A 50,605-nucleotide genomic window follows, 5' to 3' on the forward strand; every position below is an offset into this window, starting at 1 on the left:
AAAATAAATGTCTTTTTCACAAGTAGCTTTTTCTATCTCAGTGTTTCCCATTTTGTATTTTTAGTTTATGTTTTTGCTACCTGCATGCAAAACCCTGCACTTGTCTACATTAAACATCATCTGCCAGGTTGTTTTCCCAATGTTGAATTTTATCTCAATCTTTTTGAAATTCATTTGTAGCTTGTACAGGGTTTGCTCATCCTCCTAATTTGATTTGATGGCAAATGTATTTAGTTTATTAACTATACCTGAATCTAGATCAATGCTATAAATTAAGAAGAATAGTGGTCCTAGTACACTAGTGGTCCATTAATTCCATCACCACAATTTGAGTATTCTCCCTTATCTGTACTCTCTATTTTCTATTTATTAAGCTATTTTCAATCTGACCACTGCCTACAGTGGTAATTTGAGAATTAAACTTTCAATAAGGAACTTTATCAAAAGCATTTTTAAAACGCAGTTCTCTTTATTATATGTCATCTGCCAAGTTTTTACAGTCTTTGCTAATCCTCTTCATTTGGTATCATATCCAACCTGGAGTAGTTTAACTATATTAGAATAGATCATTAATACAAACTAGGATGAGCAGTAGTTCCAGTACAGATCCCTGTGGTACTCTACTAATTATATAGCCCTAATCTGAACATTTACTTCTGGTCTATACTCTCTATTTCTGTTTATCTAACAGCTTCTCAGTCCAAAACATGCATTTTCCTTGAAAGAAACTAACTTTACAGTTGGTCTTTTAGGAGGAACCTTAGTTATACGCTGTTTGTGTATGTATTACTTATGCATTTGCAGAGCAAAGGGTGGAGCGGTGGCTCTGTGGCTAACGATCTACACCTGTGGCTGGAAGATTGCCAGTTCAAATCCCATGGCCAGCAGAGGAATCCTACTCTGTTGGGCCCCTGAGCAAGGCCCTTAACCCCAACTGCTCCAGGGGTGCTGTACAATGGTTGACCCTGCACCCTGACCCTAAGCTTCTCTCCCTGTCTGTGTGTCTCATGGAGAGCAAGCTGGGGTATGTGAAAAAGATGAATTCCTATTGCAAGAAAGTGTATATGGCTAATAAAGTGATCTTATCTTATTAAAAAGCTCTAACAAGTAAGTTATACAAGAGCTACATTTTCTAAATCAATGTTGACTGTAGTTTAGATCCTGTAATCATTTCCATTACCTTACATGTAAAAGTAGGCACGTAGACCTATTGGTCTATGATTACTTGGTTCGGTTTTGTCACCCTTCCTGTGACTGTGCATCACACAGGCAATTTCACATTCCAAGGGATCTACCCCTCTCTTCAGCAACTGTTGGAAGAGTTGCCTCAATGGCTCTTAAATAACATATTGTTTCCTTAAGTTCAAATGCTAAGATTACATCAGGCCCTGGGGATTTATTAATCTTGAATGCTTCTAGTATCCAAAACACTTCTGCCTCTTCTATGCTTATTGTAGTTAAGAACTTCATCCTTCCACTGCCTGGGGCTTGTTGCAGAATTCTTCCTTAGTGAGCACCTCAGTGATTCATCAGTCATCTTCTATTGACCAGACCAGACACTGTTTTTGTACCTTCCAAAAACATATGAAAGGTATTGGGTTTTAAAATGTTTTGCAGTCACTAAAGTGCATTTACTTAGAATAATAAAAAAATGTAGATTTATCACAAGAACAAGAACAACAACAACAACAATAATAATAATGAAATGCACTGTATAAATGCAATTAATTGCTGACTTAATGAGTTAACATCCAAACATGTCAGATGGACCAAATAGCCTCCTCTTATTTTGAACAATTTCTTATTTTCTTAGGGCCCAAAAACCTATGCTCTGGCCATGGACACTGAGATCTACATCAACATGTCGAAGTCGTCTTGCAAATCATTTCATGTAGATCGAAGACTGTGGCTGGGCATACAAAGCAACAGTAGATTAGAAGGGAAGCCAATCAGCTCCATGACAGATATTCATAAATTCTAAAGTCAAATATTCCCTGTATCATATAAACACACATGCTGAGTTTCTACTATATTTCAGTTTGTTCAGTAATGTCCCAGAAACTCCAGCAATCAGAGAATTGCATTCATCAGTTCTGGAGGCAGCTCCTGAGGAAGTCCTCCTGGTGACAGACTTAAACTCACCCAGAAGAACAAAGTACAGTTCTGCGGTTCCCAAAATCCAGAGTACACTTTCTACTCATGGAAACAGGAGAATTTGATCAACAGTATCAAACACAGCACTAAGGTACAGTAATACAAAAACAGAATAGCAGAACCGGGGGCCATCGGAAAGTCATAGCTTTTAAACAAAAGCTTGCAACTTGGAGAAGAGCAGATCCAGCAGTTCCAAGTCTGACAGAAAAGATTCATAAGGTTTGTTTGTTCTAAGATAACAGCTCAGTTGTAAAGGTTACAATAAGCAACATACTCCAGAATTTTTTTTAAGCAATTACGTGGATCTTCAGTGACATGGTAAGATTTTTAGGCATTTGGAGATGAAGGATGTTCAACCACATGGATGACTAAATAACCAAAAAGCAAAGTGCATAGAAAATAGGGCAAACTAAGAAAGTAGGAATGGGTTGTAGCATATAACAAGTATATTTTACTTTCAGATTAACAGTTTAAGATCAACAACCTGTGCTAACCAAGAGAGAAGTGAAACAGTTAATTGAGAGTTGGACAAAATTCTAGGAGCTCATTCATTACATTCTGCAGGTTCTGAGATACTGACAAGGCAGATAAACCATGCAAAAAATGAGGAATGGCTGACAGAGTGCTTGAAATGATAAACATGATGTTGACTTTTTTAGTGGAATGGTGAAATTGTCAGAACAGATACTGCAACAGTAGACCAACAATACAAATATCTCTTTTGTTTTCTGCATAAAGGGAGAGTTATACCTGCCAATGGTCCCAGGACTCCAACCCAGGAATGTTTAGTTGTATTCTAATTTCTGCAATGAAGAACAATCGGAATCCTGTTGTGCACTGCTCTGTCAGCCTTTAAAAACAATCAGGCTCTCTCATACCATTAACTGCTGTCCAGCTAGCTGATTCTGGCTTTGTTTAAAAGTCACAAACAAAATGTACCACTGGTTAATACAACGCCTTCCAGTTTTATTGCTCTAAACAGCTGTAGAACTCAGCACTGCAAGCCTTACACCTTGAATGCTTTGACAAGCAAAAAGTGTATATATTCAAATGGTCAAATTTTGCCTGAAATGATCTGACCAAAGCTTTGAAAAATTGCTAGTGATAGTTTAAAGAAGCCGCTAGTACTCAATATGTACAGCAGACATTATACCTAAGGCCTACAAAGACCTATGACATTTGTATGATAAATATTGTTACAAAGATCTCTTCTTGAATAAGTATATTTGTAGCAATAACAGACTATGCAAAAAATATAGAACATAATTTTGATCACCCATCTACTCATAGAAATCAATGCACCCATAAAACGCATCCACCAAAGGGCCTACGAAACAGAAGTGCTCAGAGCCTATAGGGGCCTTAGTCCAGCCCTGTCTAAGGCCAGTTAAGGCCAGTCCTTTAACCCTATCTAAAGTGGACAACAGCTGAAAGTGACAGTATTATACAGTAGGTCCCTTACAGTATAAAGATGAAGATACATAAAATAGTTAAGTCTGTTAAATCAATAAATCATCATGATATCTTTATCACTTTCCAAAGATGGGAAACACCTCATAGTGCTTTGCAATAAGATATGTTTGAATTCGGAATGAACATTTGAAAATTACATAATATACTGTAGTAGTACTGCACATCACAGCTGACAAGAAATTGTATAATTTCTTTAATTTTTATAATTTAATAATATGCGAGATATAGGATATAATAGGATGATATCATAAGATGGTAACATGGAATACTATAGGATGGTTTACCAAGAATTTAATGCAGCACTCTTCAGAACAACAAAACTATTTCTAATTCTAAAACGATCCAGTCTTGGGAAGGGATTTAAATTAGGCCCAATGTTGTCAACAGCTCGGAAGTTTAGGAGCAAAGTCTTGAATAAGGTTTGAAACTGGTGATTAGCCACTATACAATACAGAGAAAAGGTCTGTGTACTGCCAACATAATGAATATACAGTAATGCTACAGGCTCTTCATTTTTGGATTAGTTCTCAATTAATGCAGTTGGAAAATGTTTAGAAGATTTGTAATTCCATTTACATCCAATTCTTGTTTGGAATAGCCTGCCAGAATCTGTTTGGAAAACCAGATTACAGAGTTACTACTTGAGCTGAGAACATCTTTCATTTTTGATTATAGGTCACAACCTCTGTCAACACTTCAGAATTCACAGCAACCACAAGGGAACAACTTCAGCTAAAGCTGCTTTGCCACTGATAATGAACTGAAACTGAAATTCTTACAAAGTAAATAATAAAGTACAATAATTGATTTTGAAATAGGTAATCATTCTAGATGAAGAGAACATAATTGATGGTCCACACAATCAAGGAAGTCAGTTAAAAGTCACAGTTTCCCTTCACATAGCATGACCACCCTTATAACTATTTCCACAGTCAACTAATGCCCAAATCCTTAAGGATCTGTAGTGTTTATTTAAACAAAGGAGCCGTATAAAGAGTATTTCAACACAGGGGATTCCTTAAAAATAATTCCAGCTGTGATATTTCTTAAGACAGGTATAGTTTTTATGGCTATATTCCAGGTTATGAATTAAGAAAGAAGCCTTTTCAGTTTTAAACAGTTCTTTATTCTTACCTCTTAAGTGAATTGTTGGAAAATGAAAGATTTGCCCAACTATACTCTTGCTTGAGCAAACATCTGCCACGATTACTTATGTGTTCCTGTAACCCCTGGATGTTGAATACATTTCTCAGACACTGGAATTCTTCTCAAAATCTTTCTAAATCCCTAAGTGACACCATCATCACTGCTCTGTAGACCTATCTTGTCAGATCGCAGAAGCTAAGCAAGGTCAGACATAATACTAGTATGGAAGACCATCACGGAAGGCAAGACTGCTCCTGCTGCAAGAGGTGTCAGTGGACCAGAAGGAGGCGCTCTTCCTCCTGAACCACAATTTCCAAACCCATGTCCCAGTATGGAAGGGTGACATGAAACTCCAGGTCTGAAGTGATTTCTGAAGTGAGACAGGATGGGATTTTAAACACAACCCTTAAATTGAAAGAAATTACATTTGTATATTCAGCATTATGTTTTTGATGAGATGAGCATGTTTAATTGGCGCCTTGTAAGGCAACATTGCTGTTCAACATTCCTGGGAACTATCAGACTATGTGGAATGCTGAGTAGTGTTACTGGTTTGTAGGTTTCTGACTGATGTTAGGTTACTGAACAGCTGATCAGTATGTGTACTGCTCACAGGCATTAAGAACTGATTTTCATCTCAGTAAAAGTGCAATTCTGAGTTTATAAATTAACATCTATAAGTTAATGTAAAGGGCAGTTTAAAAATCTTGTCCCATCTCTGAGAGTAATGGAGACCGGTGGAGTCATATGATCATCCTGAAACTGTAAACATTGAAATTGTAAACTGTGCTGTAGGAGGTCCTGTCCTTTGGATGAAACATTAAACTGAAGTCTTTACACCTTGGTCATTAAACATCCCATAGCTCAACAAAGGAGAAATGTTACCAAACATTCCATTTAACATTTTGGACCCCAGTGTCCAAATGAAATTCCACCCTGGGTTTTCTCACCATCTCAATTCAACAGGTGAAGTAGTTTCTCACTTCTCCACCTGGCCTGCAGCTCAGTGATACTGCAGGTGTGTAAAGCCAGCTCTGGGTCACCGAGATGGGTAATGTATTTTGTTGGTGGATAGGTGGTATGCTTCATGATGTTTTGGGAAGAAAAAAGCTGCACAAATGGAAGTACTATAAGTAGAGTGAAGATAATATTGATGTCATATTAAAAAATAGTTATTTTAATTTGGTGGGTGGAGAAGGCACTTCCTACCTGTGCCCTAAACCTCAGCTAATAATAGCACAATGCAGGTACTGGTGAGACCAAGTAGGTGTACTTATAGAGCCTCCGTCTTGCAAACATATGCTTCTCACTGGTTGTGTACCAGTTTTGTTTCTAAAATGCAGCATTCTGTAATTGTGTACCACACCCTCTGTGGTCACAGAAGAGTGGTTGCAAGAGTGGAGAAACTGAGCTACGCAGCATAAAATACTGAGAGGGGACAGATTTTGGATAAAGCTCTGTATATAACAGGACATTACATCAGCATTATATATGGAATTTAAGAATTTGGCAAAGCAAAAGCACTCACTTGTAACTGTGACTCAGAGCTACAGGTTCTGTTTAAGGCATCACAATGTTAAACTGAAGTGTAGGCATCATATCGACTCATCTCAGGATCATTATACTGTAAGCATTTAGGAGGATCAACTGACTTACAGACCAATTTTGACAATTGATTTTCTTAAACAAGAGGTATCAATTAATACAAAGCAATATGTTTAATTTAGAAAATAACAGAGACCTTTGATATTTTATTCGTATAAGTGACCAAACAAAGATTCCAATATTATTTATTTCCTGCACATAAAGGCTTTTGGAGCTCAGCATTGTATAATGACTGTGCACTTCAATATTTAGCTTTATGAATATGCTGGAGAAAAGCAAAAACTTTTTTTCCAGTTCCTTTTTTCGTAAGACAAAGAAAAAGAAAGGACTTCCTCCAGCTTTTTATGGGGAACAAAGAATGCTGTGAGATTAGGCTTCACTGAGTGCATTGCATAATGAAGATATGCATTTCTTAATGCATTCCATGGAAATTTGTAAGTGTAGTGTCATAGACTTCACAAGGCCAACAACAACCCTGTAGTGTCTTTCACCTTTGTTCTTCCAGATAGTTGTACTTTGCTGTAATGTATCATCAAACATGGCACCACAATGCTGTTCTTTACATTTCGACGATACCTGCTCATATACAACAAGATGGAACTTTCAGGGCATTGATGTCTTCACAACTTTTGAGGCAGTCCCTTCAAACTGAGAAACACGAACAGCTGTGATCTGTTAAAGTAAACAATGTTGCTGCTGCGAATGTGTCAGATCAACAGAAAAACATCTTGCTTCTGTTTATCTAGAGTGGCTGTTCAAGAAGCAAGCCGGTTTTTCCCAGTAGATCTTCATATAGGACACTAAGTATCTATTTTAAACTGCAAACACTCCGTGTCCACTCCTGCTGCATGCACAGGGAGCCTGACTTTCTGTTTACTACTACAGGAGAAAGAAAACAGACTGAGCTTTTCTCCATATGAGCCGAGCAGTGCAACAGAACTGCACACGAGGCTGTACCAGAGTTGACAGAAGTCCTTAACTTATTTATCAACATATGTGTCATCTCCAAATGCAGAAACACAACTACACTGTATAATATTATGAACATATACAGTATATCCATATATCCAAAGAGTAAATATGATTGATGGATGGAGATTAGTTGGATTTTTTATAGCAGGAAGTATCAAAGTGATTTAGTGTTTCACTAAATTGGCTTGAGGGTATTTGGCAATGCTCATTAGTAACATTATTACACATTATCCTTTTACCTGCAACTCTATATTACATGACTATAGTCATGTAATTCTATGGCCTCGGCCTGTGATACACAAGCACGTGTAAGAAACATCTGCATGTCAATGAAAAACACTTCTCTTTACAAATGTAAAACTCGATCGCAAGTCACTCATAGCTTAAATACAAAAAACAAACATAAGTGCTTTGAAAACATGAAGGAGCAGCCTATTTCATAAAACCAGTAGGTGATTGGGTTCTTCAGTCAATCTGCAAAACAAAAAGCACCACTACACTTAGTGAATATTCAGTGTCCCGCCAGTAAACCGCTCTCTTTGCCGAATGTTACTTTTTGCCAGCTTTGCTGAACCTTATTGTTATTCATGTTTTCACAGGGAAACACAATAACAAACAGCTGCCAAACACAGAGTGAAACCCTTCTTTATCTCATAGTCACAGGAGGAAATCCACAGGCTTTAACAGATACAATGCCACCAGTGAGCATTAGGGCTTTCAGAATTCTTTCAAGATAGCAGAGTGAATAGTAATGTGTGAACTGAAAATAGCTAGGAACAAAAGAAAGTAACACTCCTGCAGCCCAATTATCGACATTACCTCCCAAACTGACATTCATTTATTTACTGGATGTGACACTACCATAGTCACTTTGAAAATGATGTACAAAATAAACTTTTGGTAACTTTTTTTACTTAAGCTTTCCATTTGCCTTTCAACTTCCTTGAGCAATGGTGAAGTCTAGTTAGCTCCAAGGATTTTCATTTTGTACCATGAGCTGTGGTTGCTTTCATAAATCATTTTACCCTACAACACAGTAAAACCTGTCATTTTCTAAAAAAAAGCTAATTATTGCATATGTTTTCATAATTCTCTTGTAAAGCCTCCCTCTGAGGAGAGAGGAATTAATTTGTTAAACAAAGTTGTATCTTGCTTGTTTGCATAATGCAGCAGAGAGGATAAAAATGTCTCATTCCTCATGCAAAGATGTTCAGTCCAAGGTTGGAAAGCTCACATGGAAAATATGATCATTTCTAGACAATTTTGACTGAGACTTTTCACTGTCATCTAGTAAAACAGTAGAAAGATTTTGTTTACTACCATTGCTGACCGTACATGTATCCCACCGCGAAAATCCATGATTTACAGAAATCCCTGACTGAGACCTCTGAACAGATACTTGCTTCTTGAAAGTGTTTTTTCACCATAATGGCAAACAGGAATCCTCTTAAAGTATCTGTCACACTCTTCTCTCTCAAGTAAGTGACATGGACACTCAGACAATCTAATTACTTCACACACCATCGGTTTTACACCAAGACCCCTGGTAGAACTGTGGGTACCAGGAAGAAGCACCAAATGTGTGCTAACAAAGGAAGAAATACAATGGTTTCTACATTTAAGTCCTGTATTCCCATGGTTTTGAAATAAATAAAAATGCAATTTTAACTTTCAAAAGTCAAATAGCATGAAACATGAACATGACAGGAAGTATGAACCTCCAGCCAGCGATTTGTTTTACGGCATCTTATCTTTCTCAGTCAGCCCTGAGCTGCCACAAGGTCAATAAATTACAATTTCTTGATTTTTTTTAAATCTCTGTAATTAGACCTACCATGCAACAAACATTTGTTTATAGAAATTGTGTTTTTATTTTTAATGCAGCTTGCTGACTAGGGGGAAAACTACATCAGCAATTATCAAAGGAGTTGCAGAATTTCTTAGGTGATGCAAGTGTAAATATTTGCGTGTTACTGCGGCGATAGTTTAACTGTCTTTAAATTATATGGTATCAATACCATGATGACTTATACAGCCTGTTATAATTTAAGTCAAAGCCACAGCCAATTGCAAGTGGCAACAATTCATTTTTTGAAAAATATTACCTGACAGAAACTTTAGTAATTTAAGCAGCTAATTATCTTATTTTTCTGTTTTTCATGAATTCTGAAAAATAAATATTTTATCATTAATAATTAAATTATTCCATGTATTCTGCATTATAGAAATTAACTGTGGTTTATATTCACAATGTGGGTGGTTTTGGGTAGGATTTAAGTTTAGAATTCAATTCAGATTTAGGAGTATAGAAATCTAGAACATAAAAGAACACCAGGTTTTTTCAAGTCTCCCAAGGCCCAGCCAGCCAGCATACCAAAACCCTGCTGAGCTATTGTCAAGAGACAGAGGGAACTAGCTTCTACAGACCCCCTCTTACAGACGCTATGAGGGGAGTGGGGTATAATCCTGCAGACAAGGGCAGCCATACTCCTTCATACTAAGTGGTGTTGGTGGACCAGTAGGTGGCGCTCTTCCTCCTGGACCAGAATATCCAAACGAATACCCCCCCGGTGGTGACTGGGGACACTGTCCACTAGGAGGTGCTGTCCCGCAGATTAGATGCAAAATGAAGTCCTAAGCTGCTGGCTATTACGGGTGTAGGATGCACTTCACTGGTGGAGAAAGTGTGTCCCCATCTGTATTCCAAAGTGTTTGGGATTCTTAGAAATTAAAAGCATTTAAGTGCAATTCATTTCTATTACTTCAGTAGTCCACTCAAATGATAATGATAATAATAATTACACTTCTATAGCGCTTTTTCTGGACACTCCACTCAAAGTGCATTACACATAATGGGGACTCCCCTCTAATAATGTGCTGCAGCACCAGGATGATGGGTACACTCCCCACTCACCAGCTATCAGTGGGAAGGAGAAGAGAAGCCAATTCATAGACGGGGATTATAAGGAGGCCATGAGTGGTAAAGTCCAGGGGGAAATTTGGCCAGGACACTGGGGTTACACCCCTAATCTTTTCAAGAAACTCCCTGGGATTTTTTAATGACCACAGAGAGTCAGGACCTCGGTTTCATGTCTACTCTGAAGGACAGCACCTTTTCACAGTATATGTCTTTGTCACTATACTGACAAAGCATTGGGACCCACACAGACCATAGAATGAGCACCCCCTGCTGGCCCCACTAACACCTCTTCAGGCAGCAACCTTAGTTTTTCCCACAGGAGGTCTCCCATCCAGGTACTGACCAAGCTCACACCTGCATAGCTTCAGTGGGTTGCCAATTATGAGATGCAGGATGATATGTCTGATCCTAGTAAATGCATTATGCAGAGACACAATGTATTTGAGGTTCGTCTGACCTGATTCTCCTAGCTGAAGGAACTGCATCCTAACTGTAAGGAAGCTGGGACCCGCAAGAGTGCAGACAGCGCCAAGGGAAGTTCGGGAAAAAAGTTTCATAGTTTTTATTGGGACCTGTACTTATCAGAGGTGGGATCTCCCAGTGATAAGTGTATTTAACCTGGACTCATGTGAAACACTTAAATTGCACACAGGTGGACTCCATTCAATGAGTTATGTGACTTCTAAAGACAACTGATTGCTCCAGTGCCTTTATAGGCTGGGACTATTTTTATAATAGTAAAGGGGGTGAATACTTAATGCAATCAAATTTTTATGTTTATAACTAATTCGGGAAGTTAGATTTCACTTTGACACTGCGTAGTGTTCTGTGTCGATCCATACCAAAAAAAAAGCCAAATTAAACACATTATGATTCCATGTTGTGACACAATAAAATGTGGAAACAAAACTCCAAGGGGGTGAATACTTTTGATAGTACTTGTACATACGACGGAGAGCGAGACTGGACACGATAAGAGCCTGACCTTTTCCCGAATTTCACGCAGTGTGTCAGTTGCATATCTTTCGGCTCCAGTTTGATATATTTATGGCCAATCTGTCCATGTGTGATTCTTGAATCGTGCGGTCTTTAAGGGTAAAAGGTGCAGTTCCGGCTTCTATGTCAAGCAAATAAACAAGACTTGGGAGGTAGAAAGAAAGAAAATAAGCAGCTGTACCCAAACAGCAACACCCTCCCCCAAACCAAAATCCTCAAACGATCAAACTTCCTGTTCTTCGTACCTCACAAACACTAAAGCAAGAGATAAAACAGAACGCGTTCGCGTTGAAACACCACCGGGGAAGAGGAACTCGGAAGGAAAGGAGCTCATTTATTGGTCAAAACTGTCACACTGTCACACAGTGTTTCACACCAAATACAGCTCACCCAGTAAATGCTTAATTCGCGAAAAACTAATAGCAAACATACCAGGGCTATCATTTGAATTAAAATAAAACAATTCTAGTTATAAACAAACAATAAGGCATTTTTATTTATAAACGTTTTTCAGTCGTGAATGTCTATTTGCTTTTGTTAATGATTTCCTTTTGCGTAACGGTCATTTGACGCTTTCACAATAAATTTAACGTCTGATTATCTAAGTCTCATGTTTTGCCATTTTCACTGATATCTGCTTGAATAAGCAGTGATGTCCCAAATGTCTGAAGAAAGACTTTTAAGTTTAACCATATAGCAAACCCTATAATAATAATGGTTTTTTTTAATAGCAAATGCACACAAGTATATTAATCATGCGGAACTTGGCATGTAAAACCTACAAGCGCTCGAGTAAAACAATTTAGCGATAAGCACAGTCAATCTCATTACTCTATTTCTTATTTAAGATTTTCATTCCGTTCTGTTATCCCACATTGAATCCGATCTGTATGTACACCGATTCCTTATACATCTAAGTAAGGAAACAATTTAGAGAGTAAATGACTACCTCGCATATATATCTGCTACGTCATATTTGAAACGCGAGGTAAACGTCTGGGTAATGAGAGTCAATAGCATTTTCCCTATCATATTAACTTAAATGACTGCATTTTAAACTTACCATTCCTCGAACACATCGTGTAGTCAGACGATTAGTCTATAACAGTAATACGAGGTGGTGTAAAAAAAAAAAGAAAAATATTATTTTGATGCAGAAATACTGTATCTCTACAGGAAATGTTGCATAAGGAAGTAAAACGTCAGTGTGTCGCAATTCTTCACATTAATTCCATGTTTTCTTCCTGTTACTCTGATAAGACAGCTGCTGTTGTAATGCGTTTTGGTGAAGGCGTTTTTGTTCAAGTGAAGGCTGAAAGTAAATAGTCAACCCTAAAACTTCAGCACTGTGCGGTTAAAATCGATTATATTTCAACAGATCAAAATGGTATTTTTATAATATTGCAAGAAAACGCAGATGCATTTAATTTGCAATCGGAAAGATATTCCTTGTGCGTGCAGGAAAAGGTGTTTATACTTCGGTTTCTCCAGCCCTTGGTATATTGCAATTGATTACACATTCCTTGGATTAATGGAAAACCAATTTAAAATGGATAACAGGAGGCTTTTATTGTACACCAAGGGTTGTAGGAGTCTGGAACAAGCCACCCACCATGCTGTCAAACCCTGGCTGGCTTCTATCAAGAAGTGGCTCAATTAGATCCTCAGATTAATACGATACTAATGTCACAGGTAAGGGACCCCAACATGCAGGACATGTAGATGCCACCTAGCAATTTTAAAGGTGCTAGGACCCTTCTCCCTGCAACAGGTTCATTGCATCTCCCAGAACTGTCAGCACACTCACAAGAACGGCTCAAGAGAGTAGAACTATATAATTCCTCTTTTTATGACTCTAGCAATTACAGTGCATCACTGTCTAACCATAAACAGAATTGTGCAATATATGCTAGGGACCTGTGCAATACATTTGTATTTATAGTCACATTGTGCAATACGACTTTTTTGTGAACTGTTCTGCTCTGGTTTGTTCTTTGTGTGTTCTGGACTGTGAGTAACTCTTCTTAGTGCACTTCTCACTGTAATGATTGTATTGTATTATTATTATTGTATCATTTGTTACACTGTGTCTGTGTTAAGCTGCTGTTGCACTGCAATTTCCCTCAAGGGATCAATAAAGTATCTATCAGAACACCACAACAGAAATGTGTCCATATGGGGGACACACTCAGAAACAAGTGAAGTTTATGTTTCCCAATAACCCAAAACAAACGTCCCAGAATACAGCGGCACTTTCCCAAATCCTCTCAGTCCTGTGGCTGGGCGAGCCTCTTTCTGCCATGGCAACTCCGTTTAGTCCTTCAGTTGCCTGTGGCCTTCTCATCAGTTCTGTCAGTCCTATATAATGTGGTCCATCGTGCTCCTCCTAGCATATTCTCCCCATCCATACTGGGTAGGGGGAGGAGGATGATGCCTGAGTCTTCCTCTGTGGCTCTCTGTTGAGGTCTCCCTTGTCTCCGACTCCTCTCCACTCCGGCTCTGTGTCTTGTGCTTCAGCCAGCTGCCATTCCCACTGGCTGGTTGAGGATTATAGGTCTCTTTTTCAGGATCTGGCCAGAACGTGGGACTTGAATGAGAGACGTGATGACGGGGCGGTAGTCCAGATGAGTGGGTGCCGTTGACCAGGTGTTACAGTGGTGCTTCCCCCTGTCCCAGGACTGGTTCGAGCCTGTCCTGCACCCCACACAGTCTTAAGGTGTTCCCACCAACTGTGTGGTAATTGAGTGGTGTGTGGGCAAACATTGTGTCATTTAAAGTTTGTTGATCTCCACCTGTCCTACTGTTTGCACCAGGAAGGCTAGAGACCTCGGTTAAAGGCAGAAGGCAGACGCACAAATAGACAAATCACACACATCCAGGCAAAAACACTACACTGTATGAGTACTCTCGCTTTTATTTAGCTCACTTCTAAGAAACAGTGTCTTATCTCCCTCAGGATATCATCAATAATGCTTGTGGTAGTACTAAATTAAATCTTCAGAGAGACCTGTATAATTATTTGGTAACACTTCTGTTGCTCCAGATTATGACACCATACCTATGAGTAACATTACTTGTTTCTGTATACAATTTGTTGCATTTTCCATTCATTTGAAGTACACTTTTCACTTATCACTACTGGCTAAATATTTTTGTGTAAGTCTTTGGAGCTACAGTACCAAATTAAATTCCTTGCAAAAGTAACCCATGACACCGAGTCATCTCACAGTTGTGTGCATAGTTAAAACAATATTCAGATATACACTCCAGAAATCACACATTGCATACCCTCCATTAAATTAGGACAAAAAACATCCCATACAATCATGAGAATTCTCTATGTAACAGATTTGCGTATTGAATACGTCCTGCTGAAAATGATGACTTGATCTAAATAGCATTGCACAGATAAATGTTGTGTTTATCATAAATTCAGGAAACACTAGGGTCACATTTATTCCTACCTCTGTAGTAAGTATTTTGTAAATCCTCCACTGACAAGGACTATACTGACAAGAGACCTCTTGTAGTGTGTTGTGAGGTTCTGGCAATTCTGACTTTCCTCCAGGCAGATTTGCACTAGGTCCTCCTATTCATTGCTGAACTGTTTTTGTTTTTAGTTCAAACCACAAATGATCAATTGGACTGAGGTCTGCACACTGAGGTGGCCAACCGAGAACATTTATTTTGTGTGCAGTTAACTTGTCAGTTTGGAGATGTACTTTGGATCATTGTTACACTAGGCTAGTTTTCACCTTTTTTACACAAAACATGATAACGAGCATATCCAAAAAGCTCTATTTCCTCTTTACATGACCATAAGACATGGTTCCAATTCTCATTCAGATGCAATTTACCAAATCAATATTAATGGTACTTCCTTGCAACCCAGACATTAAGCAAATGACAAAGAATGGTGGTTTTCGATACTTTGTATCTTGAAAATGAGTTTGTGTTGGAGGTCTTCAGCTGTTGCCTAATAAACCTCTTGTATTAGAGCCCATGGCAACATACATATTCATACTCTTCCTGGGAGGGCTACACAAAACCTCAGAATTCTGAAAAAATACCACTATGGCATGTAGTCGACTCATCTTTTGGGGATTCTTTGCAGCTGCATCTCTCATCTTGTGAAGATCAATGACCATTTGTCTGCAGAGAGCTCTTTGATCTTAACCAAGAGGTATGCTACTATTTAATGCCTTTCATGTGTAACCTCTTTAAATACCCCAGGGAAACCGGAAGACTTCAGAGTCCTCCATAGTTCTGGAGGCTTCCTCTGCACGTCCAAAGAGCAAGTAGTTATTGTAAGTTATTTTCGCATTTTCTGGAATTCAGTATTTTACAACAAACACGACTTTTCTCTGAGCAACATAATTACAATGATCTTATTATAATTTTAAAGTTGTTTTAAGCAAGACTATCTCATAACTCATTCTATTTTGTGTTTCTTTCTATTTCAGGAGGGTATGAATATTTTTGGAGGGTACTCTGTGTATTCAGTTAAGAGTTAAGTAAACTCTGGAAAAAAAAATCCTGTTCACTCATCCTTCATCAGAAAGCCAAGCGACTTTTATTCAGGCGAGAGTCACAGGCACACATTCCTGGAGTATAGTAAGTGCAGCGCAGGCAGAACTGACCACAGTGCATTACACATTATTGCACGCACATACTCCCAAAGGGACAATTTAAAGACACCAATTAACCTAGCATGCATATCCCTGGAAAGGAAACCTGAGAACATGGGCGGAAAAAACTGCAAATTACATAACGAAGTTTTCATAGCCCAGAATAAGACCAGGGAACTAGGCACTGTTAAGTGCCATGCCATCCCTAATCAACTTTGGTGCCTTTAAAGGCAGCATGTAGCATCTTACCATAATAGTAATTAAACTGACAACCTGTGATGCTGCCCTTCATGGTGGCCACATCAGTGTAACTCAGATAATAGTCAAGGCTTTCCGCACCTGCCTAACACCGATTGCCTACTATGCTACATGGCATCCATGGGGTAAAAAAAAGACCTTTGAATATTCCATTCCCTAGTTTTCTTAAACTGGTATTTATCATGGGACACCTTACTCTAACAAAGTATTGTTCGAGTTTTAAGAATAACCTCACCTCGGGTAAGTAGAATATGTGCAATATGGGACTGGAAATGTAAAAAGTTTGTGTTTTAAGCCATACTTTCAAAACCAGAAGGAAACAAAAAGCAGCTGAGGTAAAATTCCATTTCTGCAAAATGTTCATTTTCATTCCGATACGATGTCATACATTTACAAGCCTTCAAAGGACTAAGACAGGGATATTTCCCTAAAAAAATCCCAAACGAATTTTCGAATTTGTTTTTCCTCTAACAAGAGGGAAGTATGAATCCACTGAAAAAATCTTATTTTTATTTAAATTGCATTCCCTGCATCGGAATGGGTTACCTAACATTCAGTACCTAATTCTATATACAATAGTAATTTTTATAATCAAAAACACAACAGCAGGGGTAGGCAAGCCTCAAATGCCACGTTTGTTTCTGGTTTTCCCATTACATCTCAGAACTACTTAATTGAACCTAATACAAGGATAAGAAGTCTGCCTACTCTGCAGAGATTTCCAGATCTTAATCCAGCATAAACTGAAAGGTGCCTCTCAAATGTGCAGGTACTTGGCATTCAAGGACCAGAGCTGCCTGTTCCTGCTGTACAGAATATGAACTTAGTGATACATACCCAAATATGCACTCGGCTTCTTCACAGCTCTTCAGATAGGACCTATTTACATTTTTAATGCAAATAGTTACTGTGTAACATACAGAGTGAAAAAAGGAATAAGCCTGTCTTCAAAAAGGAAATTAAACCGTGAGAATGACATCTGCAGTCGACTTCAGTCCTGTATTTACTCGGTGGTGACAATGAAGTGATAAGCGTAAAAGATATTGCCTTTAATTATTTTATTGTATCATTGTATTTAACCTTCTTAGACTGAACTGTTAGCCCCAACATTAAATGTTCCAGAATCCGTCATACGTTACACATGTTTTTCGGCGTTTAGGGATTACTTTCTTACTTTTACATCCGAGTCCTTGGAAAAGATAGAGCTATCCCAGGGGAACATAATTTACAAAAAAATACAAAGTAGTTAAAAAAAAGTATTTATTAGTTGCACTTACACAAGCCTGTGGGTCTATAAACTCAAGAATTCCATATAGAAACTTAATCACATATTTATGACTATTCTCTGTGTGCAATGTATTTGAAAACTGAAATACATATTACACATTTTAAAAGGGCTACAACCTAGCAACGCCATATTTTTAAAACTACCAAAATTCACAGACTAGTGCTTCTTCCTTTTCACTTTGCACAATAATAAAAACAGCTTTTCTCCCTCCCCAAACACAACAATTTTCATTTTTTCTTTGAGTCTACAAGGAAACAAAGGCAATGTCAGAAACAATTTACACTGACAGAAATACATTTTTAAGCCACAAAAATAATTAAAAAAACGAATGTAGCTTTTCTGGAAAGAAATGAAGTTGGGTTTTTTTCCCCATTCCAGTCCTCCAAGGTAATAGAAGTTCCACGTCCACTGTTTTTTTTTTTGACAGTACGTACGACACCACTGATTCGACTGTCCCAAAGTTCATTCAGACCTGTTCACCCAGGTCCAGGACTCTGAACTTATCCAGATTATAGAAACAGGCTTTTACCACGCGGCCACCAAAGTATCTTCCATTTAAATCCACGACAGCTAGAAAAGAAGAAAAGCAGTTTACATGTTGCCAGAGTTTAAAGCAACTTTTGTGCCTCTCGGTAACAAAAGCTTTCACAGAAGGTAAGAGATAACTCTTGAGGATACACAAAACACATGACTAGATCTATTTATCACAGATAGCTGTACCCCTTGAAAATAACTGATTTGATTGAAACTGAAATGAGAGAGACCACTGGATGTTACATAAGGCAACACCAGAGTTTTCAATTACAATAATTATATGGCAATAAAAACACAAGATTGTTTTGTAGCATTACATTTCCGGCTTTTTAAAAGTACACATCTGAGATGTGGACGAATGCCACAAGGATGTGACACGTAGCCATGCTACTGCTGCTAAAATAGGGGCAGAAGGACCATAAAACTCTCTTTAACCTGAAGATGAAAGAGGAGACGGAAAGACAGGAGGGGCTAAAATACACTGTGTACTGGTGAAACCCCCCACCCCCCAGAGAGCCGTCTTAAATACACAGACTGGACCCACCACCTGCCCTCCAGTCATCGAACACGGCCGAGAGATGTCATAGCACAGTCAACAGAAACAATACTTGATGCATGGTGGCCATAGGCAAGGTCTCCTTCAATTTAAAGTATAGGCCTGACACTAGATCAGAACAGCTCCTTATGGCCTTGATTCTGCTGGCCCACAGAGAGCCGAAGCACAAAAACATTACATACATTTCAGGACAACATTAACGATATCTTTGTGACAAGTTTCAAGTGTCCACAACTACACCAGTATGTTGTTACTTTGACATTATTCACAGCCCTATTTACTGAAGTCATTTACAGTGTGCTTTGCTGCAATGCACAGCTATTTATATTCTTCAGCATCTCCTAAACCTAATAGTTAGGCTGCTATATTTAGTCAAGAAGATCCTCATTCGCTTGTCAGCATTTAACAGCTGTTGCCTAAAAACACAAATTATCTTGCAAAGTTATGAAGTGTATATATATATTAGTAATATGCTTTTTTTGGCTATTAAGAAAAACTTTGATCCAGTTTAAGGATGTGATGACAGTGAGAAGGAAATGTAACAGTGCTAAATACAGGCTTTTAAAAAAATTATAACATTTAGAAAGAAAGGAGCTACTTAAGTGAAATGCAGTGCTAACCAGGAGGTTTGCTGACAAAGTTGATTTAAATTCATTTTTGGTCACCATCCCTAAGAACCATCTGCTATAACAACCAGTCCTTTCTTTTTGTGATTCACTTTGTGATCTCACCTTTTATGGCAGACTCTACTCTCTCAAACTCCAAGAATATTCTAACTGCCTCATCATCAGTTACTCCAGAAATCTGAAAAAAAGAAAAGAAAAAGAAAACAGATGTGTCTAGAAGTCTCAGATATTTATTTTTATGTAGAGGTCTTCATACGAATACATCCCTGAGCACTTTTTCAACCATAGCAAAGGATATCCAAAATAAAATTTAGATATAATTCATCACAAAACATTCTAAAACCAAGGGAAACTAAGGAACAAGTAAGTTTATTCCTAATTCTAAAACGTCATTTTAAAAACAATACAGTGTTTCAATTGCTAATGTGATCAGGGTGGGAGTAGAACAAGTAGAGGCTAATTCCCTTCTGAAAAGTAGAAAGAAGAAATAGTGTTTCTTCAAGTGTGTCGGGTTCCCCAGGCATGATACCAGAATAAGACTACAAAATATTGCAACACTGCATTTCTTTTCTATTTTTCAACTTAACATGGTTCCTGTGTACCACCAGTAAATCAGTGTTCTTGGATTACAGGGGGATGTTACATATAGAGCAAATGGCTCTTCAAATTACTTAATGCCTAACCTATGTAAGACTTCATAAGTTGATTTTCTATTCAAAATTCAGGAAAAGGCCTGAAAGATGGTAGTTGCATGAGATGATTCACCTGTAGCAGGACAACTTAATATTTGTGATAGGGTACTATAGAATTCTATAAATACGGACTAGTTTCCCACAACTTAATTCCAGTAAATATAAAACTTGGAATTTATTTTCTTCCTTTGGCGGTCAGGAAATATTTAGTTATGTAATGAATTAAACTAATGTCATCTGCAGTAAAACCACAGAATCCATTAGGCCAGAAATACTAACACACTACTCAAGTTACGCTCCAATAGTACATACAACATTAAGTAATCACATTTTGGCAAGGAGTGCACAGTTCTCCGACAATAATTCTTATCACGTCTTACCAATCACAACCTGTATAATAAGTTGAATGGCAATGAGCCCAGGTACACAGTAAAGAGAGGATCGGCTCTCACCTCAAAAATGACACACTTCACCACTTTGCCATATTTCTCACATTCCTCTTTGGTCTCTGCCTCCAAGTCTTCATCCACCTCTCCACTTCCCACCATGTTCTGCCACAAAACATGTGGATGAGTCACATTTAGAAAAGGTAACTGACTGCCTGAGGAGAACCGTCTTCACGCTATGGACAGATGAAGAGCCTGATTCAGCACAGGCTTATCTCACAGTATACAGACCAGGACAACTAAGTTGGCGATGGTCAACAAAAATTATAAATTTCATCCTATTTTTCTTATCAGGCTGTCTTTTGAGAGTAACAGCCCAGCAGTCACCAGGTATTCGAAGTTCCTGCAGTGGCAGGATAGAGCACACTTCAGCTACTGCCAACAGACAGGTTATTCGCCTAACCGTCTGCCTACAATAGCCCCTCAGAGCCATGCCAGCAAAGGAAGTATAGTACATGGTATTTTAAATATTTGAGCCAGCTGTTCTGCCTGCTCACAACCAGTTTGCATCTAGTTGAAAACCGCAGGTTTAGAAATAAAAACTTTATTCTACTTTGATTTCTGCAAGATAAATTTTGAAGAAGATGAAAAAATATTGTTTTTCCATTAATGCAAATTAAGCACTAAAGCACTTAAGCACTTAACCTGCTACAGGAAAGCTGCTAGAGTTGTTCTTATGACTCAGGCCACTTCTGCTCATCCCACTTTTTAAACATTTGAGCTGTGACTTTAAGAAAGAAACCTTAAACATCGGGTTAATAATTCCCTTACCCTAAGCAACACAACTTTTGTTGGGCATTTCAAGATCTCCGTTAGTGGGTTGCCATCTGTTTTCTTTGCTGCTTCGGCTGTAAAGAAACAGGAAAAATATATTTAAAAAGTCTTCTAGACAGTGCCAATAAAGTCTGAACTCACAAAACATCATATTGCATAACTTTGTACTACAGTCCCATATAATCTATCCACTATGATGAGAAGGGTGATGATTCAGTTTAAAGAAGAACTTGAGATGTTTGTTATAATTGTCCGAATTAAGCCAAATTATGCTGGGTATAATTTAAGAAAAACAACATCTGTCAGCATCACTTTTGTGTGTAAACTGTAATCGGACATCAATACTTTCTTCTCATTAAAAGCCTTTTTTCCCTACTCGCAAAATTACTCAGTCTTCAATGGCCAAAAAAGTAAAGAAGATTGGTTCTGTTGAGGCCTAAAATAAAATCTGTTTGGTTTCTAGTTCACTGCTAAAATCAAGTTAAATAAAATTAGAATACTTTTTAAGCCATTACCCACATTTCATTGCATAACGGTTTTGCTTATTAGAAGGATATCTAGTGAAAAAGAAAAGGAAAAATTAAAGAAAAGAGAGAATCTAAATAAAATGATAAACCTTTAGTACCTGAATTCCATTGGGGCATTTCACTCACAGGCATTACAGTCTGACTTGCTCCTGCTGCTTAGGGACAAATACATATGGAAACTAAATTCTTTATGGTTATACTTGAAGTCCTGTATTAAACCATTATTATTCAATTAATACAATATGACAATGAGGAAATTATTCCAAAAATGACAATATAAGCAAACCAAGTTATATGAAAGGTGTGACCTGTTCCCACAATCTTGGAATCAGAGACTAAGTATATTCCAACTGTGAACTAAAAAATAACTGGACATAAAATGCATCCAAAAATTATTCTTGGAACTAGAAACCAAGAATTTATTCTAGGCCATTCCTCTAAACAACATAATGGCTGATAATATATATGTCAAATAAGAGGGCAATTATAGTTTAACTTATAATAACACCTACCCAAGAACAGAGTTATCAAATAATTCCAGATCATGCTTATTTAGATTTAAAATGAGTATTTTTTCCCATGCGTGCACATATAATTTAATAAAAAAAAACCCTGGACTAATGATAACAGCAGGGCAGTCTGCTTGCAAACCTGCCTCATTATTTCTTCTCCATAAGCACTCATTAGCTCACACCCAGGGCAGAGGTCATGCACCTACAAACTATCATTTCTTTGCCTGGTCAATGTTATTGTCGGATGAATAAGCTAATTATAGCATCTACAGGCCTAGACACCTATTTTAGACCACATTCTTTTTTTGAAGCTGCATATAAACAGGGTCCTTGTACAAGAACCGCAGACTCCTGACTCTGTGCATTAAGGAAGCAAGTGTAGAAGAAAGGTACTCTTGTCCGCAACATCTCCAACGATGATTTTCCCTCCTCTCTTGCTGGTCTTCTCCACGGAGAGTGCAGTGCTTAGCCCCTGTTCGTGTTTTCCCAGTCCCTGACCTTCTCGAAAGCCGTACTTCTGCATGATTTTGTGAGCCACTGTTCCTCTGAGACAATAGGAAAAACAGAAAACACAGTACTAAGAATTGTATATTAAGTTAATACTATGTAAACCCCCCATTTTTACATTCTGATGTTTGCCTTAGAGAAATATTTGTTTGGTTACGCAAAAATGTTCCTAGTTCCTGCATGTGTGTTGCAGGGTGTGTACGGCCACATAGGCTTTTATTTCTTCTGCGCTTGTTCGAACAAACAATGCTCTGGCAAGGTGGAAAACTCTTTCCATGCAATCCTCTTTGTAATGACTACTTCTGACATCTGTCTCAACGGGTAATTTCTGACGTACAAAAAGGCTTTTGTTTGTATTCGTAAAAGGTTTATGCAAACAGCCCATTATTTTTTCACAAATCCCATTATGTAATAAGAGTTCTGACTACACCACAAAAAAAGATAACATTTTGCACAGTGTATTTCTACACGTTGCTTCAAATGTAAAACAAATGGAGAGAATTAAAACTAAAATAGTTAATGATATATTCATGTAGGGGTGAAACATATGTAAACCTAAACGTTGGCCAATAAATTGCTAATTACCAGGTTGGTGTACTACACCTGTTCTCAAAAGGTCTTATTGTAATTGTACTTAAAACTTGTACTTAAATTGTACTTAAAACTGTATCTAGTTGTAATATTTATTATGAATCACCGTATTATTTTTGCACCGTTCCCCGAATTACTTTCGCACTGTTTTTGTCCTGTTGTACTAATTTCTCTGTTTGCGTATTTGCACAGTTTTGATTACACTGTTATGTTATTGTGTTACTGTCTATTGTCTTGTCTTCTGTTCTATTTATATACTGCACCTGAGTGACTAATGAGAAACTTTTCACTATACTATGCACCCGTGTAAGTAGAGTATATGACAAAGTTGAATTAAATTAAATCACTCATTTTTGTCTTATGAATTAAGTTTTACACAAGGCCTTCTGTCTCACACTCTGATATTTTTGTGCATATGCATTAAATCATGTAGAACAAAACCATGTTTTTGTGTTCAATTCCCCCAACTTTTATGTCAGTGTAAGTACTATGACAAATTAACAAAGCTGAATTAAACCAGTTTAAAGTTAGTATTTGGTCACATACTATTTACATGCAATGCCCGCTACAAGAACGCAGCCCACTGATATCACCAGACTCTTGATTTTTGCTTTTGAGATGCTCTACCAAGCCTTACCTGCCTACCTACTTTAAATAATCTGTGTTTTTTTAATTTTAGTTCGAAAGACAGCCCTGTATTCCCAAGCCATTACACTACTATGCTTCACAAGAGATGCATGTGCTTAGGATCATTTGCAGCTCCTTTTTCTCTGCACTTTTGCTTTTCTGAAGCTTTGATAAAGATTTGTTAGTCTTCACTGTCCATAAATCTTTGTTGCATAACTATTGTGGTTTATCTTGGTACCTCTTTGCTAATTCTAATCTAGCCTTTCCGTTCTTAGTGCTGATGAGAGATTTGCATCTTGCAGTGCAGCCCTTGAAATTCTGCTGCCAAACTCTTCTGCGCACAGTGAATTGAGACACTTTCACCTCTACACTCTGAAGAATGTCTACAAACTCTTTGACTGTTATTTTAGGGGTTTTCTTCACAGCTCTTTAGCTCTTTTTCTGTCATCAATTGCTGTCGTTTTTCTTGCATGACCTGGTCTTTCTCTATTAATGGCTCCTCCAGTAGTTTCATTCTTTTTCAAGACATTCCATATTGTTGATTCTGCAATGCCCAATCTCTCTGGAATATTTCTATTTGGAATTTTCTTTGCTTTCGTCTTCACAATTGCTTGCTTTTCAGTCACAGCCAACTCCCTAGTCTTCATCTGGGTTTCTGCCTTCTAACTCAAGAGGCAGATCCAAAGGTAAACTCCAAAGTCTGGGACCAATGCTGCAAATTCACAGCTCTTTTAATGTTTTCACAATTAATGCATCATGGAAAATCTGAGCAATTAGAAAAGCCTGTCAACCATATGTCCCAATATTTATACTCGCCTGAAATGAGGGGATTGAACGTGACACATGACATTTTTCCAACGAGGCTAAACACATGTGCAAAATAATACCAAAAAAGCTAAAAGTCTCCACTTTCGCCTCATATTAATCTTTTGATTTGAAGTACAAGTTTGATCACCCCACAGCACAAATGACAAATTCCACTTCACTGTCCTAATACCTATGCTCCTCACAGCTCTGCACCTTGACACCTACCCCATGTTGGCAAGGAAAGAGTTGGTGGGCCCTGGTGGGGAGCGGGGCCTCTCCGGCTCGTCGTACATGGGAGGAGGGATAGCGGCTTTAGAAGAAGGAATACGAGGCCTGGCCTCCTCTTCATACGGATATGTTGTAGCTATAACTGAAGGTTAAAAGCAAACATCAAGCTTTAGATGCTTTTTGCAGCATTATTGAAAAACACTACAGGGGTAGAGTTAGCAGGAACTCCAAAACTTTAAAATGTCAGCATTTTAATTGAACAAACCCTAAATATGTACTACATATATATAAAAAAAAAGAAATCAACATGCATCCATTTGAAAACGGCCAATTTCTTGCTTTATAGCGCCACCTTGTATTCAACTACACAAACTGCAGGCCATAAAACAAACCATGTTTTTGTGTTCAATCCCCCCCAACTTTCATGTCCCTGTAAGTATTGTGACAAATTAACAAAGCCGAATTAAACCAGTTTTAAGTTGTATTTGGTCCCATTCTATCTACATGCAATGCCCGCTACAAGAACGCAGCCCACTGACATCACCAGACTCTTGATTTTTTTCCTTTGTGATGCTCTGCCAAGCCTTACCTGCCTACCTACTTTAAAGTGTTGCTAAGAATATTTAAAAAACAGTAAAACTACTGCATCAAGCTTCCCGTTTTCAAACCCAGAAAGTGTCTCAATTTCCCAACGACTTACGTTCTCTGTCCTTTTCCACCAGGGATGTTGGAGGTGCAATTGCTGCTCCTCCCATACCTGTAACAGATCAGCAGCAAAACAATCGTCAGGCACACCAAAATGATGCAGCCCTGTGTCTGGCAGCCCCCAAGAGTAAGGAAAGTGTAGGGATGACTCAAGTATCAGAAAGAAAGCAAATATACAGATTACAAGTCAGTTTTCATACTGAAGAAATGATAAAAAAAAATGGAGAAACGTGAATTATTCGGCAGCAATCTGAATACCACCTTGGACTGACAGTACCAACTATTTTTTGAGGGAAAAAAACCTTTATGAAACAGGGATCTGTTTTGGTTTATGCACCCATGTTAGACTGGTTATCATACTGGGAATGACCAACAGTGATACGTTTCATGAACTGCAACTCAAAAGAAAGCAAAATATTTCTTGAGCCAGCAGGAAAGGAAGAGAAACTTACTTCTTTTCCTTTTTTCCTTCTCATAGTCATCCTCCTCATCAGATTCCGCATCCGGCCACTTAGAAAATCCACTGGGAGCAGCTTCATGCCTATCTTTCCGTCTCCTGCACGTCACAATACAAAACGATAGCAAATGCAGACTTCAGATTTTCATTTTAGTGTAGACTTCCATCTACTTCTTATAAAGCGCAGCCGACATACACTTGTCTCTCATTCAAATGGCCAAAGAGTTTCAATTAAACAGGAAACCACTCATCCATTTTCTAAGCTCTTCTTCCAGTTCAGGGCCACAGGGGAGCCAGAGCCTATCCTGGCACATATGGGAAGCCAGTCCATCACAGGTCAGACAGGCATTCACACATTCTGACCTGGGCCAAATTCTACAACACGGTCTTTAAATATGAAGGAGCTGGAGTGGGGAGCTGAGTCAGTGTGTGAACTGCAAAGCAACTAGCAGGAAAAAAATAAATTCTCTCTTTTCTTCTTTCTACTTTTGAATGAACCTGTGCTTGTTCTTTAAATTTCAAAACACATACAGTCTTTTTACACCAAAACCAAATTCACCCCCCTCATTCAAATACCCCATTCTAACATCTAATTAAATCCAACCTGAAATACAGTATGGAGGCCCAGTATGAACATTTTACTTCCGTAAAATAGTAATATGCTCTATTATTTGCAAGTTTAATGCCAGTGACTGGTCACCATATTTTCTGTTGTCCATAACTGTTTACTCTCTGAAAGAACATAAGCATCTCTAAAAACCAGAAAAATAATGTATTTGCATCTCAATTTTTAGTTTTAAAGGAATTAGTTTCATCTATCCTAAAAAGTGAAGATGTCTATGTAAAGTATGAGAATGACCTGAGATCGCACTGCTCTGACAAAACATTTGTGACTTCATGGATTTATCTGCCTGCAGCCCTTCGCTGCGAAACAGTCTGAACCATTTTCAGAGTCTGAACCAGGCATAAGCTCTCAAGCTTCCAAGCAGCTTCTGAAATTCTGTAAGGTTACTGCCTCTTGTCAATCAAATGCGTTATTTCTTCCTGATCAATATTACACCTACTTCTCTCTCTCTTCAATCTCCTTCTGTCGCTCCTGCTCGCGCTGCCTCTGCCTCTCCTCTCGGTGGCGCTTCACTACCTTCTCGTAGTCATTGGGAAACATGGGGTCGTACTCATCGGCCAAGGGGATCAGCACGTCGCCCGAGGAGAACCCGGTAGGCACTGCGTCCTGTGAAAGATAAGGTAGGGTCATAGAGACTTTTCAAAGTACTGTGGACAAACGCAGCGTGCAGATTCAAGAACCGTCTCCGTTTATAGTAGCACTGATACAAGTAATGAAAGGCAACCCAGTGGACAACTTCAAAACATGAACCAGAAAACAAAAGTAGGAACTATGCAGAAAGTGATTTAAAACTGAGAACAGAAGGCAAAGGGTGTGGGAGTCTGAACATATGATGCCCTAGTTTTTTTCTAGAAAAGGCTGGATGAGATCACTGGATTAATAAACTACTAACTACCAAATGGACTAGATTGGCTAGAATGGCCTCCTCTCATTTATAACTGTTCCAATGCCTCTTTCACTTTTAAATCACAAACACATAAAATAGTCCTCAGGCACATGTGAAGTCAAGCCCTGCCTGTTGCAATATTTATATTTGACTTTATAGAGACTATTTTGACTTTTTTAATTTTAATTAAAGCAGTAGCTACTTTAATAAAGGGTGAAAACTTGAAAATGACATTTGACAAATCAATGTAGGTCAGCCCTTGCAGGTTTAATTTGTCTAAGGCCATTCTTTACTACCTACTTAATATGTAAAAGGTTACCATGATGGAGAGTTGCCCATACAAACCACAATACTCAATCACTGCCTATCAACAAAGAATAAGTCAAGATCTCGATTCTGTTTAAAAACAAATGCAGAATAAAATGTAAAAAAGCCACATTAACCCAAAACGTTCATACTTTCAGGCCAGCTGCCACATGGGGAGGTGTATCAGAGATCTGCCTGTCATCACTGGAGCTGCCTCTCTTCAGATCGATCACCGGGGCTAAAACTGTAGTCTGCTTTGTACGCTGGCTCTGAAAGGAGGAAAAGTGTTAAATCTTTTTAAACATCATATTTACCGAAAACACACCTCAGACTACATTAAAAATATTTTCAGCTTTGAAAAGAAAAACTTCCTGTGCATTCTACTGTTATTTTCTTTGTGCCCTGGTCCAACCAAAGGTCCCAATTAAAAAATCTTGATGAAATTTAAAATAAATATTTCTGAATAAATAAATCAATCTGACCTATGCATCATCTACATCATGTTCATATCATGGTATACACTATGACATCTTCAAATCGTTATCATATTAACTGATTTAACCAATGAAACGGTATTCTCCCATACCTTGGCCTGTGTCAGCGCTGCTTTCTTCACCTGAAGCTGAGACTGAAGCAGCTTGAAATTCTTGGACCAGCCTTCCGTTTTCGTGTCGCTGGTCTCAACTCCCAGGTCATCATAGAGGGACATGTTCCTTTAGTTCAGGAATACCTTGAAGACAAAATTTGATCTTTTGACAAACAGCACTTTGAAAGAAAGATTGAGAATACTAATTCACAAAGCCTGCACAAAAAATGCAACAGACTGTAATACTACATCGCTGCGACGTAGCTGGCAGCAGTCAACATATACAGTCATGTGAAAAAGAAAGTACACCCTCTTTCAATTCTATGTTTTTATATATCAGGACCTTACCAGGTCCTAAAATTAGGTAAATCTAACCTCAGGTGATAAACAACACAGAACAGATTCCACTATGTCATTATTTATTTAACAAAAAATAAGCCAAAATGCAGAAGTCATGTGTGAAAAACTAAGTCCACCCCATGATTCAGTAGCTTGTACAACCACCTATAGCAGCAATAACTTGAAGTAATCGTTTTCTGTATGAGTTGATCGGTCTCTCACATCGTTTTGGAGGAATTTTGGCAAACTGTTCTTTACAACATTGCTTCAGTTCACTGATGTTTGAGGGCACCTGTTTATGCACAGCTCTCTACAGGTCTCACAGACAGCATCTCAATGGGGTTGAGGTCTGGACTTTGACTTGGCCATTCCAACACCTTGATTCTTTTCTTTTTCAGCCATTCAGTTGCAGATTTGCTGGTGTGCTTGGGATCGTTGTCCTGTCTCATGACCCAATTTCGGCCAAGCTTTAGCTGTCGGACAGATGCCCTTACATTTGTCTCTAGAATACTTTGGTAATGTCTAAAAAGGAGTTCATGGTCGACTCCATGACTGCAAGGTGCACAAGTCCTGCGGCTGCAAAACAAGCCCCAATCATCACCCCTCCACTACCGTGCTTGACGGTTGGTATGAGGTGTTTGTGGTGAGTTTGTGCTGTTTTTGGTTTTCGCCACAACATGGCGTTGTGCATAATGACCAAACATCTCCACTTGGGTCTCATCTGTCCAAAGGACACTGTTCCAGAAATCTTGTGGTTTGTTCAGATGCAACTTTGCCAACCTAAGCCGTGCTGCTATGTTCTTTTTGGCTACCTGGCTACCCTTCCATGAAAGCCATACTTGCTTAGTCTTTTTCTGATCGTACCGTCATGAACTTTAACATTTAACATGTTAACCAGGTCTGTAGATCTCTAGATGTAGCTCTTGGGTTCTTTACGATTTCTCTGAGCATTATACGGTCTGACCTTGGGGTGAATTTGCTGGGACGCCCACTCCTGGGAAGATTGACAACTGTCTTGAATGTTCTCCATTTGTAAATAATCCTTCTCACTGTAGAATGATGGATTTCAAATTGTTTGGAAATGGCCTTATAACCCTTCCCAGATTGATGAGCAGCAACAATTGCTTTTCTGAGTTCATTGCTGATGTCTTTTCTCCTTGGCATGGTGTTAACACACACCTGAATACTCCAGATCACCAAACTGCCAACAGTTCTGCTTTTATAGAGGTGGTCACACTTCCTGATGATCAACTAATCAAGTGCATTTGATTAGCAGCACCTGGCTGATAATTACCTTCTTAATTCCTATGGAAGCAGTAAGGGTGTACTTAATTCTTCCCACATGGTTTCTGCATTTTAGCTTACTTTTTGTTGAATAAAGACATAGTGAAATCTGTTATGTGTTGTCTGTTATCTGAGGCTAGATTTGTCTAAATACAGAAGTTAGTGAGGACCAGACGATTGTTATTTATGCCCTGATATGTAAAACCATTTAAATGAAAGGGGGTGTACTTTATTTTTTACATGACTGTAGTACTTAGGGGCTGTTTCACAACACTTGGTAATCATGGTTGAACTACCCAAAACTCGAGCTATGAATAGAACTTACGTTAAAAAAGTCATTAATATTTCACCTTACGTATCACATAAATACTACGAGTTGTTGTTATTCTAAACAATTTTGACTTCCAACCCGTAGACAGAGATTAACTATTACATTGTACGTCTATATTGAATGTTCACATAAAGGAAGCAAAGACATGTAAGTAAAAACGTTCCCCAAGACTTTTTTATACGCCATGAATAACAGATTTAAGAAATACACACGTTCTTGTAAACTCACAAGATTAAGTTCAACCAAACGTGGCGCGCCATCACCATTCATGCTTATCATAACAAAAGCACAAAATATTGAAATCTTACAAACAATAACCGCCTCCTTACGACTGATACAAAAGAGCGCAATATAGTAGCATTTAGAAAGAAAACGTCAGGTTTCGCAGAAGAACATATTTATTTCTCCTAATAAAAGGACTTGAAACGGTGTACTCCATTTACTGACCCGCACATCACAACCATATCTGGGCCACAGGTACGGTTAAAACCCAGAGTTAAGAATCCACACCGGTTAATTCAAATATTTTAGTTATTAGGTTATATTTAATACAATACCTACCAGACTTTATACAAACGCAATCAAACAACGTTGAAATACGAAGGTATTTACTTTTTACGCACTACTCACATTCACAACGACATCGCTGGAAAAGGAAAGCGGTGTAACATGAAGACCCCCTGTTAAAATCTCTGCTGCCACCACCCAGTGGAGGACTGAAACTACACGTGAATATCAGAACCTCGGTAACGTTTTATTCTGACACTAGATGTCGCTTTACGCAAGGGGAAAATAAATATCGTTAACCGAGACGCAAGGTCAGAGAGAAAAAATGCACTCTTATAAATAACATTTCTGATCAGATGGACTTCAGATATAATAGGTTCATGCCAAAATACTACTAAAATGTAGAGGTCGGTTTATTTAGTATATCTATACTAATATATACTATCTGGTATTTATACTATATATTACAAATAATAATTATTTACACTTATATATCACTTTTCTGGACATTCCACTCAAACACTACACATTATGGGGACTCCCCTCCACCACCACCAGTGTGCAGCCCCAGCTGGATGATGTGCCAGTACTTTCACCACACACCAGCTGTCAGTGAGGAGGAGAACAGAGTGATGAAGCCAATTCATAGATGGGGATTATTAGGAGGCCATGATTGGTAAAGATCAGGGGGAAATTTGGCCAGGACGCCAGGGTTACACACCTACTCTTAATGACCACAAGGAGTCATAATTTACATCTCATCAGAAGGACAGCACCTTTTTACAGTGTAGCATCCCCATTACTATATTGGGGCATTAGGACCCACACAGACCACAGAGCACACTCTGCTGGTCCCATTAACACTTCTTGCAGCAGCAACGTGAGCTTTTCCCAGGAGGTCTTCATCCAGGTACTCACCAGAGTGACACCTGCTTTGCATCAATGGGTTGTCAGTTGTAAGTTGCAGGGTGATATGGCTGCTGGCATATACTGAACCTCTATTTGTTATGTTATTGTGGACTAAACTTGATACAATTGTTTTAAAAATTAGGGCATTATTGAGTACAAAGGGAATATGGAGAAGCCAAATGTGTTTCACAAAATTCAAGTACTGTTTCCCAAGATGTTTATAACAATGTAAATATTTTAGAACCCACAAGTTAAAAAGGAAGGCAAATGTTTAAACATAGCTGACCTCTCATCTGGAAGCTTCCAAAAAGTGACTAAGCAGTTTCTGATATCCATCCTTTTTTTAAGTTCTTCATCCAATTAAGAATCACTGGGGAGCCAGAGCCTATCCCAGCAAGCAACAGGCACAAGGTAGGATACACTCTGAATAAGACACCTGTCCATCTCAGGGCAGACACACACACTCACACTAGGGCCAATTTTCCCAGAAGCCAATTAACCTACCAGTATGTCTTTGGACAGTGGGAGGACACCAGAGCACCTGAAGGAAACCCACGAGAATATCCGCAGAACATAAAAGCTCCCTGAAGATAACATCCTAGGAATTGAACCCATGTTGAGTTCCAACATGAAGCTACAGGCGATGGCAGCTTGCAAATTGAATTCAGGGGGTGATTGTTTTAATTATGGTCACTTTGGAGCAGTAGATACAAATGAATGAAAGGCACAGAAGGTCTCATATTGGAGAATTTAACTATTCTTCAATGATTGAAGCCAGGCCAGGTTTAAGTTGATTGATTAGTTTAATTGGGTAATTAGTCCTATCTTTTGTAACACTTGTGTGAGCCTAGAGAAGGAGCTTAGGGTTTTAAAAGAAAGTTCCTCTTAGAGGGAAGAGAGAGGAAGGAAGAAATTAGAAGGAGAAGTCAACTAGCCAGAGAAACCTGGAAGACTGCCTGAGCCACAGCTACATCCACCCATGAACAAAACAAAAAGCAGTATTCCAGTTTGTGTCATAGCAGGAAAACCTTGCCTATCCTCTATAATTACACTTTTCAAGTTAGAAGGCCTTATTCAGATCTTTGTGAAGATAGTGTCTTTTTACATGACCAACACAAAAGAAGTAAGGACACTTCACAAAGCAGGCTTGGAAGGGGACTGAGGTACCACCATTAAGGACCCAGGATTCACGGCCCCTTCCAGGATAGTCTAAGTATAATTGTGTTTATTTTGCTGTGAAGGAATTCATCCTGCCAAAACTTATAAACTTAGAGATACTGCTTACCCTGAAATCCTTATTAGCAGTAAGCTGATTTGGGAAGTAGTTATCAAGTCAGATTTTTACAACTTTCCCACTTATTTTTGGCCCATATACCACCAGATGAATGCCTGTTGTAAAATCTGATAGGGTTGGGCAATGACTCAGTCTGTGAGTGAATGCCCAGATGATAAATAAAATGTCTAATTTTATTGTCTCTCCTCCTGCCTTCTCTACCTCTGTGACCAGCATGCCCCCCCCCCCACTGTAAATATTAGGGCAATAAACCTTCCCCACATCCCAGAACTACAGCCTCATACTCTCTTCACTTCAACCGTCTGACTCAAAAATGCAGATATTTGAATTTGATTCTAGAAATTAATTGATTTTTTAAAAAAAGGTTGAAAACCACTGCTCTGGTAGCATTAATACTGGTAATTAATTTCTTGTACTCTTTATATTTATATACTGAATAGGCATGCTGGTTGCATCTGTTAATGCCTTTCTCTTAATATTTTCTTAAATATATTGTGGTATATTTAGGACATCCTAAATGTGTTGCACTCAGAATTGCTGACATGCTTAGACCATTTAGGTTTAACAGAGTTTAAATAACTGTAGAGTTTTTAAATATTTAATAAGGTATCCTATAAGGTAGGATTTGAAAAGGTTTAAAATAAGATACATATAACTTCTTAGTGTAATTTAAACAGAGATTGCAGGTGTAATGAATACGCCCCTGTAAATAACACCCTAGACACCCTTTGCTAAATAAGTGTCTCCTGTTCTTGGTTTCAAATGCAATTTTACAAACATTGTGTTTCACTATTTATACTAAAAAATAGTCCACTAAGTTGACTTTGTTGATGCCTTGGAGGATTTTGAATACATGGATCTCATCAATGTACTGTATCTCTTTTGCTCTGGACAGGTTCCAGAGCAGCAATATCTATCTTATAACCTGGTGCCAAAGAGTGTACGTACTATTCTAAATGAGGATTTACCAGAGCTGTGGAAATATTATCCCTCGATTTAAATTTTACACTTATAACTACAGTATATTGCCTAACATTTTGTTTTTATTGGTGCCCAGCATTGGATGATATAAATGTTCGTTAGCGTGAGCGCCTCAGTCTTTTAAAAGTAGCCTCTACTTGCTCAGTTTCCCATTTTGTATTTATGCTTTGCTTTTACTTCCTGCACGAAAACCACAAACATGTCTAAATTAACTATAATCTACCAGATGATTGAACTTTCTCTGAATTTGTTTTGTTTTGCTTTGCTTACTTTTTTATTTGTTTTGCTTCTGGAGTGATTACTATTCCTCCTGTTTAGGTATCATCTGCAAACTTGACTAGTTATAACTAACTCTCACTAAACCAGAATCTACATCATTCATATACAGTACATTAGCAAGAGCAGACCTCTATCTTACTCTTCCTACTATATCACCCCAGTTTGAACAGTTATCCTTTATCTGTACTCTACCTCCTACTCCTTATTCAGTTCTCATTCTAGATTACTGCATTTCCTTGAATGCCTACCACCAACAGTTTGAGAATTAATCTTTCTTGGAACTTTATCAAATCTGAAAATCTAAAAACACAATATTTTGTGCTCTATGTGTATGTTGCTGTTATTCCATGTTCAACGAGCTCCACCACGTTTGTTACAATATCTTATATTGTTATAATACTTAGAATACAATATCTACCCGGACCTTCAATTTGATTGGTCTGTGGCAGCCTTGATTCTTTAAGGTAGCAATTTGCCACATGAAAGATTTTGACAGGCAGAACAACCTGCTTTGTTTATATCAGGTTTTGCTTTGTTTTGCCTTGTAGTTTTGTCAGAGAAGTTGTTTGAGTGTTTTCGACAAATCCCAGATGGCAGTCAAAACCATGTGACCATTCACCTTTTTGTGGGCATGTGCTTTTATCTCAGATATGGCATAACATGGTTTCGTAACACCAAGCCTAATTAGAATTGCAAGCAGATTAGATGGTGTCCAAGAAAGTTCCATTATTAAGAAAAAATGGCAGCAAAGAAGCAGCAAGTATCAAAGAAGAATGTGTAAGAACTATCTGTGTCTTATCTAATAAGAAAAATGAGATGCATTAACACTTATCACTGGTATGAAATAATACTTACTGTAGTAAGGCAATGTGGCAGTTCAGTGTTTATAGAAAAATGTTACCTGTAAATAACAATGTATAAGATTTCTTTGTGCTCTCAATGATGTGAACCTTTGAGGAGTCTCCCAACTCCTGGTCTGCTGACTCCTAACCTGGGAGTTTAACTGGTTCCCACTACTAGTGTCTCATCACTTGACAGAGCTTCTCCTGAAGCCCCTCGTATCTTGCTCAACCGAAGCGGACACATTCAGATGCCTCCCTACATGTCGCGAGTGGCTCAGACAGCCCTTCTCTGTCCCTAGTGCAGGCTGCCTGTTGTGTAGCTCAATTCACTGGATCCAACTGCCAGAGACTTCCTGTGAGCTCTGGTGCTTATTGACACCCTTGACGGCAAGGGTCCGACTCCACTGAGTCAACCTGGTCTACTTACTCCCTTGACCTCATATAGGGAGTTTGGGCTTTACACCATGGGCATCAGTTGTTTAATAACCTCATGCCTATGTGATATTAACATCTTCCTCCATGCATCTGGAGTGTCTCAGCAGCACCATCAGGTGGCTTAACGCTTAACCACCGTAAGCAATCATAGCACTGGTCATACAGCATCCATAGCAGTGGAGGGTGTTGACAGAGAATGAGAATAATGGAACGTTTGTGAATGTGGATTTCTTCAGTACTCTGGAACTCTGATCACTCTGCGAGATTAACCACTCACAGATTCTCTGTGAGGCCGTCTGCTGGGGATAGAGTATGAGTAGGTATTTTCTCTGTCTGAGGTGTAAAATCACCTAACATTATTTGCCTTATTTTGTTGTAGACACTTACTGTGCTAATTTAACTCAAGATAATTTCAATATGTGTTTGCATCCTTATCCTCCAGAAGCATTACTGCCTACTACTTTCATGACAAAATCAATTAACTGCATCACATATGTAGGAATGTTTGCAGACTGTGATCATATAAAAGGGTACAAATCAGTGGAGATCATCTGGCCCATTTAGGCTGTTTGATTGCTGGTAGATTATTAACCTGACAGACTCCTCCAGACATTTTAAAAGCATGGCTGAGTAGTTTTTCTAATGCACTGAGAACAGAAAGCACTTAAATAAAAAAAAAGGTTGTGGGGGTGTGAAACAAGCTATTCAGCCACATTATCGAAGGTGATGAACATCCTTATATTAGGTGTAAACTGAAGTACAAGGCATAATTACTTGTTTTTAGTAACAATCAATGTTTTATCAGATGTGGAGGTATGTTTAAAAGGTCAGCTTGCCCAAACCTGTATTTGCAATGGTTTATAGCTGGATTTGAATAGCTGCAAGTATGTGCAGGTTTTTGGTACAGCTTAGACAGAAATCAGGATGATTTGGATGAAATGGATTGTTTCAGCTCCCACAAAGCTGACATCACCAGCAAGTTCAAAGGGGCTGGCAGGTCCTGGCAGTGGTGTTCCTCAGTAAACCGAGGAAAAGCCCACTCCATTATTGATGTTATAGTTGGCCAAGAACAAAGAAGCCATTTGATGTTATTGCTGTAGCTTTAATGAGACATGTACAGGAGGTTATCACTCCTTATTAAGATGGTAGTTGTAATTATAATGGATAATACTTCCCGTATAGGCCTATATAGAGCTACAGCTAACAAAAGGCTTTAAACATTCTGGGTCCTTATTTATTTTCATTACATATTTTCTCTAATATTGTGGTTTATGTCTAGTCTTCAAGGCACAGAATAACATCAGTCTTCACATTCTTTTCATTCACTCAGAAAAGTGAAAAGCGCTTTCTTTTTACATTTTCTCCTCACCACTTTTTCCATACTCTACTCCTGCTAACAAAATGAATGTTGGTTTCTCATGGTCTAGGTCACTATACAACAAAAACAGTACTGCAAAATCAAATTTCCAAACAATTTTAAATTCTTTAGTGCTGTGTCAAATAAGTGGATACTTTTCATGGCTACAAGTTATCTGATAAAGCAGATGTACTGTACAAAGGTCAAAGAAAAGACTAAGCTGTCCTCAGCAGCTCTAATTTATCTGCTTCTTGTGCGTTATTTTCTCTCTCCTGGGCACTATATGTTATGTTCTACCACTTCCCTACATCACTAGGGTTATTTGTCTTCCATTAATTATTCTGCCACAGTTCTGTTGTATTTTTGTCCAACATATCCAGCAAGAATTACAAACTGATCCTTTGTAACTACACCATTTTAATTCTTCCTTATATACTCTCACATTTGAACGGTGTATTCCCTGTGTTTTAGGTATTTCCTAAATACATTTTGACATCAAAACCTCAGTATTAGTACTCTAACTCTCCATGCAATGTCCCCATCCACATCTTATAAACCTTTTGTTACACCACGGCCAGATAGAAGGAAGGAACAGAGGGGAATCCATAGGCACAGTTCAGGCTGGTTTATAGTAAAGACAGGAAACAGAGTACAAAGACGTTGGTGCAGCTGTGGAGAGTAGGTCTGATGGCATCACCTGAGGTCTCCCATGTTAGGACTGACAGAAAGCTCCAAAGCTGAAGCTGAAAAGACCAGCAGCGGCAGCTAGAGCCATGCCGGCAGGTCACTGGAAAAGGAATTGGACTTGAACAAAGACCACCAGCAAGCAGGACGGGGCTGGAAAACAGAAGTCTCAGTTCAGAGTAGAGCGTGGCCAAGAGCAGCTCAGGAACTGAGCCTTGAGCAATGGTGCAGGACTGAAATACTCTGCTTGTAACGCAACGGGGGCTCAGGCGGGCGCCCTTGCCGCATTAGGTCGGCCCCGCACCGTCCGGGGCTCGAACCCGGGACTCCCGCGTCACTCAGCAGGGACCCAGCCCGGTGAGCTAAAGAGAGATCTCTCCACAGCCCAGTAGCTGTAGTCCTGCTATCACAGGGAAGGGCGGTGACTTCACCTGCTCTAGTACGCCGGCTCTTACACAGTGCCTGTCGGCCGTAAGCGTTACACTAATCAAAGTTAACGAGCAGCAGGTGGCTGGGAGATCCTACTGTATCTTGTGGCTGTGCATGTAGCGGTAGGCTGGGCTGAGAGCCAGGCGTAATACCTTTCATCTGTATTAACGGTGTCCTGCAGCTGTTACATTCTGCTTTTGTAATACTGCGTAAAGTTGAAAATACGCTGAATAAATACAGTAGGCGAAGCCCAAGCGCAGGACTTAAAGCACTTTGAGAAGTTATCTAACTGATCAGGAAATAAAAACAGATCAGTAACAGGCTTCTAAATTAAGTCGGGCTCAATAAAAGAAATGGAAAGAAAAACAAAAAGGAACTCCAGGCTCCCAGCTGAAATAAGGAAGATAGACTGGCGAGTCGGCGCAAAAAAAGGAAAAAAATAAAACGGTGAAAATGTTTAAGGAACGAAGAATAGTACTAAGGATAATTACCAAGTAACGCACTTCACTGCACGAGGAATGTGGTCACTGAGTCCTCTAAACGTAACTATAATAACAAAACGAAGACTTGACCTTCTGAACAGACTTAAAGAGGGAGGTAATGAGTATGATTGGAATCTAGTGCGGAAGCCTGACTGAAAGATTGAAGGTTTAATAATCCGTCCTGACCTAGTTTGAATAACGGCTTGAGTGCTCATGGGAATGTAGGCAATGGCAGGACGCGAGTTGGTCCCAGCACGGTCATTACAGCGTTTCCATGATTTCAGTAGCTTACTCAAAGACTGAAAGAAAAAAATTCAGTTCTTTGTGCAGCCTGGACAGGACAGCTCAAACGAAACTGAATTAAATCTGGGACCATCCTGACTTACAATTCGCAGAGAGATCTACATTGAACATTTTGTTCAACCTCTGTAGACAAACAGAGCTGTCGGGACAAGATATTGTTCTGAGCCGGAGTTAGTAAGTGGGTTTTTTAATATCTTTTGACTGGGATGTTCAACCAGTGAATAGTATTACGGCCTTTACATCTTCCTCTTCACTCAGGGGTATCTTCTAAAGGAATTTTAGGAATGTACCTCCTTTACCCTTCGGTTTTGAAACAAATATTCAGTACAACTCAAAACAGTCAAATTCCTAGATGACATTCACTGACATAGTAATCTTTCAGCCTGCACATCATGTGCACCATTGTAAAAGTAAACTATCAGTCACAGATAAGATTCCCTGTGAGTAGTTAATGCCTTCCTGTTTAACCTACAGTACATCCTATACTTCATGGACCACAACTGGACTTCATTAACGGGTTCTAAGAGATATGAAATGCATAAGCCATCTCCTTGTGGCTGGTTTTCTCCAAGGATACTGTAAATATGTGTTTTAAAGTCCCTCAAGGCAGAATTTGAAAAGAGCAGTACTTCATCCCAAGCTTTGACCCAAGGGAGTGTGATGCCTCCCGAGGCAGGATCCCAGGAGGTGGATTGAGTTATACAGAGTAGCTGGGAGCTCTTAGATAGTTACACCAAGGACCTGGACTCAGTTATTGCTGTGTCGGACTGCCGGTAAGGTAATGAAGGCGATAAACCAGTTTCTACCAAATAGGAACAACCAAGAGAGGGTTCACACTGCTACTACGCCGCCAGGGAGTTAGACCTCGAACATGACCTTGAAGGCGGATTTAGAAGCTAGGACCAAGGCCCTGAAGGTAGATCACGGGAAGTTAGGTGGTGCTACTGAGGGTGGTGTTACTTAGGATGTAGATCTCTAAGCCTGGAATACTTAGAATACTTAAGCAAAGAGCTCAGAGATCCTCAGTTAGAATACTGGTCGCCGTGAATCCTAGACTTTCTGTAATGACGGGACTCATGACAACAATACTCTTGGAGCAAGGTATACAGTAGATCAAGCACAATTTTTGAGCCTAACGTTTTTAGTTTGTATCCTGTCCAAGGAGTACCCTGTCTTGTGCTCATTGTCTGCCAAGTTAGGCTCCGGTTCTCCATGAGCCTGTATTAAAATAAACAGTCACTGAAAACCGAAGAAGCAGCAGGACTATATTAGTCCTATATTAGTATATTATATTAGTCTACATCTGTGTAATTTCTCATCACTTCCTCTCAGGTTTCACATTCAGGTCTCTTCCGTTAAACCTCGAAGAGATGTGCTTCACCACATTGATTCAGATTACTTATCTAATCTGTTGAGTCTTTGTGTTATTTTTTGTTTTTGCTGCAAAGAGGGCTTGAAATACATACATTTTCATTTGTCCAAAATCTGGTGGGACACGTACGTAATGTCTTGCTGATCCAACCAAATCAGTCAAATTTGGATCTAACGGAATAACTGCATGTATACTTGGGACAGTGGGAAAGTGTCGTCTATGTGGCCGAACATTTTGGTTTAATAAGATAGTCTGTAAATCTGGCTAATGCATAAGATCAAAGGGGTAAATAACAAAGCACTACTATTGTGTTGATAATGTATACCTCTCAATTTCCCTGCTTGTCAAAGACTGGAAATATCCCATCCTGTTGCATTATTGGCTGGTGGAAGATTGTGTTATAGATCTTAACAGGAGTATAATGCAAGAGCATTAAAATTGGTTTGATACAAATCAGTCTGTTGACTTTCTGTGGAAACATAACATGTAAACATCGCTGTACTAAGAAAAAGACATCATTGCAGATTAACTACAACGGATGTGGTTTTGAAAAATTCCCTTTGAGCTTATTTCAATGCACAATACACATTTAATGGTAATTTCCATGGCTTTCAAGTTGTCTTTACATTGAAATAAGCGAATAAAGTAAAACATAACAAGAAAAAGTGTTTTTCATTTAAGCTATTTTACATCTTCCTAATACAATCTGAGATATTTACACAGTAGTTGCTGGATTTAAAATAAGCATGAATTTTAATTGTGTAACTACTGAGTGCATTTTTAACACTGTTAAAATGATGTTTAACAAAAGCAAACCTTGAAAATATCTAAATAAGATATTAGATATGCCTACATTTGCATGATGCTCAGTTTTGGCACTATAAATTGGCAATATTTTAAGGAAGGCACTTTATAGAATAGGAACAAGTTTTTATAAAGAACCTTGCTAATCTTACCATTAACAGCACACCAAATAATTCTACATCCAGTATTCAATCATTTCAATCTGACGTCAAGTGGCATCTGAAATTTATTGCTAACGATGTATTTATCTTCCTTCTTGCGCCCATTGCTTGCCAGGTTAAGCTCCCCCCTGCAACACTGCACTGGATAAAGCGAGTTAGAAAATGGATGGATATATTTAGTTCTGGTTATGAACTTTGTTTATGAACTGCATTGTCCTTGCAGTACTGTTAAGGAAATTGAATAACTTTCATAACTTCAATGAAAAACACCTTTTCTTGTTATGTTTTACCTATTTCATTGTAAAATTAATATCAAAGCCATGGAGATTACCACTAGATGTGTATGCATCACAATAAACTCAAAGGGATTTGTTCTAATCCTACCAAAAATATAAAAGCCACTGTGGTACAGCAGTGTCAGTTCAGTTCAGTTTATTGTCATATGCACAAGTGCAATAAAATGTGTATTTGCATGTATGCTCCAGTACAAAGACATTAAGGAAACACCAAAAACATAAACGCAGAACAGCAGCAGCAAAAACAAGTTAAATAACATACAACTTAAAAAAACATCAGTGTGAGCCAGCGGTAGGGGTGGAGTTCAGTAATCTGACAGCTTGTGCAAAGAAACTGTCTCTGAATCTGGACGTTTGTGCCTTTATGCTCCTGTAACAAGAGGGAAGGGGGGAGAAAAGTGAGAAACCAGGATGACTGGTATCCTTGGTGATACTTCCAGGTTTCCTGAGACAGCAAGTTGTAAAACTGTCCACAGTAGAGGGGAGCGGTACTCCAATGGTGGACTGGGCTGACCTGATCACCCCCTGTAATGCCTTCTGGTCAGACATTGAGCTGCAGCCAAACCACACTGTAATTTCACATGTGAACCACTCTCAATAGTGCATCTGTAAAATATGTTAAGGACAGTTGAAGACAGACCAAATTTTTTCAACTCTTTGAGGAAGTAAAGGCGCTGTTGTGCCTTCTTTGTAGCTCCAGTTACATGCTGGACCAATGTATAAGGTTAGTAAATTTTGGTGAGCAACTTTGGTGTCATTGACAGAAAAGGGTCACAACATTCAGACACACAACGTGTATTTTCAACAGTCAAAGTGCAAAGTGTACAAACTACAATCTCTTCACTAATAAAAACACACATTACAGTATCACTGAGACTGGTCACACTTCATTGCAGTTACAATAAACAACTGTGATAATAAACACAATGATCAGCTACTGGACACTGTGATGCCATGTGGGGAGTGTCACAGGTTCCCGGCGGGTCCCTAAACACAGACACACCCTGAGACAAGTCTAAAGTCCAAAAATACCAAATTCTTTCGACTGTCGTGAACCCAAGTGGAGAGTGTAGTGAAATCAAAGTGAGGGGTATGGTACAGGATAAAACAAGCAATGGAAAACCATGCAAGCTGCCATGACTCCTATTCCCATTGTCAGGAAGTGCTTACTTCTGCCGCAACAACCTGTGGTCCAAAATAAACAAAATGAAACAAAATAAACAAATAAATAAAATGTCCAAAACAAGATGCCAAATCATCTGCAAGGCATGCACACAATTTACACACACCCAGTACCTGAGACAGTATGACTTTCAAAAACCCAATTGAATATGGGGAGGGAATGCAGACCCCACACAGAAGATACCCCTGTCCTAAATCAAACCAAAGAGCTGCAAGACAGAGGCACTAACCACAACATCATCAGGTCAGCCAGGATTATATTAGTTAAAAATAAGAAAAAGATGGATTTATCTTTGACTTAATTTGAACATCTTTCCATCTTCTAAATGCATCTTCCAATCCAACAGGGGAGGCAGACAACAGACATTAGGCAGGGTATACCCTGGGCAGGAAGCCAGTCCATCACAGGGCACACACACTCACACCAGAGCAAATTTTCCCAAAGCCAATTAAAGGGGAGCTGCAACTATATTTTTGTATTACGGGATTAGAAACAATCAGTACAGATGAGGGCATTTCAAACCACAATAAAAGTAGAATACTGTGTACACAGTAATGTGTAAAACCTCCAATTAACATCACAAAATAGATTAAATTTCCAGGTATGCGGAGTGCCATATTCTGTGATTCAGAATGTGATTCAAAACTTCCGTTGACTTGAAGCAGGCTTGTTAATACATCTCTTTTAATCCAATAGAAATATTGCTCTTGATTTTGAGACAGTTTTACCGAGAAATACAATTTACTTGTTAACTCTGCATGCAGATCATATTGGAACATTTCTGCGGTGAAATGTCTGCTGTACAACCTGTACTTATTGGCTTGTACCTCACATTAGTCATTATAGTGACAAGTGAGCAGGAAGGGCCATTTCTTGTCACAATTCTCGAGAAGTCTCACTCTCATCCGTGGCGAGACCAGGGGTTTGTGACAATATGGGCGACTTACAGTTATTTCACAAAGTTCAAAATTGTGTGCTTAATTTGAATGAGCTAGTTTTCCAGTGGCAAAGTTCAATGTAGGAAATGTGCAAACCTGTATGGCCACTCTACTGAAAATTTATCACTCAACATGTGTATAAGATTTAATTACTTCCAAGGTTTTACTAGTGTTAAGCATTTTTAATTACTTTTGTTATACCATAGTTTACCATACCAGTACACGTTTAACCAGGATTTCTCCCTTTTCACTATGTCTCCCATTCCACAACAAAAATCTGTACCAATAAAAACAACTGACAAGACAGCGTCTTGTCGCCTATTTCAGGAATAATGGTATTTTTGCGCTAAAACATATGGTTTAAGAGTATGGTTGTGGCCAAGCTGGGGCAGTGCCCCAGCTTTGCTGATGACTTGACATTGCTGAAGTAGAACAGTCAAAATGAAAGTGAAAGAACTCACCAAGAGAGAACGTAATATAGATAAAAGAAATCCTTTCGCTTTCACAGCGTGATCAATTAAAAAAAGAGCAGCAATGCTCAGGTTATTCACTTCACTGTTATGTTTCGAGATACTACTGTTAACGTTTCATCTGTAGACGTTGTTTATAGAATGACTCGTAATGCCATTTCTTTGACGCTGTTTGTGCTTTTCCCTCTGGCAAACTACAAACATCATGATACAGTGTGGGCAGAGGGTAAGTATATTCCAACTCTACTACTGCGTAGCATAAAACAAACATGAGAGAAGAAAATGAAGAGTGTTATTTAATGACTAGCTTGATTGCGTTAATTACTTTTCCGACGGACCTGAACACCAACTGCGAACCCTGTAGCACGCCTGCAACATTCCTTAGTGTTGCAAGCTAAGGACAAAAACGTAAGAACGTCGATCCATTACTCAAATAGAAAATACTATACAGGGAGTAGGGAAGTATGTACAGTATTACTGCATTTATAGACATTAAACACTAACTTTTCTTAATTGAAACGTTCTTTGCCGAAGTGTAAGTAGTCCAGCTGGTCAATGATTGGATGTGAATGTTACTACTGTATGTCTTGAAGTTTATTGTAACGCTGTAACAAGCCGCCAGAGAAAAAAATATACAAAAATATACACAATTTTTAAAATAATAATTCTTCCACAAAACAGGACATAACCTGCGTGGTTTCTAGTAACTCTCATATTCCAAACATGAAGATATTTATTAATATACGACGACAAGCAAATCTTTTAATACTGAAAAATCTTTCGACGAAAAACAAGTCTTTCGATACTAAATCAATATTTAGACCGCATCCTGTAAATTTTGGAGCTCTAACCTAGTCGCAGGAAGGTTTATTGACAATTTATAAAGTGTAATAAATATTTATTATTCAAACAAAACAATTTAAGGTTACTGTTTCAGTGCATTACAAATTTTAGATACAAGTTGCTTTGCAGAAGTGAGAGAAACAGGAACATTTCAAAAGCAGGACTGACTAGTCCCTGGTCCTGGAAGGACAGACTGTCTGCAGGAATTCCAGGTCTAATTACTGTAAATAACAGCACATGGACAGCCGAGAAAGCTGCTGAATTGGCCCAGTTAAGACAGATACAAGCTGGATTAGCTCATTAAGACCTGAGTTGGAATAAAAACATGCAGGCATGCCAGCCTTCTGGGACTAGAGGTAGACACCCCCTGTTTCAGTGTTTAAATCACCTAAGCAATCACTTGCTAAGATGAATAAGAGCTCAATAAAGTCAGGAGAGATATGGTGAAGTGAATATAGTTTACCAACCAATATTTACTGCACTTATAATATCATTAGTGCAATTATTATTAGAATTAGTGACTAACATTCTTGTAAATGTGTGGTGTGAATAGATGGGGGCTGTGACTGTGCAGGATTGGAAATAAGAGAGCACACTGTGTATTTGATGGGGACTAAGATCCTGATAAACCTGAAGAGCACACTGATCTGGAAACACAAGTTAGGAAGGACTTTGAAAAATCTGAGAACGTATACATGTTTTAAGGCAGAAGTTAATGAAAAGCACAGCAATGTGTTGATTATGGATGATTATAAAAAGAAAATAGCAAAAGTAAGGAAATAATATTTTACACATGAATTCACCAAAGAGAACATGGACAGCGTGGCTCAGACCTACTTTGGTTTAAAAATAATGAGGTAACAGAGGCAGAAGACTGGCAGAACTTCGAGCACTTAAAATTCACTGAATAGACTGACATGATGAATAGACATGATGGTATTTTTCCAGTAGCTGAATAGACATAATGGTATTTTTCCAGTAGTACTTAAAAGGAGATATACTACTACTTGGACCTTATCACTGTTATTGATGTTCAGATCAACGGAAAGTTTCTAGCAGCGTGGAAAACAGTATATTGAAGAACCAGGTCCTGAGCTGGTCTCTGGGTTAACAGATCTTGTAGCCCAGATCTTGGACTATAAGATCTGTCTGTTGGAGTTCCTTCTTACTAGCTTGATGAATGAATCTATGTACAGTATAGGAAGGATGATTGGATGCTCAAGGAAACCATACTGAAAAATAAAATTCTTACCCACCTGTAAACCACAGTTCATCCACTATTTAAATATTTTACAAAATATATGTGTAATATTATATATAGCTATATACATATTTTCATATTTATATATCACAAACATATCTCCTGTTGGAATCATCCAGACATAAAGCATTTTATTCTGACGCCATCATTTCGTATTACAAAAAAGTTAAGACTTAATATTTTAAATTACTGTTTGGTTCACACAAGCACAGTGGAACTGGGTTCAATTTGGACCTGGGGTGCTATGTGTGTGGAGTTTGTATGTTCTCCTTGTGTTCCTGCTGGTTTCCTCTGGGTGCTCCAGTTTCCTCCTACAGTCCTACTGGTAGGTCTATTGGCTTCTGGGAAAATTGGCCCTGGTGCGAGCGAGTACCCTGTGATGGACTGCTACCATAGTTACTGTTGCCGTTACCCTAATCTGTCACTTGTCTGGATGCACCCTGGCTCCATTGCAGCCCTGAATTAGAAAAAGCAGTTAGAAAATTGATTTATGGATGTTTGACTCATATGATTGAATAATATTACAATATTATTCACTAAACTAAATCAGTAATAGCATTTTATTTCCATTAAATCAGGGTTTATCTCTACACCTTTTCATGGTTTAGCCCCACAGCTCTTAACTGTTTGAATTCACATAATTACTGTTGAAAGTTCTTGAATTTTTCAACACATGTACAGACATACACATGAACAAACTGTGAGAAATATGATGTATGCAGCAACTTTAAATTTGCTTCAGACTGGAGACGTTCCTAGTGACTTTTACATTGAGCTGATTTTCTTTAACACTCTGTCAGGTACAGTTTTAATAACAGAAGCAGTTATATATTATATATAAACAGGCTAGACTGTATGTATAGTAACCTAAATAAATAGGCAACAAAAATAGGTTAGATGCATATGAATTATTTTCTTATGATTTTCAAATTGTATTAAGATTATAATGGCTTACTTTGTTTTTCACTATATATAAAATACTGACCTAATTAGAGTTGCTATCCATAAATAAATAAATAAATATATATATATACTGTATATGCAACTACAAAATGGCTTTAAAATACATGTAGATTGGCAATAGGCAAAACAATTTATTAATTATAACTTTTATTGATAATATGCCAGATTGCTTAACCAGCTTGTTAAGCTTTGATATCATTTGCAATAACATTCCTCTGTAAAACAAGAGATTTTCTTCACTTATTTTGTCACTGTTTATCTATATTACTTCTATTATCATTTCTGTTAAGTCAAATTGCAGGTACCTTCTATGTAAAACCTGAGTCACAAGTCAGAAATAGAGTGTAAATGTGTAATTATTAACTAGTAGAGGCAATAGGTTAGGAATATTTTTGAGAACCAGACACAGAAGAGTGAAATCATTTCAACATTACTTAAAGTGGTATTTTTTTACTTTTCCCATTGTCTTCCCTTTAAATACATTGTTTAGGCTCAATCTATCCCAGTTGTTTTTAGAGCAGAGGTTTTGGATGTACTGTAACTGCTAAGTCCCATTGACCAAAAATATATGAGTTTTTCAAAGAAGGCAACAAAGCAGTTGTTGCCGAGCTACAGTGTATAGATAAAAATATATTTGCAACAAAGCTGATTAGTTTTCTCTCTAGTCCTTCATTTCCTTTGTTTTAACCTTTATTAGATACAAATGCCATAGCCACATATGGGGAAGAATGAGGAAATGTAGGCTGTGCTACCCGCCTTGAGACTAATTTACTAATCTTTGGTCAATATATGAGGTTCAGTGTCAGTTACAGGAGAGGATCATTCCTCGTTTGACGGCATCTACACAGCCTGTGCATACCCCAGGAGTCGAAGGAGTGTGACAAATAGTGCCCTATTCACAGAATTCACAGCTGGCCAAGTCTGCACCTGGCCAAGTGCTTTTACCAGCTGTGCCAAATACAGGCCTCTCGTATTATTATCTGTTAATGTAATTGAATATCTCTATGTATATTATCTTGCTAGTATGCTGAGCAACTACTATATATATATAAGAAAACACAGGAATTTGTCAAACGCAGGCATTAAGATTTTCAGACACATAGCTAGCAGACTTTAGAATACTCGTCTGTCTGCTATTGGAGCAGAGTGACCAGTGAAAATGAGAAATATCTGGGTAAAGTAACAATCTCGATGTCGTGAAGTGTTTGGCATGGCTAATTTAAAAAATAAGTTAAGTATTTTTTGCAACAAAAATAAAAAGAGTCACAAAGTGCACAGTGCCAGATAAAATATGGAAAGAATAACAGTCTTATAACTTCTTTCTAAAGTTGTATTTCATAATACAGTATGTCTATTTATGGCAAAGAAAGTGGAGTTTATACATTTTGTTTCGCCTAAATATCTGAAATTACATTTGCTTTGCTGTTGGTGTAGAGCTTGTTGGTAACATTTGTATGCATTAAACAACTAAACCTGTGTAATTAAAACAGTTAACAATAATTTAATTAAAATAAGTAAAGTTGCATTATGAAAATGAATGCTCTTCTCCTTTTTTTCAATCTGTGCATTATCATGGAGGTAAAACTTGTTTCAGCTACAAAAGCATCTCCACTTGCTGTATTAAAAAAACATAAATTAGTTAAAAATGCAATAAGAGGCAGGTCAGTTTATCAGAAAATATAAAGAATGCTAATATGATGAGATCACCACGTAAAGCAAATTGCTTTTGAACTTGTCTGATAGCTTTTGTGACTGCATATTAGTAAGATTGTTTATATGGCCCCATAAGTTGGACCACCATTATATTTAAAATGTTTTTTTTCTCTTCTGAAATATCTTGTGAAAGGAAATGTATTGAAAATTAAGAGTAATATCACCCCGATTTATAACCCAGATGAATAAGAGCTAAACACAGACCTATAATATGAGTCTTAATTGTGGTTTTAAACACTATCTATACATCTATACGCATATCTGTAATGAGAAAGCCACTCATTCCCAGTGGGGATCGTAGCAGAACAATTTCCAGAAGGGCCCAAGTAGGAAAAAGGGACAGCAGTCTATTAAACACTACAGTAAGTCCATGCACTTAGATATACGGTGCCCTCTGTTGGTATTGTATTGGGACAGTGAAGGCAGCATTGCTATTTTTGCTGTATACTCAAACAATTCTGGTTTGAGATGAAAATATTAATATGAGGCTTCATTCTAAAATGTTAAAGCATATATGCACAGAATTACCCAGGAATAAATGGTGACATTCTGCAACTTGCCTCATATTTATTCTTATCATCTCAAATCTGAATTTCTGGAGTATACTGCAAAAATGGCAATGTTGACTTCACTGTCCCTAATCTTATGGCACTGTATTCCACTCAATATCACATATTTAGTTCATTTTCAGGAAAAGACTGTTTTCAATGAAGGCACAGTAGGTCAAAGTGCGTGGGTGTACTATAGTGTTTTATGAGCCGCAATAGACTGGTGTCCTGTCTATGATTTTGTCCTGCTTCAGATTATTTTTGTCCATTAACAGTCCTTAATCTGGCACAAGAAGATAGAATGGGAATTTGACAGTTATGTAATGTAACAAGACAGCAGAGCTTTGATTTCTGCACTTTTGTGATTTTCTCCCAGTCATTTATGGCCACAACATATACTGTGCAACAGTAACTGATCTCTATTGTTTTATATTATCAGTTCAAATATATTCATGTAGCAGGGCTGTGAGCATTGTTGTGGAGGAGCATTTCAGATTGAGGCCAATTCATTTTGTAGGTAGATTATATACTAGGGCTGAATTTCAGAGGCATTTTGTACCTGATAACTCACTGGCTGTGTTTCTTTCTTTTCAGATACAGGGTATTGCTCTCCCCCAGCCCCACTAAGTAACACAGAGCATCCAAATCTAGCCAGAAGGTTTAACGAAGGAGCAGTTTTTCGCTACAACTGCACTGTGGGTTATGTAAGAAAAGCTGGGACCTCCAGTCTCATTCGCTGTGTGAAAAAGAATAACACACTTGTGTGGTCGCAGATCAACCTAATATGCATCAGTAAGTGTCCTAGATTTCTTTTTATTTGTGAGAAATAAACCACAATTAGCCGTCTGGTTACTAGAAAGTGCTTTGTATGTATAGCGAAAAAGAGCAAAGCAAACCACAAGGCCTTCAACAAAAAAGGAAGTAGTATGTAAGTTAAACTTATAGAAAAAAAATACTTACATTTATAAGGGCCTCAGCCTAAATCAAAAATTATGAAGCAGAAGCACTATCTATTATTCAAGAATGAAAACATGATTGGGGTTCACTGTATGATCCAATATGACTTCTGTTCTAATCATTTAACGAACTATGAAAAAGACCGAAGCATACAAAAATAACTAATGTAAAGAGACGTAAACCAAAATAAATTAGTTCATACAATAAT

At 38.3% G+C, this 50,605-nt stretch overlaps 2 protein-coding genes across 7 annotated transcripts in view; one reads left to right on the forward strand and one right to left on the reverse strand.

Moving 5' to 3' along the window:
- Positions 1-17,195: 17,195 nt before the first annotated feature.
- On the reverse strand, positions 17,196-31,070 carry rbm17 (RNA binding motif protein 17). Of its 4 annotated transcripts, none has more exons than XM_088923191.1 (13): positions 31,017-31,070; positions 28,433-28,576; positions 27,999-28,115; positions 27,094-27,260; positions 26,025-26,128; positions 25,568-25,624; positions 24,865-25,009; positions 22,501-22,652; positions 21,694-21,747; positions 21,066-21,142; positions 20,301-20,399; positions 19,262-19,334; positions 17,196-18,010 (listed from the first exon to the last, which is right to left on the reverse strand). In XM_088923191.1, exons 2-13 carry the CDS (start codon positions 28,553-28,555, stop codon positions 17,907-17,909), a joined length of 1,272 nt encoding a protein of 423 aa, XP_088779317.1. In that variant the 5' UTR covers positions 28,556-28,576; positions 31,017-31,070; the 3' UTR covers positions 17,196-17,906. The 4 variants fall into 4 exon arrangements, with proteins under 4 accessions (XP_088779317.1, XP_088779315.1, XP_088779316.1 ...); XM_088923189.1 differs by having other exon boundaries at positions 21,694-21,750; XM_088923190.1 differs by having other exon boundaries at positions 30,948-31,045.
- Positions 31,071-44,071: 13,001 nt separating this feature from the next.
- Positions 44,072-50,605, forward strand: part of il15ra (interleukin 15 receptor subunit alpha) — a 19,258-nt gene continuing 12,724 nt past the window's right edge. For all 3 annotated transcript variants that reach the window (XM_088924343.1, XM_088924344.1, XM_088924345.1), the window contains exons 1-2: positions 44,072-44,338; positions 50,035-50,232. In XM_088924343.1, coding sequence (XP_088780469.1) covers positions 44,203-44,338; positions 50,035-50,232 — 334 coding nt within the window. In that variant the 5' untranslated portion in view covers positions 44,072-44,202. The remainder of the gene's footprint in view (positions 44,339-50,034; positions 50,233-50,605) is intronic.

This window comes from Atractosteus spatula, chromosome 8 (genome assembly GCF_055471065.1).
Source record: "Atractosteus spatula isolate fAtrSpa1 chromosome 8, fAtrSpa1.hap1, whole genome shotgun sequence".
Lineage (NCBI taxonomy): Eukaryota > Metazoa > Chordata > Actinopteri > Semionotiformes > Lepisosteidae > Atractosteus > Atractosteus spatula.

What these genes read in the sequence shown, in the direction of transcription:
- rbm17 (XM_088923189.1), bottom strand. Translation starts at nt 28,555, where the DNA reads ATGTCCCTCTATGATGACCTGGGAGTTGAGACCAGCGACACGAAAACG. An exon ending in TGGAGATGTTGCGGACAAGA is followed by an intron (nt 21,751 to 22,500) that starts GTACCTTTCTTC and finishes TTTGTCCCTAAG; the next exon opens with CAGCAGGAGCAAGTCAGACT. An exon ending in CAAAAGTTGTGTTGCTTAGG is followed by an intron (nt 20,400 to 21,065) that starts GTAAGGGAATTA and finishes GTTTTGTGGCAG; the next exon opens with AACATGGTGGGAAGTGGAGA.